Genomic DNA, 72,089 nt, shown 5'->3' on the forward strand with positions numbered 1-72,089 from the left:
ATTTGTTTATGGAAATAATTAAGAACATCATCATAAATTCTTGATATACTTGTGTATTCCGTTTCTGGATAAAAAACACCATTACCAATTTCAAGACGGCAAGATTCCAGTGTGCAATTATTATTTGCTGCATTAATTTTAAATGTATCTAATAATAAATGTGGACTATGTTCTTGTGAATTACTTTTATCAGGTCGTTGTAAATAAACAAACACATGTTCGGTGTTTTTTACACCGGCTATTATTCTAAAAGTTATATTATTTTGTTGTGTATCTGTTGATTGTGTTATCATTTCACGAAGATATTTCCAACTTGTTGCTTTCATATATGTTTTTAGAAATTAAATTAAGTCCATATGGATTAAAAATTAAACGTGGAACCCACAAAATTAATTTAGTTACAAATACCCTACCTGCATCAGCAGCATTAGCTCTGTAAATTAATTCATCATCATTTCTTAATTGTAATGTTATTTGTATTTGGCTTGGTGGTAACATGTTTTGTTCCAAACTCTGAAAAAAGGAATCATTATTTAACGGAATTTTAGCATTTACATTACTACCACCCTGAATTAATCCCTTTCTAACAGCAAAACCTTTATTATATCCAGCTTGACCATCCCTGCTTTCAGCACTAGCGGTATCATCTAAATAAATAAATTCGTTTGTTCCAGTTGATTCTGCATAATCCTTAGATAGTTCAACTAATTTTTTTACATTTATTACCTTGTATAAATTATTACAATCATAGACAATTTTTCCATTTTGTTTAATTATTAGTTGATCAATTATTGAAGCTGCGTTATTAATTAAAGCAATTTGATCTCCATCAGCATAATTATTACCATTAGTAAGTTTATTAACTTTAAAACTTACTTCAAAATAACCATTAAACCAATCAAAATATGAACTTCTATCATTAATTGTAAAGTGATACCCACTTATTTGTTGTTTAACATTATTTCCCAAGACAGAAATTAAAGGTGTATCTAATTGAATAGGGGTTAGTTCGTATCTTTCACAATACTTTTTTGTTCTAAACATGTATATTTATATATTTATAGATATATTTATATTTCTTTTAAAATTAGTGTAAAACCTGTTTCAACTCCATTAAAATTGATTATTTTCCAAACACATCTGTAATATATATTCTAATTGAATTTATAACATTTTTATTAATTTCAGAATATCCGACTCTGTTTGGTTCTTTTGTAAATGGATAAGCTCTTGTTAAATCTGCAGTACTTTAAGCATAGATAATATCACTAAAATTACCATCAACAAGTGAATTATCAATAAGATCACAATGAATGTAAATTGTATCCACAGAGTTAGTTACATTTGATGTTGTAGTTCCCCATTCAGTATTTCTCAAAGCTTTTTTTTCAAATCCAAGCAATGTATGAACATTTGACATTCTTAATTCCAACATAAAATTATCATGAATTGAAATTAATATTTTAAAACTACTTAAATCAAATTCCAAACTTATTGGGGCAATGTCTGATTTATCAAATTCAAAATCACCATTGCTTATTAGTGTTTCCCTTATATAATTATTGATAACTTTAAGAGCCATTTGTAAATATGATATCTTTCCAATCTTTACCATTATTATAACGAATTCTTTTATTATCGTATTCATCACTAATATTATGCCAAGAGTAAGTCATAGTGTTAATACTATCCAAACCAACAGCATAAGTTTCATTTTTATCTAAAATTAAGGAACGACTGAATCTGGCTGTAAAATCGCTTGGAGTATTTTTATTATGGTTTTTAACAGCTTCAGAACTTAATACTATTTTTTGTTCCATTTATATATTCAAGAAAAATAATTCTTATATAACATTCCATGTTCTTTTGGTAACAATTTGTTTATTTTTAATAGTTCATCAATTATGTTAATACCTTCATTTTTTAGTTCTTCATTATTATTTCCAGCGTCAATTGAACCACAAATAAGCTCTCAGTTATTAACCAGTTTTTCTGGATTACATAGACAAACGTCATAACTTTGACGTTTTTTTTATCCTTAGCAATCAATTTGTTTCGACCATAAAGTTTATTAAGATCAATAATTAAATTACCATATTGTCCATTTGGTGAAACTTTAAATGGATTATGATGTCTTATTCCTTTTCCCATTTATGTAGGAGTCATATCAAGAATATTATTAAACCAGTCTTTGTACTTTACCAGTTCATCTCATTTATGTTTTAATTTTTTTGCTTCTTTTTGTTTATTTGGATCTTTCGATTTTGATTTGCCAGCTATCGAACCATTTAAACTTTTAATATTTTCAGTAACATCATTTATAACAATTTCCGGGTTTGCTGGTCCGACCGGGCTAGAAAATGGATCGGTGTCAAGGATATTTTCATACACTTGTTGTGGTGTTGGATAGTCACCCAAAGCGTCTAGGTCAATACCTTTATTTAAATTAACTTTTGTTTGTTTTGATCTTGCCTCCAATTCTTCAAAAAATTCTTCATACTCATCATCATCCGGATTCAAACCCTTATGTTCTTTAGATAATAATAATAATCTAACAGATCCATCTTCCATTTCTTCTACTGGTACATAGTTTTCTTCCAATTCATCAATTTCTTTTTTTTTTGATAATTTACTAATCTTTTCTTTCGTCATTATTATCTCTAACGGTAACGTTTTTTCAGGTATACCCATCCTTTCTCTTCGGTAATCTTCTAATTCTTTAAATGTATCTTGAGGAACCCATTCAACAGGTTCATCTCCCCAATCTATTGGTGTATAGGGAGCCGGTTTTAAAGCTTGTTGTTTTTCACCTTTCTGCCATCCTTTATTTAATGTAGTAATACTTTGTACCAGATCTTTTGAAATACTTTTTGGAATTAACGCTAATTGCTCTTTGATTCCAGGTAATGCTTTTACCTGACTCAATTCTTCTTTTTGACTTTCTATTCCTTCTGTAATTGATTTATAAATTTCACTATACATTTCTCGACCAGTAGCTTTTCTTATTTTTTCTCTTCTTATTTCTTCTCTTTTAGCTTTTACTTTTTGTCCAACTAGGTTGTTTATTTCTCTCATTTCTTTAAGTTTTGCTAGCTTTTATATAATAATGTAAGATAATGTAAGATACTGTAAGATTATTATATAATGAAAATTCCTAATTATGATACAAAAAGTGATAAATCTAATAGCTTTAAGCAAATTTATCCTTTTATGCCAGATTCATGTTTTAGAATGTTAATATGTGGATCTTCCGGATCAGGAGAAACAAATACATTAATGCATATGCTTCGAAAACCTCTTATATTTTATGATAAATTATACCTGTATGCTAAAAACCTAGAACAATCTAAATATCAGGATTTAATAAATCACTTAAATGAAATTGCAGATGAAATTAAATTAGATCCAAATGAAATACTTGAATATTCGGCTGATCCCAGCCAAATAATTTGATGTTAATGATCTTGAACCAGAAAAACAAAAAGTAGTTATATTTGATGATTTTATATGTGAAGAAAAAAGGTTCAGAATGAAATAACAAAATACTTTATTCAAGGACGTCACAAAAACTGTTCTGTTATTTATTTAAGTCAGTCTTACTACAAAACACCAAAAGATATTCGAATTAACTCTTCACACTATATCTTGTTTGAAAGTCCAGGTAAAAAGGAAAATGATATGATTTGTAATGAACAAAATATAGATCGTGATTCTTTTAATAATGCAACAAAACAAAAATATGATTTCTTATATGTTGACAAACCAAGGAAGTTTTTAAGAAAAAACATTACGGGAATTATATAATAATTATATAATGGGAGTTTTTAATGATGTAAAACAAATAAGTGAACCTGACAGTATAAGTAAAGTTAAATTTGATATTGATTTAAGTGATTATGCCACAAGAAAAAACTTTAAAAAACTTAAAAAGGAATAAGAATCGTATCTTCATAAAAATAAGGAACTTGATAACACAATGAACAGAGCATTAGATATGGGAGGTAATGAAATAATCAACCTAGGAAATCCAGATAAACCCAATGATGCAGTTCCAAAACGGTTTGTGTTTAAAAAAATTCAAAGTGTAATAGAAGACTATAATCTTGCAGATAATTAAAGTATTAAAAAGACACTAGAAGCAGAAGTAAAGAATATTGAAGAATTAAAAAAAGATTTTAAGAACAATTCATTATTAATAGTTCAATTACAAGGTAAACTTGAAGAAGAAATAAAAGCTATGGTTGATTCTATTAAAGAACTTGAAGACAAATCTGATTTGACAGATAAAAGAAGTATTCAGAACCAATTTAAACATTTTATACAATCAAGTTGAGGAAATTAATAAAACTATGATTAAACATGAAGAATTAAAAGATAAGATTATTTAGCTGAGAAAAAGTTACAAAATATGTATCAGTTAGAAATCAGAACAGAAGTAAATAAACTAAATACTGACTTTACAAAAAAGCATCAAGATTTACTCGATACATTTTCAAATAAATTTGCAGAATATAAATCTGAACTGGAAAAGGCAGCTTCACAAAGAGGTGATGACCATGACACAGCATTAGATAACCTTAAAAAAGAGCTTAATTCTAAAATAGAAAATTTTAAGAAACAACTTCGGATCTTGATTAGTAATGTTGACACACGTCACAATTTAAAGTACGCGGACTTACAGGTCTATTACAAAATGATATTAACGAATTTAATGCTAAAATTAAAAAAAAAAAAAAAAACTGAACTGGATTTTGTAGTTGAAAAGTCAGTTTAACAAGGAGAATTAATTACCTCTAATGCTGAAGCAATTTCTACTAATGCCGAAGAAATTACAAAAGTAAAAAATGCATTTTTAAACAAGAAACACAATTAGCTAAAACAAAAAATACTGTTGACAATTTGTCTGCTTCTGAAGTTGCTACAAGAAAACGGGTTGATGATTTAGCTGATGTTATTCTTGAACATGAAAATAAATTAGCAGAATATAAATCTGAACTAGAAAAAGTAAGACGTGAAGTGTTTCTTTTTGAATTTTACAATAGCAGACAACTACATGTAAAGAATTATTCTGGAAGAGAATTTAATATTAAAAATAAACAATTACAACAAAAGGTATTAAGAACCCTAGTTTTTTTTTGCATTATTTGGAATACGAGTTAATAAGATTACAGATTATAAAAGTTTAATTAAAAGAGATTATGATTTTGGATTTCAAATCCATCAAGATGGGGATTACATAATTGAAATGAATATTATCATTAATTACTCTGATTATGGTCACATTGATTATTCTGATGAAGATCGTTTTATTTTTCGGTGGGAATATAACCACACAAATGGAATAGAATATATAACATCTGAGGTTAAAAATACAACATTTGTTTTCAAGAAAAAAGTTGAAATTAATTTTAAAAAAGGAGCGACGTTTAGAATTTATCCAATTTTTAGATATGGTAGATTTACTATAGAACCAGGAAGTAAGCCAGATTCTATCTAGTTAATTAATTACTATGTTTATTTTTTATATAATGGGAATATTTAATAATATAAACGAAAAAGTAAATAAAATAGAATGGCAAACAGTAAGAAAACCTCCTTTGTTTTTAACATCTGAAACAAAAGATGTTGCTGGATTATTTAAATGGAAAGTTGTAAATGCTAGTCCTGGCTTAGTGCAAAATGGTAATAATGTAACAATCAAACAAAATTGCATTTTAATTATTCTTATAGATGCAATTAAATTAGATTAAGGAGAAGATAAATTGGAAATGAAAAATAAAGAAAATAAAGTTCTTCAAAGTTACAATGCAAAAAATACCAGAAAAAATGAATCTATTTCTATGAATTATGCTGATGAATTTAAAATTAATTCAGTTATTTATATAGATGGTTTAAACGCTATGAATATTCAATTAACAATTTATAGTTCTGTAATTTAATTAATATAACCATAACCTAATGTATCAATACCATTATCAAGATTATATCTTTTATCGTCGTAACATGATAGAGATGTTTTATAAATAACATAACTAGATAGATTGTGCTTATCAGAACGAATAGCTTTAAAGGTATGGTTAATTTGGGTTGAATTAAACAAAGTATCTTTGTAATTTTCATGAACTATTGTTTTCTTTACAACATGCTTTTTAATTCCTATACATTTTTTAATATTAACTTCATTTTTTAATAAATATGAATACATTTTACTTCTTAATCCGACAAATTCAACAATGGGAATGCCGGCAGCTTCATCTTTGAATTTTCCAATTACTTTTTTGTTGTAATCAAAATAAAACTCTGATTTACTATCATAATCACTATCATCAAATAAATCTTTGTCCTTATAAAAATCCTCATATGCATCTTCAGTATTTATTTCATAACATAGTGAATCAGTGTCAGTAAATAAAGGATTTGCTGAATCTATATACTTTTCCTTAATGTAATTATAATGAAAATCATACATTAAATATTTTGATAAATCAAGAATGCACATTCCAACATAACAAGGTCTGTTTAATAACAAACTTTCTTTTATTCTATAAATACCAAACAAATTCTTATTAAACATTGTTGAACTAACAAATGAAGGTTTTGCTATATATTTTAATAAAAGATTTTCATTATGTGTTAATTTAATATTGATTCTTTTGCGTAAATTCTCCATCGTCTTACTGAATACACTGTTGTTCATGGGTTTAAAAAAGTATTTTTTCAAATGAATTTTTTTGCTTTAGATCTTTTTTGAGTATTAAAATCAATATATCCTTTTAACCAAGGACTTTCGTCAAAAGTTAATATTCTATGTATTTTTGTTATTTTTAATCCTAATTGTGCATAAAGTTCAAGGTTTTTATAATGAACAACATAATTTTGTTTTTTCATTAAAGCTGGAACTAATTTTTTTAACAATTTTGTTTTAATATTTTACTATAACTTGAAAGCCATTGATCTTGTATTTTAATTTTTCAGGAGCTAAGGGATAATTATTGTGAAGATCATGTTATTCTTTTGGATATTCAAGATCACATTCAATTATAAAGTTAGTTTTAGCTTTTGCAATTAATTTCTTATATTGTTTTTTGGTCTGAGACAATCACATAATCTTACATTATTTTCCTCTTCTAACATTAAACAACCACAATCCCATTCAAATAAATTCTTTTTTAAAAGATAAGGATCTATAACATGTTGTAATTTATCAATCACATGTCTTTTATAATCATCGCTGACTATTTGATCAAGTTTTGATTTAATAACATTTCTTCTTTTTAGTACTTTTTGTATGACTTTTTATCTTCATTCATTATTTCTCCTAAAGTGCTAGATAATTTTGGCATAATCATTCTATCTACCTTTCTATTAACCAAGTATATAATATGCTTATAGAAAAAAAATCTTTAAAAAACGCACGTAAAGAAATAAATTCAGCAATCTAAATTTAATACAACTATTCTTCTTTTTTGATTTTATATCCGTTAAGTTTAAATTCCTTCATATGCATTTCAAGAGGCATTGAATAGTCTTTATCTTTCTGCATTTCTAACAGTATTATAAAAATATCTTCAATAACTTTTTTCTCATCTTCTTTACTTACTTTTCCAATCCGTGCTTTTGTTATTAGTTGTTTTTATCTTTTTATGATGTGATTTTAAAATATCTTTCTTGTCTTCAACCTTTAAACCTTTAATGAATATTGCAATTACTGCTGGAACAGCGCCAGCAACTGCTACAAATATAGGAATAGCAGGAACAAGTACTTATGCAGTCGAGCAACCGAAAATACCTGCTGTAATTTGTAATCCTGTATTTACTCTTCCACAAAATTTATAGCTTTTTCTATAAGCAGCAGCAAGTTTAGTCAAGTGAATAATTAATTGATCTATTGTTTCTATTCCATTAGAAATTAGATTTTTATTACTCATTTATATAATATATTTTTTAAATTAGTTTTTTTCCAATTCACTAAATGGTAGCCAGCTATTAAATTTTTCACTATAACCTTTTCATTTTACTAAAGCTTGTTTTTTCTTATAGCCTCGTCTAATAACTTTTTCTATTCTAAAAACCTCTTGTTTAGTAGGTAAAAGTTCTTGCTCATAAAATGAACCTCGAATTATTTCATTATTTAAATCTTTTATAGTGTATGTTCTGGGAGTTGTGTTATCAATTCCATAAATTATAAATATTTCCTCTGTCCAGTTTGGTGTATATCCTTTTTCAAAATGTCGTTTAAGTTTGCTTAAGCGAACTCGATCACCAATTTTAAATTTTGGTTTACTCTTTGGTATCTTTAATTACCATATAAATTAAAGTAAACAGTACCTTCATTTAAGTTTTTACTGGCTTCAGTCGGTGTCATTTTTATACTAGAATGTTTTCTTTTGTTATATTTGTCAACCATCTCCTGCAAATTATCTAAATAAGTGAAAGTATTATTTGCTGTAAAATATTTACACATTATTCTTTTTAAACTTCTATTAAATCTTTCGATTACTACAGCTTTTCCTTCATTAAATGTATGGTATATATTAATCTTATTTTTATTCAAAAATGATTCAAACTTTTTATTATAAAATTCTTTTCCTTCATCTAACCATAAATTTGTAGGTGCTCAACCTTCAGAAATTATTTTTTCAAATGCTTCAGTAACAGATTCTCCAGTTTTATTTTTTAATGGAATAACCCAAGCATATTTGCTGAATATATAAAAAACGGTTAACAAGTACTTCACACCTTTATTATATTTTGAAAAAGCTTGCATATCAACTAAATCAGCAGACCGAGTATCATCAATATCATTAACTATTACTCTTGGTTTCATAAATTTTCGTTTAATTGGTTTATGTAATTCTTCTGCTAATTCATCACTCCATGTTATTTCGGGGGTCTTTTTGAGTAAGCTTTAAGCTCCCAAGGACTTACGTCCAAGTAAATACTTTACCCCCTTTTCCCGTTTTTTTTTACTTTTGTTTTTGTCTGAGTGAGCTTCTAGCTCACGGGGACTTACGTCCAAGCCCAAGTTTGTATTTTGTTTTAATTGCTGGTTTTACAACTAAATGTTTTGCAATCTTTTCTCCAAATGTTTTTGATTTAGTGCTATTTAAGTTGGAAAGCATTTGCTTGTCACATGTACCTTTTTTTTACACCACTGTCGTAGCAAAAGTCATGGTCCATGCATACTGCGTCTAGTTCATTAACAGGAGGTCCATTATCCAAAGGATTTCCTGGCCCACAATAGTTATATCCTGGGAGTGTTAAACCTTTCTTAGGTAATAAAGGTAACATTGCTTTATGAATATCTAAATTACCTCCTGTACTTTTAACAAACTTTGATTTTATTCTTCCACAAGATGAACAGGTAGCCATTATAATTTTTCTCCCGTTTTTTGCTGTAACATAATGAGGATTTATATTATCAGTAAATTTTCTTTCTTTCAAACAATATATTTTATTCTGTAAACTCATCTATATCAAATGTATTTAAAATTATTTAAAGACTAATAATGTAGTTACTAATAGAAAATAATTATAAATAATTTTAAATACCTTTACATTTTATCAATTAAAATAACTTGCCAAAAGTTTGCAAAGTTGGCAGACACTGCCACATTGTTGCCTTCGTGGCAGAAATTTGGCAGAAATTTAAATATAAGTTTTTATCAAATTTAAATATATTAAATAACTTTGTCGAAGTTTTGCCAAACGTTTGCCAAGGTGGCAGCGACCAAGGTGGCAGTCGCTACCACTTTGCTGCCTTCGTGGCAGGAGTTTGGCAGAAGTGTTTAATCATAATTTACTGAAGGTTTTCATAAAGTACTATGAAAACCTGTTTTAAATTTGCTGAAATTGGCCAGTATTGGTCGGTTTCATTCAAAGGATAAAATTAAGTTGGGCCAAAATCGGGCTCGCTCCATCATTTCTTATACTACTCATGTTGGTACAGAAACCGAGCAAAAACTGTTAATGTTATTAAAACGTAGTAGAAAATGAATACCGCTCCTTTTTGCTTGTCCGTTTTATAATACTATTACAGCAACATACATTAATAGATATTTTTTTTAGCCTACCCTACATATGTTTAATTTGCTTTGTTTAAAAAAAAACAAAAACAAAGACAGAAGCCATCGCAACGAACTTGAGAAAATCGTTTCTTGGGGTATAGTTTATAAGAAATTGTAATATCAAGGTAGTGGCAATGGAAAATAGTACTACTTGCACATTTTAACTGTATTGTCGCACAGTCTCGGTATTGAGGTTTGTTTAATTTAATTTTAAGGCTTGTTTAATTACACTCCTAGGTAACTTTGCATTGTGAAGAGCTATTAAAAGTACTTGATTTATTTTATACATTCATTCTTGTCTCATATGTAACATATACCTGTAAACTCATTCTAATTTTGAATACAAATATAAATATACATTTTGGTAATTGGTACTTTACTTGTGCTTATGAACTTCCTCTATCTAATTCTCGTACATATTTACACATACATGTACTTATGCTTATTATTTATATTTATATGGTATATGTATGAGCTTGGGGCCTTTTACGCAGTAAACTGGTGGAATGTTTCTAAATGACTTTCCAGGAACTTGATACTTTTTTCGTTCTTTCGGATCATTTTGTGCATTTAATGCTATTGTATAATAAAGTAAAGCGCTATATTCCGTGCTAGGGGCGAAATGTGTCGCACATATGTATATCATTATATCTTATGAAAAGATTTCATCAAACTGATTCGTTGGTTTGAAAGTTTGATATGTTGTATTTCATTCTTCCTAAGGAATTGACTACAGATATATTGGTCAACGAATCTCTGATAGAGTAAGTTATTTACAGATTGTGTATAAGATCTCCTTTCTTGGTAATTCTCAATACCCCTGAAGACTTGAGACATACCGCATGTTTAGACTTCAACCCTTTTACAGTCGGACACTACGCTTCCCTCTTTGATTGTGTCTGACGAAAGAGGGGAAGACTCTATGATAAGCAGTTTTAAACTCCTACCAGGACTGAACTGTTTTGATATCTGTCTTCTGGCCTGTTTCATCGGGCCCTTAAGTGTGTTTCTCTTGTTGCTCTGTTTTCTGAAAAGGCATTGAGTATATACATTTTGGTTCTTAAGGTTTGCTTTTTATATTTTTATACACGAGCATTTTTGTGTTTTATATGCCATGCCTTTTTGTTTTCATTACGTGTGTTAGAGACTCACCTGGAGGGGATTACTTTTATTTACACTGCCCCGTGTCTTTGGAACATGGTGGGAGTAAGAGTGAGGTTGGGTGCGCACCGTAAAGCGGTTTAAGACCTCCCCCACCCCCCACACCCAGTGGTGTTTTTGCCACTGACCGTTCCAAGGCGGTGCCCCATTGTGTTTCTTTGTTAGTTCCTTTTGTCCTCGTGTGTTGGCTTTGTGTGCGAGTATGTGTGTGTGTGTTTGTGGTGTGCGCGTCTGCGTGCTGTAGGTTTCGTTTTGTGGGGGCTGCGTTTTTAATGCGTGGCATTCCCTGTTTGATATTTGTCTTTGTATTTTTGTACCTTTGCAAAACGTCCGTAATAGCTTTGCTGAGCAAATAAAGTTAACTCATCTTGTCAAATATAGGCGCATGTGTGATTGTTCTAACTCCGTTAGATGGGACGGAATATCATATATATAATAATTATATAGACAGCTCGAAAGAAAAAAGGTAAGAGTAGGTTTCCGGAAGCAAGCACAGCCAGTGTCATACATGGCCAAAAATAGATATTGTAGTGGACAATGTAGCAGACGGATTTCTTCAAAAATCCAGTAACAAGTACATTTTAGTTATATGCAAGATACAACAAGAGCTCCACAGAATGGGGCAATAACCGTCCGACGTTTTTTCATTAAATGAGGTGGAAGTAAAAATTAAAGAAATTGTTAGTTGTGGGTATCGGAGTGGAGATGTAATGCGGCGGTGGGTGATCGTGTGATTTAGTGCGGGCAGTGGTGATGGACTACTAAGACACAAAACACTAAGTAGCAAGTAGACAGAATCTAGACGAAAATTAATCCGTAATATACATACAGGGATAAAAATATATATTGTCTTTGATTCGTGAGAGTAATTTATTTTTTCTTCCACATAAACAATACTAATAAAAGTCGTTTATGGATAGTATTTTATTGCTCATCAATTACTGATATTTGTGAATGAATTCTTTATTTACAGAAAGGGGTTAGTCTGTTCGATAAGGGAAATAGATTTTTCAGCTAATCGAACAAATTGACAAAGTTGAAAAAAGTTTAACAGAAAGATGACTCAAAAGTTAATAAAATAGAAAGCATCAGCTGGAATATACTCAGAAGTACCGGCATCTGGCCTCAGATAACAAAAAAAAAAAAAAAGATATATTAGATTAGTACATGAAAACAAATATTTGATAAATGTGAAGGTCTGATTTAAATTTTAGGTCCACTTCGTTTTTTGTTTGTTATTGATATTTCAATTCCAAATGGTTCATTCAAAAAATGCCATGCCTGCCTGAGTTTTTCCGTCACATAAACCCTGAAAATCAGTACAGGCAACATAAAAATCACATATTTTAGATATCTTTCAAATCTAGTTGGGTGTGTCTCTGGGTTCACATTTTCGTTTGCGGATATGACAATATCGCTATTTTGGCGTATCCTTATTTTATTCCATTTAAACTCAAGTCCGTCTTCACCCTCAAATGCAACAGTAGCAAAGACATACTTGTTTGGGCACATGAAACATCCTCTGTCATACTTGACGAATTGTCCTATGCTCCTTGGATAAACCATCATCATACCTGGCTTTAAGATTGTATTTGCGTTCACTCTAATGCCAAAAAAATTTCTTATGACGAATACTGTTTCGTTCGAATGGTTTTTGTCTCCCGAAAGAATTTTTTCAAGTCCAACATCATTTTCTCTTTTACTAATGACAGCCCAGACTTTCTTGTTTGTCATGTAGTTGCGTACTTTAATACTTGCTGCATTCATCTGTTTCATCGTAATAAAACACTGAAACAGAAACGTTTTTGTGAAAAGCAAATTACTTGCCATTTTATATAAAACAAATTCAGTTTTAAAGTACATTTAAAGTAACCATTTGTGGCAATTTTCATTTAATGAGATTGTTCACATAACTAGAAATAAACTCAATCTATATTTCATGGTTCTATCATAATAGATGTCTAAACTGAATAGTCTTAATCTGCATCTAGTTTCACTTTATATTACAACGATATTAAATGCAAACAAATCTATTTAATTTAACCCACAAATCAACAATAGCCATAGATGAATGTGAATGTCACTAGTACACTCAATTATATTTTCAATATTCTTAAGACAGTCTTAATAGATACATCCTCCATAAACATTTAGGAAACTCTACAATCATTTTGATATGTCAAAAGGTTAAAATCTAAAAGTTAAAGCCGGTTCTAAAGCATGTTATAGAGCAACAAAATTACGAACATAATATATAACACGAAATTTCAAAATATTTATTTTTGTAATGTTCACTGCGCTCTCTCCTTAAAAAACACATGTAAATGTTGGCTGAAATTTTACATTCAGCAATCGGCACAGCGCCCGGGTCTCAGATATGATATTAGAATAATTAAGATATATTATAATATAATTATACTTCTTAAAATCATTTATACAGTATAAATGTTGATCAACAGTCCTTAAGGGTAAACACAACCAAAAGAAAAATGTAACTTTATAATTATATAAAACGGCAATACATTAAATATTAACTTACACACTGCTCCAAACGAATAAGAAAACAGATGTTATTACCAAGAGTGTAGTTCACCAATAAAAAGGTAAATGGATTGCAAGCATACACGCATATTTTACTTGTAGAGGCGGGGCATTGTCTATTCATCACGTGATCAACATTTAACATATTATTTCAATCGTGCAACATCTGGCATTTCCGTATTCTCCGGTAAATACGCCTCGTGTATAGCGCCAGAATACACCAACGCTATTCGCCTGTGTTAAATGTCTGTCTTCGTTCGCGTGAAAGTAACAAATTATGTATCCGTCACTTACATGAATAAAGTTGAATATATTACGTTATTAAATCGATTTTTTTTAATTATACACTTAACATTTGTCAATTTTGTAGGGATTTTTAAAATATCAGCTCAGACTAACCAAAGTTTATATTTTCAAAATACATGTATACATCAACAACAAAAATGGCGGACGACAGTTTCCCCAAACACAGAAGTAAACTTTGATTATTAAAAATACGTTGACTGTATCAACAAACGAGTCTTGATAAACAGTAATTGTTCAGATATTGACATGAAGAAGGCATATCAAAGTGTCTAAGATTTTACAATGGGCTATTCTAGGAATAATTCCACGGAACGCATAGCCATAATTAAATTCTCTATTGAAAGTAAACCCTGGGAGAGGAAAGACAAAGATAACTACTCGAACTGGAACCCCAATCCTGATACGTAGGCGGACACTCTAACCATGTCTTTGAATAGTCAAGTGTGCTGTCAACAGATGTTATTGAATACTCTAGTATTTATTTCCTTAAAAATGTCAAAATCTATTAAAGCAAGTCTGACATTTTTCAATAAAGCTTTTATGACATTTTAGCCAAATGACTTATAGTTAACATCTTTGCTAAGGCTCTTTGGGTTGTCAAAGGTATTTACTTGATAAATTGATCTATCTTTAGTTAATGACCTGAACTATTTCTTTTATCACCAAGGACTTCCAATCTTTAATTGGATTGTGTATTATTTGAAAATTATGAAAAATAACACATACCTTGTTAAGTAAATTTCAAGATATGAATAGTCTAAGTCTTACTTAGAGTGCAAAGTACTAAGAAGGCATATATATATGAATCTGGTGTTAAAATATTCATTTCCTTGAATGAAATCCGCTTTTTAGTTCTTTTTCATTTTTTTCTTCTTTTCTATAATATATTGTATATAATATCTCAAGTCAAAGTCAATGTAAATTTTCTCTTTTTTTTGCAGTTTCTTCACCATGTCACCATGTCACATTTTTAGATATATGTAATGTTTTACTGTATACTCTTCCCAGTAAACACCTGGCGTCGTACCGACGTTGGTTAGACGTTGGATTTTGGTCGCGACGTCGGCGACCTTAATCCAACGTCTAACCAACGTCATAACCACGATGTCTAATAGACGTCAGACTTAGACGTCTAGGAGACGTTGGAATTAGGTTGGTTAGAAAGTCTGTTTAAATTTTTTCATTTATGAAATTAACTGGTGTAATTTTGCTATTATAGTTTAAAGATAGTTATGCCTGAAGATGCGCTTATAAATAATAGTTCATTAGCACATCAAACATTATCATTAATTATGTTACAAAATCGCATGAGATTGTCTATTTTCGGAAACGGATTTCTTTTTTACCAGTTTAAAATTGTTCAGGAAAATATTGTATTCTATATACATGTATAAATTATTCTAAATTCGCCTAAGGATCTTCTTCTACACATGTTTATTAGTCATGCCTTCGCGAGATAAGTCTGCATCGGTTTACACAAGTCTTCCGGTAATTTGATATTTGTGGGATAAGATAGAGCAAGTTTATAAATACTTTACACTTAGGGATCCGCAACGTGAGTAGCAGATTTTTGAAAGTTGTACTTAGTTTAATAGTTATTCATTTCAATGTTACGTATTCTTTCAAAGATTGATGCACTATGTTTATTACTTTAAAAATCAATTGCGTTTAACATAAAACTTCATTACATTTTATGAGGTTATAGAGATTTCTTTTAGAATTTAAAATCTGACATGCTTGTTTTGCACGTAGCAATTATGTTCTTTAGTAATAGCTCTAACATACTTGTGTAAGTTTTCAAATTTTATGAAATGATGAAACTGTCAAATTTTATACATTTCAGATGGGAATTTTAGCGGAGTTGAAGAATCATGCAGACATGACTAAACTTGAAAGTTTCAATTACTGGATTACCTTTTTTGGATTTATGATATTAGACTTATGTCGCTATCATGTGAAATTAAGATGATAAAATACATGTGTTGATTACTTGTTTGATTGCAAATTCTGTTGAAAATTTGGTCAGATTTTGGTTGGAAAGTGGTTAGATTTTGGTTGGAAAATGGTCGGATTGCGACGTCTAGCCAACGTCGGGATCCGACGTCTAAACGGTTTATGCCTGGATTCGGCGTACGGAAACGAAAATCAGTTTATGAATTAAGGGCAACCTGTGAGTAAATGTATTAAAATGACACTGTAACTATCTTTCTAAAGTTAAAATATGATATTAAAACATCTTACACATTAAAAATTCAAAATAATGTCTTAAAATAGCTTGAAATAGGCGGTTCACTTTAATCGTAGCCAAATATCTAAAAAATAAGCACACGGACCTATACATTTTATTTCACCATATTATAGGCCATATCTTTATTTACGACTGTGAGAGGTTTCGTTAAAATCTACATTGTAGAAATATTTCTATTCGCGAAAATGTTTTGAAAATTGCGTTTTTCCCATAGACTCCCATTATGAAAACTTGCGTGAGGTCGAAATTTTTCAAATCAGTGTAGCAAAAAATCAAGCACACGACCCTATCTTTTTTATTTGCTGAAGTTTCTTAGTATATTCCGAAGTTTTGAAAATTCAGAGTTTAATCAAATTCTACATTGTAGAAAAAATTTCGATCCTAACGTGCAGAACTACTGTAATGTTGTTGTTGTAATATAGTAAAAAAAGAGATGTGCAATCAAAATGTTCCAAGAAGGCAATAAAATGAAATGACAACACTGACGCTTATCAAATTTAAAATGTAATTATCAATAAGTAGAAGTAGGTTATTGCATGGAGGATGCCATTTCAAAGTCATGTGACTGAAAATAGTCCAAAATGGCGCCTTATGTCAGAGGATTGTAGCATAAAGACCGAGGTGATCAGATTGATATTATCTGTTATATCATCGGCCAGACATATTTTGTACGTTTTTATTGCGGATATTCATAGTTATTTTGAAACATTCATTTGAACAGGTAAGTTTCAAGTTTATTATTAAATTCTCAGTATGTACATCCAGTAACATAAACATGAGATTCACATTTCAATAATAATAATCATAATAAAAACACGTGATCAGAGGACAACTCTTATTTAACAAAGTGAAGGATTCGGCGTTTAAGTTTCATCTTGTTCAGAATCTATTCAGTATTATAATTCTAGCACATCGTAACCTAGTCTATAATTAGAAAATTTTATTACCTCACTCAGTATCTAAGTTTTTGATTGGTTAAAATATTTGGTAAAATGTATTGTTTAATAAGTACATTCTCATTTCGCAATTCAGATATAGGCAATATTTTCACTGATTATTTTGAAACAAAGATGGACTTGATACTGGGTGACCGGTATTGCGATGTCGATATTTATTGCCTCCGGGTGTTCATTTCATACGAAATTAAACAAGCTTAATTGACAAGTCACATGAGTTACAAACTATGTAAAGAAGGAACTGTTCATAAGAAATAAAACAGGTCATTTTTACCAAAACAACGTTGTTTTTGTTAAACGGTTAATTACAATTTATAATAATACAGGTGTAGATTTTGAATATTTTACTCTAAAATGGTTAAATATCACACCTATATCAATTCAGTAAGCCTTAAGATATTGACAAAGTAAGAAATTTAAAGCGGGTCCAATAAAAAGGACATACACTTGATGCATAAAACATTTTGTTATTTTCATAAGCTTTCATTTAATAAGATTAAAGTATTGAAATGGGTTTATTAAAATGATTTTGAATAGAACATATACAATCAATTATGAAAGTTTCATAATAAGGTAAAGTAGTAAATAACGACGATTTTCATGATAACTAAAAAGATCATGAAACCAGGTAAAATTTTCATGAAAGCAAAATTATATTTTGCATACATATAGGAATAAGAAAACGTTAGTTGATTATCATGAAAACATACGTTTTGCTGTGACAGTTTATAGCACTGACTAGAAAATATTTTTTTATGATATTTATCTTAAATTCATGAAAAATTTATCTGTTATCATGATATATTTTTAGTTTTTTATGTAAAACGTCATTATTGTTGTGAACGTTTCAAGAAAGTTGTGTGACTGAATTAAAAATCAATTCCGTTTTTTAAATGCAGATATTTTATTTACATTACAAACATCAAAATCCTCCGGACATAAAACCCGCCTTTAATTTAACCAAGGCGGACCTTGAATTTATTAACCAAAAACTTTAAGATAAAATTTATACAAAAATTCAATATGCAAATATTTTTACCTTGCGTCCCTCACTTTTTCTCTTCCAGATAAGCCTTTCAACATTGTATGGCCCATAGAGCTTTCTCTTTTTAGCCAGCCAAAGTTAAATTATTATAAATTGTTCAAATGTGAATTCAAATATGAAAAGTATCTTGATGTTGTTAATAATGCTAAAATAAGAAAAGATCTTTCGAGATTGCGACTAGGTTCTCACTCGTTAGAAATTGAAACTGGTAGATATACAAATATTGAAAGAAATAACAGACTTTGTAGATGTTGTAATTTAAAAGTAGTTGAATCTGAGTACCATTTTATTTTATGTTGCCCTTTATATAGAGAATTGAGAAAAAAATATAGTATTATTGTACCATTCCTGTCCATCCAGAAATTTACTAAAACATTGTCAAGTATGCCCAGTAGGCATTTGACGTCGGTTAGACGTCGTATAGACGTCGGACCCCGACGTCGGATTAACGTTGGATTTTGGTTTGATTTGCAAACCGTTTAGACGTCGGATCCTGACGTTGGCTAGACGTCGCAATCCGACCATTTTCCAACCTAAATCTAACCACTTTTCAACCAAAATCTGACCAAATTTTCAACGTAATTTGCAATCAAACAAGTAATCAACACATGTATTTTATCATCTTTATTTCATATTATGGCGACGTAAGTCTAATACAATAAGTCAAAAAGTAATGCGGTAATTGAAACTTTCAAGTTTCGTCATTTTTGTATGATTCTTCAACTCCGCCAACATTTTCACCTGAAATGTATAAAATTTGACAGTTTCATTATTTAACATATACAAATATACCAATGCTATTACTAAGAGCATAATTAATACGTGCCAAACAAATATGTGATATTTTAAATTCTATGAAAAAAAGTAAAATGTAATTAAATGCAATTGCTTTTTAAAGTAACAAACAAAAATAAGTCGATTTTTTAAAAAAATACGGAATATAAATCAGTATAACTTTTAAAATAAGTATAATTTTTAAAAATCTGTTACTCACGTTGCGGATCCTTCCCTTTGTGTAAAGTATTTATAAACTTGCTCTATCTTATCCCAATAAATATCAAATTACAGGAAGACTGTGTAAACCGATGCAGGCTTATCTCGCGAATGTGTGACTAATAGACAACATGTGTAGAAGAGAAGATCTATGTGAATTTAGAATAATGTATACATGTGTATAGAATGCATTTTTATCTTGAACAGTTTAAAGTTCATGAAAAAATCCGTCTCCGAAAATAGACAATCTCATGCGATATTGTAACATAATTAATATAATATTTGTTGTGAGAATGAACTATTATTAATAAGCGCATGTCCAGGCCTTTATCAAAACAAGTAAATATCTTTAAACTATACTAGCAAAATTATACCAGTTAGTTTTATAACTAAAAACATTTTATCAGACTTTCTATCCAACCTAATTCCAACGTCTTCTAGACGTCTAAGTCTGACGTCTATTAGACGTCGTGGATATGACGTTGGTTAGACGTTGGATTCAGGTCGCCGACGTCGCGACCAAAATTCAACGTCTAACCAACGTCGGTACGACGTCAGGTGTTTACTGGGTGAATACTAAAACAATAAGGAACTTGGCAAAATATGTACACTATGCTATGTCAAAAAGGCAGGAAAAGCTAAACACCATACCTGCTTCTTAGTTAGTTAATTAGTATTTTTTTGTATTGATAGATTGAATATTGTGCATGTATTGTGAAGTAAATGTTGGCCATCTGTATTATATTTAAATTGTTTAATGGCCAAAGGTATTGTATTTATGCCGATTTGCCAATAAACTTTGAAACTTGAAACTTGAAACTTGAAACTTTTAATGTTTAATGTTTGGCATAATTGCCACTGATATTTAAATGTATATGAAATAAGATGAGAACAACAAAATAAGAAGAAATGCGCATCTCTTTCTGTTTAAAACTAAAATATTAATTGCAATATTTGATTGAATTTATCATGTTGTAAAATTTGTGAAATTAACACAAAAGGAATTATTCGCGAAGTAAAATTACATTAAAACTTACACTCATTGTGTCGAATAAAACATTCAATCACAAATTAACTTAACTGATTAAATCATTTACTTTAACCTTTTGATCACAATACCGCATGTTCACACGGCATTATTATAGGAACAATGAACAAATTTATTTTCACATAAACTATATAGTTTCTAGTGACAAGCATTATACACATATTAATAACATTTGAATTATAAGAGTACAGATGTGCCCATAAAAAAAGGCGTTAGTCTCTTGGATGGATGTATCATTCTATATATGTTAATCTTTGTTATATAACATTTCTTATCAGATTAAACATAGGAAATATAAAAGAATTACTGTGGTATTATTTAGCCCGTGACGATCCCAACTTCTCTCGTGTGGTAATGTAATGGGTGTGCAAACATATATCATCTCATACAATGCCCGAAAGCTAGCCGACTCGAAAAAAGTGATACCGCAGCACGTTAATCTACATTATATCTCATTGTATCTCATTGTATTACATGTAAATTTCAACACTATACCTTGTAATATAGCTAGAGGTATTATATGCTTATAAGCTAAAATAAATGTTGTTGTTGTTGTTGTAATCTACAATAATTGTCTTATTCTATTTATTACATGTAGTAATCTTCATTATCCGTTTTACCTTTGACATATCACAGTTGTAGGTTAATTCAGCAACTGACTGTGTCACTGACTTTTAAAGAACTATTTGCAGAGGTGCGAAGCCGCTAGGAGAAGGTCCCATTTAGACCATCATCATGGCAGCACACCCTGTGTTGCGCAGTGCGCAACGCATGAGTGTCCCCTACCCTACGGCGGTGTCCACTGCAGGTGTAGGTTCTCCTTGGTTGACGACTCGGCAATAGCCTTACAGTAACATCTCTGATATAAGGAATGAAGATAGAAAAATATCAAAAGATATAAAGATATAGACTAACTACCCGACAAAGATCTGTTTCAATAGACAATTAAATAGTTATCAATTTTAAGTTTACCAGCAGTAATCTAAATGTTGCTCAAGCACCATACTAGTACGACCTTACGAACATATTAACAATACGCAATTGCCGTATTAGACACATAAATTCTATTTACAAATGATATCTTCTAAACTAACTTTGTACAATACAATACATCAAATATTGAGTTGTGATAGTCTGAGCTTACGTATTTCTAGCGCTTCCTGGATAAACTTAGCTAACCTATAAACTGACATATTTCTGGACATCAACAGTTATGTAAATGTAAACATACTTGTTTTCTTTCTGTAACACTTTTTAATGTTCTTTAATCTTATTTCTTGATAGGGATGGCATTTAAATACAAAATGGAATTCATCTTCTATTTCATTACTATCACATACTTGACAAGCTCTCAAATTTCTGCCTATTCTGTCTCTTCCAAATCTGCCAGTTTGTATTCTAAAATTATGTGCGGATATGCGAATCCTCGTAATTACAATAAGTAGGTTGCGAGATATAATATTGTTTAAATATGATTCAATTTCCAGAGTATCTTGAACACTTCTGTACAAAGTCAAAACTTCCATATTGTTGACATCAGCTCGCCATCCTTCTGTAAATTCGTCTATCAAACGTTGTTTAAATATATTGACAAATTCTTGATCATTACAATGAACTAAAAGTTCTATTATTTACAACTTCATTCCATTTATAAAAAAACAACATATTTTGACAAAAGGTTTTTCACATGTTTAAGCCAGTTAGACTTATCATACAAACAATCTGCTAGGTCTGACTCTACAATAGCGTTCATAATAACATTATCATTATGACACAGTCTTAACCAATATTTTGTAATATGTACATTTCTATTGATGTATACCGGGTATCTACCCGAATCGCCATATACAGAAACATTGCACGATGACTGTATAATCCAAATAGTGTTTTACAGAATTTAACATGTAAGTTTTCTAATTGCTTGGATTTGGAAAAACCCCATATTTCGCATCCGTAGTTTAACGTTCATGGCTTTGCGGCCTTTTCCATATAGAATATGGGTATTAAGTGCAAAGTTTCCAGTATAATTAAAAGTGACAACTAAATAATTAAAATAATTGACAGTTTCAAGCACACATAAATCATTTCCATAAAACCAGGTTTCTCCATTGCGTAAAACGCCTCGTTTCCTAAAAACGACACACTTGGTTTTCGCAACATTACTTCGAGGCCCCATGTATTGCAATAATCGTACAATTTATCAAGTGATATTTGCATATATCAACTGGGTTTGTAGCTAAAATTACCATATCATCAGCGAATAATAAGATGATACAAAGTTTATCTAAACTGAGACCACAGTCTATTCTGTCTTGTACAAACAACTCTAAATCTTCCACGAACATAGAAAACATAATGGGAGAAATTATCTCCCCTTGACGTAACCCGATTGCTATCTCAAAGAAATCAGAATAATTGTTACTATCACCTGCACATACACATGACTTTACTGATTGATACATACTTCTAATACTGCGTAATATTTTCCCATTAAGGCCCATTTTATACAGCTTATACCACAGTGCATTTCTTTGAATGGAATCAAAGCTACGTTTCATATCAATGAAACAACAATACAAACGTTCCTTTCCGTTAATAAACTTCTGTATCAGTGAGTTTAAAATAAATACAGCATCTATAGTTGATCGACCTTTTTTAAATCCAGAGTGTGCATCAGATATAATATTATTATCCTCAGACCACTTGCTTATGTGAGCATTTAACACTGATGTAAACAATTTCCCTAAATTGCTTAGCGGGGTAATACCTCTGTAATTGTTAACATTATATATATTTCCCATTTTATGTAAAGGAATAATAATACCTTTTGTCCATTGCTTAGGGAAACAACCTGTATTCAAAATCTTATTAAACAATACAGTTATATATCCAGCTAAAATATCAAATGCTTCGATAAAATATTCATTTAACAACTGGGGCCGTATTCATAAAGCATCTTAGGTATAAGAAATTGATTATTTACTTAAGTGTTACTTAGGTAAGAGAATTATTTTACTTAAGTATATTTTTTATTCATAAAACAACTAAATAGGTAATTCTTGGCTTTTATTGTGAACGAAAACATCAAAAATAAACATTAAATTCAGACAGATACAACATGAACAATTATGTTTAAAGTGCTTTTATCTGAAAAACAACACTTTAATCGTACTCACGACGCCATTTTGTTTTGTGACTTAAGTCATTTCTTACGTTACTTAAGTTTAAGCTGTTTTATGAATAGGACTTAAGTTTATTACTTAGACTTAAGCTGAAATCACCACAAACTTAAGTAAAATCTTCAACTTAAGTCAAAACTTATACTTAAGATGCTTTATGAATATGGCCCATGATCTTCACCAGCTGCTTTGTGTTTGCTTAGCCGTTTGCAACCGTATGCATTGCATACTTCTGAATAAGATATTTGTGCAACACAGGAATATCATTGTTAAAATCATGTCTAACATAGAACTCTTCAGCCTCATCATGCATATTTGTATTTACATATGAAAACATTTCTTCAAAATATTATCTAAACTCATCAAGGGGAATATCACTAACGCTTCAAGATTAATGATTTTTGAAATATCTCCAAAACCAGCGAGGTTTACATTTTTAAGACTTTCAAAATCTAGTTTGTTTAAATCTATAAGATCTACGTAAGATTCTTATATATATATTTACATCTACACAGTTCTATTCTATCTGCATCACTATGTGTACTATTAAATATAAATAAAGCGTCTTTGTATGACCTTCTTTTTGCAGTTTTACAATCTACATCAAACCATTTGCTACTATCATCTACGCCAGCGTTATTAAATTGATGTCTTTTATAAATAACTCTCCGAAAAAGTTGATGGACGCTTGATCATCGCCTATTCGTTAACAAATTCACAGTCTAAATTTTTACGCTCAGTCAATCCACTGCAGTTCCAACTAAGACATTTCAACCCACCCTGTCTTCCCTATGTATCTTTGATCGCTTTTCCGTCCACGTATAGGGTGTCATACGCTATCCATGGTTTGTGTCCAGTCTTTCTCGCCTCCTTCATCCTGGGCACTAACGTTCGCCTCTACGGTGCAACTTCCGGTGGGTACTGTTCTATCGTCTGCATATGACGCTTCAACAACAACTTCGCGCTAAAATTAATTATTCTTCATAATCAGTGGAAATAAACCGTCTATGGGCACATCAATTTTTTATTAAAAAAATTAAATAAGTGTTATTCAAAAATAAATGCATTGAGGGTAGGAAATCATTTACACCTAAGCTTTCATATCTTTGGTTTTACACAAAAAATTGATTCGAATAAACGGATTTATAAGATTTTCACACATTTTATATAGATAATAGAAGGAAAAAATGACGAAATGATGGCATTTTAAATCGTATGTTTACGAATCAAAAATACAGATAAAATTTATTTTAAAAATACTATGTGATGAATCAAATGTTAAACATTTGTAATATTTTCGCACCTAAGGTTTCATATTTTTAGTAATTTTGTTATTAAGTAAAATGTGTACATGTCCTTCTTATTTCTATACTGTTTAGAAAAATCTGACAGATCGAATATTGACAGTAGGAATATTCTTCGGTATGGTTTGTAGTGATCACTATGTTTCGTTTTGTTGTGTCGTCGTGAGAATGCGAGAATGACAGGCAGATACCTTTATTAGCTCACCTGAGCAGTACTCAGGTGAGTTTTTCTGATCGCTCGATGTCCGGCGTCTGTCGTCTGTCTGTCGTCCGTCAACATTTAGCTTGTGTATGCGATAGAGGCTGTATGTTTCAACTGATCTTCATGAATTTTGGTCAGAATGATTACCTTGATAAAATCTAGGCCGAGTTTGAAACTGGATCATCTGGGGTAAAAAAGCTAGGTCAAATCAAAGAAAACCCTTGTGTATGCGATAGAGGCTGTATTTTTCAATTGATTTTCATGAAATTTGGCCAGAATAATTACCTTGATAAAATCTAGGCCAAGTTTGAAAATGGGTTACCCGGGGTCAAAAACTAGGCCACTAGGTCAAATCAGGGAAAATCTTTGTGTATGCGATAGAGGCTGTATTTTTCAACTTATCTTCATGAATTTTGGCCAGAGTAATAACCTTGATGAAATCTAGGCCAAGTTTGAAAACTGGTTATCTGGGTTTACAAAGTAGGTCACTAGGTCCAATCAAAGAAATACTTGTGTATGCGATAGAGGCTGTATTTTTCAACTGATCCTCATGAAATTTTGTCAGAATGATTATCTTGATCAAATCTAGGCTAAGTTTGAAGATGGATCATCTGGGGTTAAAAACTAGGTCACTAGGTCAAATCAAAGAAAAACCTTGTGTATGCGAGAGGCTGTATTTTTTAATTGATCTTCATGAATTTTGGTCAGAATGATTACCTTGATGAAATCTAGATTAAATTTTAATATTGGTCACCCGGGATGAAAAACTAGGTTACTAGGTCAAATCAAATAAAAACATTGTGTATGCAATAGGGGTTGCATTTTAAACCGGATCTTCATCAAATTTAATCAGGATGTTTGCCTATATGAAATCTAGGTGGAGTTTTAATATGGGTCATCTAGAGTCAAAACCTAGGTCACCCGGTCAAATTGAAGAAAAACCTTGTGTACGCAATAGGGGCTGCATTTTATACTGGATATATATGATTGCCTTGACAAAATCTAGATTAAGTTAGAATATGGGTCATCTGTGGTCAAAAACTAGGTCACTAGGTCGAATCAAAGAAAATCCTTGTGTATGCAATAGAGACTGTATTTTTCAATTGATCTTCATGAAATATGGTCAGAATGCTAGCCTTGATGAAATTAAGGTCAAGTTTGAATATGGGTCACATGGGGTCAAAAACTAGGTCGCTAGAAGATATCAAAGAAAAACGTTTTGTATGCGATAGAGGCTGTATTGTTCAATCGAGGTTGATGAAATTTAGTCAGAATGATTGCCTTGATCAAATCTAGTCAAATTCGAATGTAGGTCATCTTAGCTCAAAAACTAGGTCACTAGGTCAAATTAAAGAAAATGCTTGTTTACAATTAAGGATGTAGGAGCGAATTTTTTCTAACGTTAAGATTTTTTTTTCATACTCAAAGAGCTTGAAGAACATTAGTTTCCAAGACAAACAAGAGAAGAAAAAACATAGGTCACCGAACTCGTTTTAATTCTATAGGGCATTTCCTTCACCCACTGTTTAAGCATTTCTGAATTATTGTAAAACTGAAAAAAATGGTGGTACTTTATAAAACATATAATATCCCACTTAATATTATAGGGATTTCGGGTCTTACAGGTTAATATGAAAACAAGGTGATGTCAGTATTATATAAGCATAAAGGACACTAATAAATCTCTTTTTGGCAGTTTCTGCGATACGCACTCTCCATAACCACAGATCCTCTCCATAAATTCTAGTTTGTTTAGTTTGCCTATTGTTTTCGCGTTTAGGGCACAGCCATTATTTTATCTGGGGACCATACGCCGCTTTTCATGGAATTGCTCTTTATGCATCATTGAAGTTTCCATATGCACCTCCGTATGAAAACATCGGCCGATTCCTCTAAATTATTTTCTGGTTCTTATGTGTAAATGTTGAGTTTTGTCCAACCCAGGGCTAGAGAGCGTGGAAGGTAGCTTTCATTGCCACTACCATCAATGAACAGGCCAAATCAAACCGAGCCTGCAGCATTTTCGTTGATGTCGTGTTGGACGACCTTTTTATTTCATTTAATTACGTATTTATTGTGCAATGCCAGAAACTATATATTATCATAAATATAATTATCATTTTTGGAAAAGCTGTATGTACATGATTAATGTCTCTGATTTTGTTTAATTTCTTGTATTTTTGGAATTAGAAAATATTGAATTTAACCAGATATGTGTCCATGGGACACAGATGCCCCCACTACATGACAAATTACATACGCGCGACAAAACATTAAAATGACAATTTTTTCCTAGGTCAGGGGCCATAACAATACTGAATGAATCCGGACGCGAAACCCCAGGTGCACAACTGCACATGCTGACCAACATTCCTGTAAACTTTGCTGAGTCTAGGTCAAATACTTTTGGAGTTACGCGCGACACAGCATTAAAATGACCAATTTTAACTAAGTCAGGGGCCATAACTCCTACAATACTGAATGAATCCGGAAGCGAAACCCCAGGTGCACAACTGCACATGCTGACCAACATTCCTGTAAAGTTTTGTGACTCTACGTCAAATACTTTGGAGCTAGGCGCGACACAACACTAAAATGACCATTTTTTACAAAGTCAGGGCCATAACTCCTACACGACTGAATGAATCCGGACGCGAAACCCCAGGTGCACAACTACACATGCTGACCAACATTCCTTTGAAGTTTTGTGACTCTACGTCAAATCCTTTTGGAGCTAGGCGCGACACAACATTCTTGGAAGGACGGACGGACGGACGGACAAGGGCAAATCTATACGCCCCCCCCCCTAAAGTGGGGGCATAAATATTATAAAGCTAACTCATAGATATCGTATAATACATAGGAACATTTTAAAGTGTAAACATGTTTCTTCACTCATGTAAATAAAAATCTAAAATAATGTATTTGTTATTTTCATCAAGTTATTCAGAACGCTATAATCATGCAAGCAAGAAGCGTAGCAGCTATGGGTTATAGCTTCAGAAGTTTAAGAACATTCTAGCGAACGATATCAAGACTCCCGGTACTGAATGAAGCATGTAGTCAAAGCAAAAACAACCAACCAGAACAAGCTGTTACAAAGCGGTAAGGCTATTGTAATTACATTCTGGTAGTATTCTTTTGTTTATTTTATAATATTTGTAGAAATATCGCAAGACTACATCTTAAGGTATATTTATTTCTTAACATATTACATACAAAACTGTTATATTATGTGTATTCCCTGCAAATTGAATCTATGAAGGGATTAAAGGGAAAACAAATATAGCAACTGTGATATATTTAGTTAAGTAGATCATGAAATTCATATGTTACCAAAATATCAGTAGCATACAGAACAGAACAGAACATTTTCTTTATTTTGAAGACACAGATTACAAAATACAAGTATTCTGCAATAACATGTGAGCAAATAAGTATTATAGAAAAACAATATATATTATGGGTATGAACAATCGGTTGTGGAATATCTAAATAGTAATACGTGGTAAAAACATTTTCACTTTATCAATAAACATGTCATATGGGTATTTTTGTAGAAAATTAATAAGAGAAGAGAGTTCTACCATTTACAATGTTTTCTTAAGTTCAATACAGAGTGACTACAGAAGTACTTTCGCACGAGAATTTCTTTGTATTAGACGATCTACTTATATGAATGAATTACAGTCGCGCGATTTGATTGGCTAAAAATACTATTTCATAATGATTTAATTCATGAAAATGTGATACACATTTACTATGGATAATGGATTTAAAAAGAACGTGAGTTAACGCAATTTGTTAAAACCTTCTAAAATGTTCAATCAGATCTTTAACAAAGTAAGCAAGATTTGTCAAAGTAGATCCCCTTATACTTGACAATAAATCTTTAAACTTGATAATATTCGGCCTTTGATAGAATCTTTTTGGTATAAGCTTTGATCTTTTATCAAAAAAGAAGGGATATTCTAATAAGTAGTGCATTTCATCACCAAGACTGTTAAAGTGACATAGTCGACACTTGCGCTCTTCATGAGGGACAAATGACTGGGCCCAGCGGCCGGTTTCAATAGGGAACCTATGGTTGCCGGTACGAAAATGCATCAGGGACAGTCTTAATAAACTAGGTAATGAAGTAAGATATTTCTTCTGGTCAACAGAGTCTTTATAACAACTGTACATTTTACCTTTATTAGAAGTTTCTAATTTTGAGGACCACTCCTATTTAAATTGATCCGTTAATGTTGATTTGACAAGTTTATGGACATTACATCCCCATATATTTTCCTGAGTATGCCAGAGATATGAATAACCCGTTTTGTCTAAGACAGTTTTTATGAAATTAGTCCACTTAAAAACATGGTCAGACTGTATCATATATCTATAACATATATTTGATATCTTTGTTTCATTAGACAAGATTAACTTATTCCAGAATTTAACCATTCGGGACTTAATAATAATATCTATGGGGTAACGACCTAGTTCCGCATATAACATATACCGGGGAGTACTTCTTCTCGTTTTTGTAATTTTACGTAAAAAATTAACGTGTATTTGCTCAATTAAGTCTATGTTCTCATAGCCCCAAACTTCACTTCCGTATGTAAGAATAGGTAGGACAGTATGATCAAAAAGCTTTATTTGGAGATCAATGGGGAGGTCAAGGTTGTTTATTCTCATGTATAATAGGTGCATAGCCTTATTCGCTTGTGTGACAATAGGTTTTTTGCAAGACAAAAAACTCCCAGAAGCAGAAAATTCTACCCCTAAATATTTGTATTCCTTAACTACCTCTATAGTTTGACCATTTATGCTAAAAGAATATCTGCTAGGTTTATTTGTACCGAAAACTATTATCTTTGTCTTTGAGAAATTTATATTAAGTTTCCAAGTTTGGCAGTACAGGTAAAAATTATCAAGACATGATCGGAAAGAAACTTCTTCCTCGCCTAAAATGACTGTATCGTCTGCATAAAGCAAAATAAGAATTTTAAGAAAACGGACGGCGTCGTTTTCGTGTATATCAATTAAGATACCATTGTTAGGTCTTAAAATATACAAAATAGGTACAAACATGGAAGTGATAGTTTGTTTCAATATCTATATTTATCTGACTGAGTAAAGATAGCAAATTATCATACGCCGTTGAGGCTTGATCAGGGAGAGAGAGAGAGTCTTTACATAATGTTTCATATTACAGGTGTAAGTGAAATTAATACCGAGATAACAAATAAAAAGCAACATTATCCAATTTCCCACCATTAATATACTATTTATTGTATGATTTCTTTTTCACACATACATCTGCCTGATAAAAATCTATGTCGGTTTGCAGCAGACGGGCAGGTTTTTCATATGCCCCTTTATCCCTCCAAAATGCATTTTTGGCTTGCTTACACCCATCATCAAACTATGGGTATTTTCAGTTCATTCGTTTTGGGCCACTAGGTAAATGTTTCGCCACCAACTAGTAATTGTATTTAAATTACCTTAACTTCTGCTGATATATGTTACATCAGTCTCCATTTGATATAAAATGTCATCAAAACGTGTTTATTTTCTTTCAAAACATCATTCTATATAATATAGTTAAGCATATTTCATTGTAAAATATGACTTATATAATTATAATGAAGAGCGACACCTTGATGAGGACAACCTTTATCCAAAATGTTTGCAACTTGACAATGCTAAACCGTCGGATTGGATTTAGGAGTGTCATTTGTTCTACATTTCCATATCTCTCATGAACATACACAATGAAAGTGAGTACCCGCCCGCTTAGCTCAGTAGGTAGAGCGTCGGTCTACGGATTACGGGGTCGTGAGTTCTATCCTCGGACTGGGCGTATGTTCTCCGTGACTATTTGATAAACGACATTGTATCTGAAATCATTAGTCCTCCACCTCTGATTCATGTGGAGAAGTTGGCAATTACTTGCGGAAAACAAGTTTGTACTGGTACAGAATCCAGGAACACTGGTTAGGTAAACTGCCCACCGTTACATGACTGAAATACTGTTGCAAAACGGCGTTAACATCCCCCATCAAACAAAAACAAACAAACAAACTAATAATGAAAATGATAATGTTACTGTTTTGTTTGTTTGCATTCTATGTTTCCAAAGGATCTGCTTTTAGATTTTATTATATATTTTTACAATTAATACTGTAATAGTTTCACTTAAAAATAACTAGGTTAGAGTAAGCAGCTATAAAAAAAACTAAAATCTGAAACAGTTAGAATATGCTACCAGACATGAAAAAGTTTTTGTTTCCGGTATCCCTACCTACTCTAAATTTTTGGCCCGACCCTAAATGTTTTTTATGGCCTTGGAGATTTTTTTTCTCAACTGCACTTTTTCTGCTTTAAACATGTCCAGTGATGTTAGATATCAACTTACTGATGCTCTAAAGGCATAACCCCTTTATTTGTATTCGTTTTTGACGCAAAAATAATTTCCGAAAAGTCTCCCTTAATAATGTTTTTTTTCTTAAAAATTCCAAAAATTTTTAGGCCTTATAGACTGCGGCAAATAGAAGAACTTCTTCTAAAGAACTGCTTGATGCATACTCACGAAAGTTAGTTCCTGCCTTATTACTGATATGCATTGTTTTAGTGGTATGATTTAATGACTGTTATGTACAGCTCTTTTGCTGTTTCTTATTTTGATTTGCGATAGCAGTTGTGTAACTGGGTAATAGTTTGTACCTACTATCCAGTTATGCAGTAATGAAAATAGATCTGCTTAAAAAAGATGAAAATTAATTGTGATTCGTTCGCAAAATGTCAGACTAGCTGAGCATCGCAGTGAATTCTACTTTGACTGTCGACTGTAGTTGACTTCATTTCAACTACCGTCCATAAACAGGCTCAGCCAAACCGTGCCTGCAACATTTTCATTTTTGTCGTGTTGAACAACCTATGCAGTTTCCGCTTTTTCTTTTTATGATCTGTCAATAAATATTGTATTATTCAGGGAAATTTGTAAATTTTGACAACTATTCTTTTTTTCTGCAAGTAATACTGCTATGAATTTTAGAACCTAAAGGATATATAGTTGACATTCTTAACATTTAACATCGTCATGAAACATAATCTATGGGTCGTGTTACTCTGTCTTCTGAAAAGGCATTGAGTACATACGTCTTTGGTTCTTAAGGTTTGCTTTTTATATATTTATACACGAGCATTTTTTTGTTTTACATGCCATGCCTTTTTGTTTCCATAACGTGTGTTAGAGATTCACCTGGAGGGGATTACTTTTATTTACACTGTCCCATGTCTTTGGAACATGGTGGGGGTAAGAGTGAGGTTGGATGCGCACCATAAACCGGTTTAAGCTCCCCAGTGATGTTTTTGCCACTGACCGTTCCAAGGCGGTACCCCACTGTGTTCCTTTGTTTGTTCGTTTTGTCCTTGTATGTTGACTTTGTGTGCGCGCGTGTGTGTATGCTTATTGTTCGTCTTGTCCTTATGTGTTGGCTTTGAGTGTGTGTGTGTGTGTTGTTCGTTTTGTCCTGATGTGTAAGCTTTGAGTGTGTGTGTGTGTGTGTGTGTGTGTGTGTGTGTGGTGCACGCGTTTGCTTGCTGGGGGGTTCGTTTTGAGGAGGCTGCGCTTTTGGTGCGTGGCATTCCCTGTTTGATATTTTTCTTTGTTTTAATGTTAGACAAATATCTATAGAATGGAGTCTTAAAAAAACCCTTCCCTTCATAACTGCTGTCCCGATTTCAAAATGTTCCCTGGGTGACACCTTTTAAAATTTGTCAAGCCTTATTGATTCCTCGCACAAAATGACTGACTGTTGGTGGGCTAGTTTCCCTCTATAAACATGCAATATGATAAAACATTAAAATCTCGGAATCTACAGGGAGACTTGAAAGAATTTTTTATTGATTGACTATCTATCAAAATTGTTATCTGTCTGAGTTGTGACTCTGGTTGGCAGTTAAGGCTTTGTTGTGGCATCTATCATATTCAAAATGTTTTTTTTTACAAAGTCTAAAAGTTTCTAAACTAAGAAGTCACTAATCAAGCAATTAACTTATATAAACTTATCGTATAGTTTATTTGTCTAATGGCGAGTTATTTCTTTTTAAGTCCCCAAATAAAGAGTGACATCAAGTGCAAGACGTTTTACATGCTTATACCACATTTGTGCGTTGAGAACAAAACAGAAGGCGAGTATTTTGTCAAATGCACAAGTCCTAAACCTTCCAATGAGAACAATGAGAAGGACATTAATCAGTTAACAGTGGAAGAAGGAGCCATTCAACTGTTTGAGGATGGATACGTACCACTGAAACGTAACGCGGAAGTAAAGTTTGAATTTCCATTCAGCGCAATATTTAACAAGATTGACGTATCGATATACGAAGTCAGTGAGTCTGGAATTAAAGAATACTGCAAACAACTTATTGGTGCAAATAAACGTGTGACTATTATGTAACAAGTGTTATCCTGTCACATGCAGTATTTTCGACTCGATATATGCCGTATTTGTTTTTGATATACCGTCAGTTGACATATTGTGTAAATATGTTTAAAATTCTAATTAAACAATTCTAATAGTGTTATGAATATACATGTCGATCTACCGATTTCAATATTTTGCGACACTACAGCCTTACATCGGCACAGATTCTCAATGCCTTTCGCTTTCGACAGATTCCCTATACTTTTCGCATTCCCACATAGGGTGTCTGTGTAGGGCCATCTGTTTAGAGAAAATTGACTGTAAAACTATTGTTTTTTGTTTGTTTGTATATATTTGTGCTGTATGTATGTGTTCTTATTTGTGTTTATATATATTTCCTCATTGTATGTAAATTGTATTTATATTTCTCATCTTATGGTGGAATAAAAGATATATCTATCTATCTATTTTACGGCCTTGGTTGTTTATTTGTTTGCACAATCAACATGTCAATAGTGACTTGGTTTTTCCTTACGGATTTCTTATGATATACGTCTTAAAAACTATTAATGTTATAGATTTACTTCAAATGTTAAACTAACTCTAGCATTGCCAAATTATATTGGGGAGGTTAAAGCCATACTCTAATTTTTTTAACAACTTATCGTTCGAAATAATTCTCTAAATCAAACAATATATTTGAAATTCTAAAAGAACGAATATACCGAAAGAACACGTGTAGCGCATATGCCAATGGAAATTAACAAAAGATAGACACAAGAAAGATAAAGGTTAGAGACAACCAATTGTTTTCCCATAGACTTACATTGTAACATTATGGCGTGTACGGCCTTCCATACATCGAAACATGTATATCTAATTACAAGTTTTTCAAGAACTATCTTAGTTCTACCAAAATATCGGACGAAAAACATATGAATAGTGATACTTTATTTAAGTAATTTTCGTGTGAATGAGATGACCCCCTGTTTACATCATTGACATGGCGGGAGAAATTCGTTTGATAAAACTTTTTTTCAATACACATAAAATGTAGCAAATTTTGTCAAAATGTATAATAAAATACTGTAAATGCAGTGAAAATATATCAATTTTGAAAAGATAATCACTTCCTGGGTTTGTTTACATGACTGACCAATCAGAACGCACAGACGTTACCTTATTCCCAGGTAAACACTTACCTCATTCCCAGTAAGTTCCCTGTACTTTTTTGAATTGGTGGTCTATGACCTATAGATGAATGTTTCGTATCACGTTTTCCAATTTTACAATGACATTGTGAAACATGATCCTATACCAAATGTCTTACAAAGTTTCATCAAGAAATGTTCAGTTTTAAGAAAGATATTGACAGTTTACTGAGGTCAACCCCTGTCGATTTATATGCCCAGATTCAGTCCCTGTCGTCGTCAGATTGCACTTTTTCGTGAAAATTTCAGTTATCTGCATTTGATTTGACTTTGAAGCTGAAATACGATTCATTCCGTAAAAAACAGAAATAAGGTCTAATAATTTTGATCATTCTCTAACATTACAGAGATAAAAATGATCATTTTTGGCCCAAAAGCTCAGATAAAAATGGGCACAACTGTTAAAAAAAGAGGTCACAATTAAAGAAATTCAAATTTCACGCTTATGTTTGCACGGAAACGTCTTTCTACATCATTTACGACAGATTTGTGGCCATTTACATTACCTGGGATGGCTTCCGACGAAAGTCATGTTTTAGCTCTATTATAGATGAATGTTTCGTATCACGTTTTCCAATTTTACAATGATATTGTGAAACATGATCCAATATCAAATGTCTTACAAAATTTCATCAAGAAATGTTCAGTTTTAAGAAAGATATTGACAGTTTACTGAGGTCAACCCCTGTCGATTTATATGCCCAGATTCAGTCCCTGTCGTCGTCAGATTGCACTTTTTCGTGAAAATTTCAGTTATCTGCATTTGATTTGACTTTGAAGCTGAAATACGATTCATTCCGTAAAAAACAGAAATAAGGTCTAATAATTTTGATCATTCTCTAACATTACAGAGATAAAAATGATCGTTTTTGGCCCAAAAGCTCAGATAAAAATGGGCACAACTGTTAAAAAAAGAGGTCACAATTAAAAAAAAATCAAATTTCACGCTAATTTTTGCACGGAAACGTCTTTCTACATCATTTACGACAGATTTGTGGCCATTTACATTACCTATGATGGCTTCCGACGAAAGTCATGTTTTAGCTCTATTATAGGTTAGAGACCACCAATAGTTTTCCCATAGACTTACATTGTAACATCATGGCGTGTACGGCCTTCCATACACCGAAACATATATATCTAATTACAAGTTTTTCAAGAACTATCTTACTTCTACCAAAATATCGGACGAAAAACATATGAATAGTGATACTTTATTTAAGTAATTTTCGTGTGAATGAGATGACCCCCTGTTTACATCATTGACATGGCGGGAGAAATTCGTTTGATAAAACTTTTTTTCAATACACATAAAATGTAGCAAATTTTGTCAAAATGTATAATAAAATACTGTAAATGCAGTGAAAATATATCAATTTTGAAAAGATAATCACTTCCTGGGTTTGTTTACATGACTGACCAATCAGAACGCACAGACGTTACCTTATTCCCAGGTATACACTTACCTCATTCCCAGTAAGTTCCCTGTACTTTTTTGAATTGGTGGTCTCTGACCTATAGGACAAAGCGTTATTCCTACACGCCATTTTACTTTTGCTATCTTCCGTTATAAAAATTTACTGTCTGAACTGGACGTCTGTTGTTCTGAACATAAGTGACTGATAATCTCGGACGAGGCTTCAGTTTCTTTTTGCATCTATGAGTTTTTGTGTCTGATCATGCTTGCCCGATTCCCACTGTTTTAGAGTGGCTTGTTATCCTTGATTGTTTGTATGCAATGTATTATAAAAATGAGACATTTATACCAGAATTATCCTCTAAAATAAATTAAATCCAAATGCAATAAGTATTATCATTATTTTCCTGGTTTCCAATATCATTGTATGGTTATGACGAAAAACTGCTCCAAAACAGTTGTTCATGACAAGTAACATACACATAAATCGGATATGTATTTGATCCAACGAACCGTGTTTTTGTAATGTCTGTAGTATTTGTAGTAACATTATGATGATATAAAAGAGGAAGAAAGACAAAAAGTTTCTTATTAAAGCAGTAACTATTACTTATAACTATAACAATCACATATTTATAGGTAAACGCTGATCTTGTTGAAAGAGATCTACATATTTAAAAGAAATGAGTAAGCATTAAATGAGCTTAACATTTGTATCCACAGATAAGTTAACGAAGTCCGAAACCGTCACAGACACATGAATATGAAATTTTCTACGGATCGTATTTATCTGTTCGGGATATCTGACGACTGTATAAAACTGTAAACTTTTAATATGAAAACAGAATTATAAATTTCGGTTATAAAACGTTGTATTACAAGGAAATATGACCAGCCTGTTTTGAAAAAATGATCAAAGAAGATTTTCTTAATTTATGTCTTTTTTATGAGATGAGGATACAATGTCACAAACAAGGTGGCAATATGTTGTGCTACACGAAGCGTGTTTATAGCTCATGAAGCCCTTATTCGAAACCTGTCCAGTATAATTTCAATGAAACTCCAATAACGAAATAACTTTATGTTGTTTGGTCTTGTTTCAATATTCGATTTTATTCGCCTTTTTGACAAGAATAAAAGTCGTCCACGATTAAACAAATAGACGTTAAATTTGAAAAAGAAATCAGTTAGTTGTTTACTAGTTCGTATTTGATTTAAAAAGATAATAACAATTACGTTTTATGAGCCACATAGTTCGGCTTAAAGTATAAGAAAAGAATACACAATATGGATCAGATTTATGGAATAACGATAAGTAAATATTTAAATAATGAAATAATTGTCATATTTGGATGAGCGGTTTGAAAGTCCAACAGTATAAAGTAAAGTAAAGTAAAGAGTTTGTTTAAAACAGTATCACCCCTACCGGAAAAGCCAGCCGCTACCTAAATACATTGAACATCATAGTATAAGATTCATGCATGGTTGCCTCCCCTAGTAACGACTACCTAAATGTAGAAATCCATACTTTTATTATTAATAAATGTTTCATTCTTCAGTTAAAGTTAATATTTAATCCATAGTATCTATGTATTTTCAATTAAAAACTGCTTCATTCTCCACTTAAAGTTAATAATGTTTTCTATCGAGTGGATAAAATTCAAAGAAATGTATACACACACATTTCATTCAATTTATCTGGTCTTAACTTGACGATTCCATAATATTTACAAAATAATACAATATTTGTATATATTTTCTTACTTCATGTGTTTCGTTCACTGACTTATACGAATTTCATTTACAATTTTGTTTGTATATAACGATGTACCAATATGTGTACAAGTTATCATAATAAAATTTTGTCTCTCTCTCTCATTACTTCCCGATCCCTATTTCCAATGGCAGGCAGCAGGCAGGTAGGCAATATGTAACCATTATTTAACAAGCCGGTGGCTACCCAATGGTCTTTTTTGGTATCAAGACCCGGCTCTGACCGGTCTCTGACCTTCGACCTCACGATTGTGGGACAGATGCCGTATCATTTAGGCTACCGCAAGCTCGGTTTGTAATGCCTTTCTCCAATAATACTAACTACACAAGGGAGTGTCCGCATAAGTGTTTAGTTATGCCAAAAGCAAGCAAGTCATGGCCCAAACCTTAATGTATTGACGATTAAACTGCTTTGTGTGTTCTTTATTCAATTCAATATTTGTTTTGCATAAACATAGTATTAACGCCAATACACATGCACTTGGGAAATGAAATCATACATCAGTTACGTGAACAAAATATTACTATGCAATGTTTAGATAACAACAGAATTTTCATTTAGGCAATAGTATCTTACAGGTATATAAAATAAATTTAGAAATGTATTTTTCATTGAAACTTTGCGCTCTTCATCTCTGTAAACTATTTCACTATATATACACATGAGTATTTGCAGTACTGTTTTGGAAACAATTTTCTGAGCTTATTCAAGATATGCCAATGATACATGTAACAACACAACTGTTATATTTCGAAATTTGGACACCGCAAACATTTTCTAGGAGCAACAGACTGTCAACGACAAATAGTGAATGCTAAAACAAAACAAAAGCGATTCAACTTAGAAGTATTTGTTTTGTCTTTATAATAAAATACTGAATTTCGATAAAATATTGAGGCTAGTTAAACATGTTTGAATACCTTGTCTTTGTTACCCCAAATATTAAATAGAGTTCATCTACTGTTACACACGATTAGTTAAAAACATTTTGGATATAAACACTCCGCTATCTACGCTGACGTACAAAAGTAGTTGACGATCTATATAACAACGACAAAATTCAAAAGGCATACCTAAAACCCCAGTGAATGAGGTCGTAATTCTATCCACAGATCTCATGAACGTAAATAATTCAAAAATTGAGCATAAAAAATATATTTTGAAGGAAAAGGACTCTTTATTTCTAGTCTTAATATACAACATTTATTACCAAATTTAGATGAAATTAAACATATATTGGGTAATTCTAAATCGCCTAAAATATTTGGTGTATGTAAAACCTTTCTTAATAACAGCATCACAAATGATTATGTAAACATACAAAATTATGTTTTTTAAAGACGTGATAGGCTCAAAAGAAAAGGTGGGGGGATAATTATATATATATCGGACACCATAACTTACAAACGTGACACGTCGCAATGACTTAGAAAAAAATGATATTGAATCGATTTGGATACAGGTTTTTATTTCAAACAGTAAACCTTTTCTTTTAAATTTTGTTTATCGTCCACCGAATTCTTCTCAGTCTTGGATTGATTCTTTTGAAGCATAAATCGAAATGGCCGATTTTTCACTCCTGAAATATTATGTCCTAGGTGATTTGAACATCAGTTATTTGCCAGGAAATAAATCAGAAATGTTTAGTAATACGAAATGGGTAAACACATTAACTAAATTCGGTTTGGAACAGTTAATACAAAATCCAACCAGAACAACAATAAATAATAAATAATAATAATAACTTTATTTTGAGAAGGTGACATATTAAGAGTACATAGTATACATACAACTTATTTCCAATATGGCCTTCTACATAAATGTTAAAACACAGTATCTACAACAATAAGAGTATCACTAGCACAATTTTAACGACAAACACACTTTAAAAACAAACTCGATTTGAAATGATTTTACCAGGAGAATAAATCAGTGTAATTCATTTTGCATACATGTACATTCATCCATCAATATCATAAAGTTTAAAAGCTACCTTATACGACATAAAATGCATGATAATTGATGAAGATTTGAGAAAAAAAAATGAATAAATAAATAAATAAAAATCTCAGTATTAGTAACGTTGTTCTTGTAATAAATAATCCTTAATTTTTCGTTTAAACGTTAACAGATTATCTTGAAGTTTGATGTTTGATGGAATGGAATTCCATAAATGTGTGGCTTTGTATGAGAATGTTTGTTTCAAGTAGTTTGTTCGGGGCTTTAACAAAGAAAGATCTTTACGAGCCGAGGAACGAAGATTATATCTATCGTTATGAGCAAAAGATAATAATTCAGACATATATTTTGGTACAAGGTTATGATCACATTTAAAAACCAGTACAGCCATGTGGTAATTGCATCTGTTTTCAAAAGTGAGCAGATTCAGAGTTTTAAAAAAGCTACCTGCGATACGATTTTTTGTTATTACACGAATTGCCCTCTTTTGTATATCATATATTTTATCAGTATCTGATTTACGGGCAAGCCCCCATACAGTACTGCAATAGTCCATGGTTGATATAATATATGCATTATAATATAACATCTTCATTTCATCGGTCAAAAAGTACGAAATTCTTTTTAAAAGTGCAACCTTTGCGTTAAGTTTATTCACAACATTGCGAACTTGTGCATGCCACGTTATATTATTATCTATACAGATTCCAAGAATATTTTGACTTGTTACATTTTCAATTATCGTTCCATTGATAAACAGTTCAAGATTCCTTGCTTGTTTCGTTTTTATAATTTGTACTTAGAAGCATACATTTTGTTTTTTTTTCCGGATGTAATGACATATTATTAATTTTGCACCGTGTGTTAATGAGGCTAAGATTACTTTGAAGCTCTTGCTCTATAACTGAAATGTCAGTGTCGGATTTATGCACAGTGGAATCGTCAGCATACATGTCAATATTAATAGTGTCTGAAATAAGTGTCATATCATTTATATATAATATAAATAGTAAGGGTCCTAAAATCGAGCCTTGTGGAACTCCAGACTTTACAAACAGTTTTTTAGAATATAAATTTCTAATTTTAACTAGCTGAGTTCTTTTCGACAGATATGATTCAAATAATTTCAGTGAGTTATCTGTAAAGTGATAAAGCTTTAGTTTATGCAGTAATATTTCATGGTCGACAAGATCGAATGCTTTTCGAAGATCAAGAAATACGGACCCTACATATTTACCACTGTCAACATCTTTCAACCAAGTATCAATTAAAAGTGTTAAAGCAGTGTGGCATGAATGTGTAGGACGAAAACCCGATTGTTTTGTGTGCAATATATTTGTCTTTTTGAAATACAATTGCAACTGTGAACCAATATGTCTTTCAAATATCTTAGATATGGTAGGTAAAATTGAGATAGGTCTATAATTACTTGGATTCTGCTTATTCCCTTTTTTAAAAATTGGAATAACGTAAGCATCTTTTAATTTATCGGGAAAAACACCACTGTGTATGCTTTTATTTATTGTAGATGTGATGGCTGGAGTTATGAAATCTCCGCAGTCATGTAGAATCTTTGGGCTTATTCCGTCTATCCCAGTAGCTTTTTTAAGATCAATTTTAGATATGATATTTTTTACTTCCAAAGGAGTAATGAAATCAATCTCAAATTTGTGAAATGATAATTTTTCATCTAGATAATGTTTTAAATTTGAAAAATTGTCACTGACAAATTTTGTTTTTTCAATTATATTTGAAATATTTATAAAATGTTCGTTTAGGGCATTTATTATATCAAGTTCTCCGTCTACTACTTCATTGTTTTCTGTTACAAGTGTATTTGGAATAATTATTCCCTGATTAGATTTATCCGTATTGGATATATCTTTTAGACTTTTCCATAAAAAACTTGGGCTTTTGTTGTTTTTTTTACTGCATTATTGTAAAATATTTTCTTACTTTTCCGTTTTAAATATGACACTCTATTTCTGGTTTTCTTGTAATTGTCGAGGTCTTTACTTTTGTAAAAACAAGAGGACCATGATGGTCCTGAATCGCTCACCTGTCCCAACATGACCCAGTTTTGAACTGAGTATGACGTCGTTTTTTTTCTATTATTTGACATAGTGACCTAGTTTTTGAGCTCATGTGACCCAGTTTTGAACCTGGCCTAGATATCATCAAGATGAACATTCAGACCAACTTTCATACAGATCCCATGAAAAATATGGCCTCTAGAGAGGTCACAAGGTTTTTTCATTATTTGACCTACTGACCTAGTTATTGATGGCACGTGACCCAGTTTCAAACCTGACCTAGATATCATCAAGATGAACATTCTGACCAATTTTCATGAAGATCCATTCAAAAGTATGGCCTCTAGAGAGGTCACAAGCTTTTTCTATTTTTAGACCTTTTGACCTAGTTTTTGACCGCAGCTGACCCAGTTTCGAAAATGATCTAGATATCATCAAGATGAACATTCAGACCAACTTTCATACAGATCCCATGAAAAATATGGCCTCTAGAGAGGTCACAAGGTTTTTCTATTATTTGACCTACTGACCTAGTTTTTGATGGCACATGACCCAGTTTCAAACCTGACCTAGATATCATCAAGGTGAACATTTTGACCAATTTTCATGAAGATCTTGTGAAAAATATGACCTCTAGAGAGGTCACAAGGTTTTTCTATTTTTAGACCTACTGACCTAGTTTTTAACCACAGTTGACCCAGTTTCGAACTTGGCCTAGATATCATCAAGATGAACATTCAGACCAACCTTCATACAGTTCCCATGAAAAATATGGCCTCTAGAGAGGTCACAAGGTTTTTTTATTATTTGACCTACTGACCTAGTTATTGATGGCACGTAACCCAGTTTCAAACCTGACCTAGATATCATCAATGTGAACATTCTGACCAATTTTCATGAAGATCCATTCATAAGTATGACCTCTAGAGAGGTCACAAGGTTTTTCTATTTTTAGACCTAATGACCTAGTTTTTGACCGCAGCTGACCCAGTTTCGAACTTGACCTAGATATCGTCAAGATGAACATTCAGACCAACTTTCATACAGATCCCATGAAAAATATGGCCTCTAGAGAGGTCACAAGGTTTTTCTATTATTTGACCTACTGACCTAGTTTTTGATGGCACGTGACCCAGTATCGAACTTGACCTAGATATCATCAAGAGGAACATTCTGACCAATTTTCATGAAGATCTTATCAAAAATATGGCCTCTAGAGAGGTCACAAGGTTTTTCTATTTTTAGACCTACTGACCTAGTTTTTGACCGCACGTGACCCAGTTTCGAACTTGACCTAGATATCATCAAGATGAACATTCTGACCAACTTTCATAAAGATCCCATGAAAAATGTGACCTCTAGAGAGGTCACAAGCAAAAGTTTACGCACGGACGCACGCACGGACGCACGGACGACGGACGACGGACGCTGCGCGATCACAAAAGCTCACACTGTCACTTTGTGACATGTGAGCTAATAATCTCTTAGATAGATTGCCTCTTTTATTTCATCTGTGAACCAGTCAGGTTGAGTTTCTTTCTGAATTCTTTTTTCCTTAATCGGTGCATGCTTAAGAAGTATGTTATTCAATATGTGATATAATAACTCTAAGGCATCATTTGGGTCTGTTATTGTATCAACTGTTTCAAGCGGTGAGCTTGCCAAATCTTTTTGAAATAAATATATATCAAATTTATTGAAACATCTATAAATTATTGTATCATGTCTATTCTTTTTCAAAAGATTACTTTTAGTTGATCTCGTAAGCGACACTGGGAAGTGATCGCTGATTGCATACTCGGGCACTATTATATCAGTAATCAAATCTTTCCTTGTGGTATAGATGTGATCAATGATTGACGAACTATTTTTACCAATCCTTGTCGGAGTATTAATGAGCTGAGTCAGTCCAAATTTAGAAATAAATGATTCCCAACCTTTGTTACTGAATTTATTTATTTTATTATTAGGATTATATTTAATGTTAAAATCTCCGAGTACATGAATTTCATAATTATTATGATCTGCTTTACTGAACTGGCGCTCATACAAATCTGTCCATGTCTGAGTAGAGTTAGGAGGTCTGTATGCAAAGTTTAGCAAAAATGGTTTGTTTCTGCATAAATTTACTTGTATCCAAATGGATTCCATATTTTCCGTCTCTAAATCATAGCGTCGTATATATGGGATTTTATTCGATATATAAACTAGTACACCACCGCCTTTTTTCAACAAACGATCTTTTCGCTCAAAGACGTAGCTATTATTATGTAAATTGCAATCATCGATTTTATCTGATAAGAATGTTTCGCAAAGTCCTAATATATCAATTGGACATTGTTTTAATAAATATTGCCTAAGTTCGTCCAGTTTATTAAGGATATGTTGTATATTTAGATTTACTACATGTAATCCCTTACTTGTATAACAAAACGGCTTTTTATCATTTCTACTATCATTATCCCTCGTATTTGCATAATTATTTTCATGAGAAGAAGTGATGGCAAACTGTCTACTAACATGTTGAATAGAGTTCAAATTATTGTTATGTTGACACCGGAGTGTTTGAAAAATATCATTTAAACACTCAGAAAATATGAATTTGAGATTATATAAATTTAAAAAAGTTCGGCAATAATTGATCACATATATGCAAATAATGTTGATAATAAAAAAAAAGTATTTGTTCCATCACTGTCTATTAGTGATCATTTTCCTGTTTGTATGATGCGTTCAATTGATAGAAATAGCTCTAAACCGAAAGGTGTACATAAAGTAATAAAAATAGAATGTTGAACCATTTTGATGAAAATAATTTTCAATGCGACCTTTTAAACTCTGGACTTGAAATAACTGAAACTATTGTTAATCCAAGTCAGTCTTTAGATTTCTTTTCCTCTGTTTTAAATACTGTTTTGTCGAAACATGCGCCTATGAAAGAAAAACGCGTAAAACGTGAGCATAAAACCAGACTGGTTCACGGAAGAAATTAAAACAATGATAAATTCACGTGACTCCTGTCATGCCAATGGAGACATTGATCAATACAAGTTATTGAGAAATAAAGTAAATTCCATGATAAAAAAAGCCAAGAGAAATTTCTTTAATAAAGCCATTGAAAACAATAAAGATACTTGCTACGTTTGGAGAAACTTAAAAGATGTTTCTAACTTAAATCAAAGGAAAATGTCACTATTCCGTCTAAACTTGAAACTACTGATAAAGTGCTGGAAAGTGATTTAAACATTATAAATGAGTTAAATAAGCATTTCATAAATATTTCAAGTATTATAAAAAGAACTTCTTTTTCTGAAAGTAATTTCTCTGATCTGAAATTGACACTTGATTCACACATAGGAGAACATGCCTTTAGTATTCCCAATATAACAACACTTGAAGTAAAAGATATTATTTCTAAACTAAATACACATAAATCTACAGGTCTTGATGGAATAGGGCCTAAAATTTTGAAACACTGTGGGGATGTTATTATTCCGTGCATTACATCAATTATAAATAGCAGTATATACTCTGGGATTTTCCCTGAAAAACTTAAAGAGGCTCGTGTCTTGCCTATTTTTAAATCAGGAAGTAAAGAACTTGCAGAAAATTATCGCCCAATCTCGATTCTACCTACCATTTCCAAAATATATGAGCGACACATAGACACACAACTTCAATTATTTTTTCAAAATACAAGTATAATACACGACAAACAATCTGGGTTCAGGAAAAGACATTCTTGCAGTACAGCATTAATTAGATTAATTGATGCTTGGATTAAAGATATTGATAATGGAAAAATAATTGGAACAATTTTTCTTGATTTAAGAAAGGCGTTTGATCTTGTCGACCATGAAATATTACTTTACAAATTGAAATTATACCATTTTTCTGGAAATACACTAAGTCTTTTCAAGTCTTATCTATCAAATAGGAAACAGTTAGTCCAGGTGGGTAACTTACAATCAGACATACTTACCGTCAAATCGGGCGTTCCTCAAGGGTCTAGGACCTTTATTGTTTTTGATATATATCAATGACATATCAATGATATATCATGAACTTAATAGACTTATATGCAGATGACTCTACACTGCATAACTCCAGTTATTAGTTAGATGATATTCAAAACACTTTACAACAAAACCTCGACTACGTCAATGAATGATGTATTCTAAACAACATGTCTTTAACACCCAAAGAAAACGAAATGTATGATAATCGGTTCTTCGATGAAAGTAAAGAAATGTAATGCTCTAAAATTAAAAGTAAATGACACAGAGCTAGAAAATGTTACAGTGCAAAAAATGTTAGGTATTTATCAAGATAATACACTAAATTGGCATGCTCAGATAGACAATGTATGTAAAAAATTGAATGCAAAAATTGCACTTCTGAAAAACATCATCTTTTATCTTAGCGAAGAAGCAAAACTGATGTACTATAATGCATATATCCTTCCCATTCTCGTTTATTGTGTACTATTTGGGGAAAAGATACAAAATGTTACATAAATAAAGCGCAAGTAATACAAAAAGAGCGGCCAAGATTATACTTAACAGACCGATAAGGTCACCTACATTAGAACTTTTTAATGATCTAAAATGGCTTAAATTTAGTAACAGGGTAAAATATCACACAGCTGTGATGGTTTAAAAATCTATCCATAACATGGTACCGATCAACATGACTGAAATATTAAGTGTCTCATATAATAAATTGCATAATCTACGATCAACAGCTCACAAAGATCTTGTTTTGCGTATAACACCTCGTACAAATTATCTTAAAGATTCATTCTCGTACTTCAGCGTTAATATTTGGAATAAATTACCTGCTGAAATTAAGGAATCAGATACATTACAAACATTCAAAAATAATATCAAACGACATTTGTTCATGTTACAGTCCAGTGCTTAAAATAATTATATTATTACAGTTTTTACATATCATGATGTCAGTTATTTATTATTATTATTTTGTTTTGCTGTTGTTTGTTTATTCTCTTTAATAGTCTTATAAATATGTGAGAGTCTGTCGGATGGATGAATGGGAAGCTTCTAATCGTATTTAATACAGTGATCATTGATATATATATTTTTTAAATATGATTTTGTGAAATTTATCGTAAATGTTTGTATACATGTGTATCGTTGTTGTTAACTGAAGGCCATACTGAAAAAAAAGTTTACGTTTCATTTTCATGTTATGTACACTTTGTATGTTACCTTCATTAAATAAAGATTTTATTATTATTATTATTATTATTATTATTACGATAAAAACGTATACTTTGGCCGACAATTTAACTTCGCAGGTCCTATGATTATTTTAAAACATAACCTGTGGCTGCGTAATATAATTTCCCAAAGATGTAATTTACTATACTTTAAGTCTTTAGTAGTGGTTTTGACAGGAAACGGACGCGTAAACATAAAATCCGTTTGTGATGGAATGTGACCTTGAACATAAAGAAATTCATTATAATTATTCTTACACAAAACGCAATGAAAGAGAGGTCAAGATATAGACTAAACACATATAGTGAACACATGTACATTGTACGTGTATACGGTTAAACATACATTATTTCTATATGTAGCTTTTCATGTTGGACATTTGGCCTTGTTTTTTTATCATTGATTAGAAATATTTTTTATTCAACAGAACAGAAACTTAAGATCGGTCACGGATGGACATTTCAAAATTCCTAGATCAAAAACAGCATTATATGGTTGATGGTCCCAAAATGTGGATTTAACTCCCCTTACCGATAAGAAATCGTAATACTCTGAGTCAATTAAAGGCACCTTCTAAACAGTATCTTTTAAATCAAACTAAGTAAGCAATCTATTTGTAATTTCAATGAATTTATTTGATTTTGAACCTCTTCCTCTGTAATATGATTTAGTAGAATGTGACTCAAACTAAGTAAGCAGTCTCTATCTTTATTCTATTGATCTACTCAAGTTCTCAAATCAAACCTAATTTACAAGTTTTCCATACTTGCTTAGGTTCCACAGGTTTTTGTAACCTCAACTAGTAATGTGTAGTATCGTAGTATTTTAATTGAAACGTGATGGCAACATAAACCAGGGGTTTGAACCTTTATATGACGACCGTCTTAGCGAACTATGTAAGGTATCTGATAATAATGTAAAGATAACCGGGGAAATGTTCTGTTATGGCTGTTTGTTTCCTTATTAATTTCATACCATCAACAATGTCATTAATTTGTGCATCTTGTTCGTCCTTCCCATTCATGAGTTCTCTAATGTTGTCAGGTCCAAGCAGTCATTCAAACCTATATTTATAAAAAATGTTTATTAATCTTCTTTTAATTGTTTCTCACTTAATTGTACTGAGCGGCATTTTTTTTTAAATTCTCCTCTTATCTGTTTAATTGTGTATAACTTATATGACAGATACGTCATATTTTTTCTTTCTTCTTTGTTTTCATTCTTATTTATTTGTTGTCCATATCTGTTTCATCACAAAGTGTAATAGTCTTGCGATGACCACATTTTTATATGATGTGTTGTTATTCTTTCATTAGTCTACTCCTGTTATTATGTGGACTAAAATGCTTTTTTAATCCAACGCCTTCTCGTTCTTTTCTCACTTTAGAGGTTTTAGGGTTTTAGTACGTGGATTACAAATACCATTTATTCTTTAAATAAATATACATAGTTTTTTTTATAAAAAATTTAAACTTTTTTTATTGTATTGCATAATGTTATAGCTTAATATCAATTTGTTCCTAAAACGATTTTTAGTTCACGTCTTTCACTTCACTGTCTATGTTACGTACCTGGGATGATGTTTTTACATTATTATGTGAGAGGACCATATGTTATCCTCTTTTAAAAACGTTATTATTATTAGCGTTATTATTATCAAAACTGAAATGGGTTTTCTTCTCTTGCTTACATAAGTTGTTGACATTAGACGCATTTTCTTTTTGTTTGTCGTATAAAAGGCACAGGTGTAGCAAAGAACGTTCCAAAATTTTATAGATTAATACTGCAGTGGTAAATAAAACCGGCGCCTATCTATTTTTCAAAATTCTATTGGTAAGTCCAATAATAATTCAGATCCCGTTGCGTAATATATTTAACAAGGAAAATATTGTTTGAATATTTGACCTGTTATTTGAAGTTTTGTCACAGTTTTTCCTCATTAAACGATACCCCACTGAGCATGTAGGATATTCCCCCCACCCCCACTGAGCATAAACTTATCATACAAACCGCTTGTAATGAAATAAATTCAATGAGACAATAAAAACCTATACGTTTGCCAATAATTAAACTGCGCTTTTTCTATGATTATGTTGAAACACAACCTGTGATTGCGTAATATAACCGACAGATATGGTTAAACTAAAAATAGTTCATTCTTTGGCTTTTCTTCAACTCTAATAGATACATACACTTCGAAAATACAATACTGGTGAGAAATAGCTTTTTTTTAAAAAAAGGCATGAACATATCCTATAGGAAAAACATTAGAAAGATCATATTACCATTTTTTGACAAGCTCCACCCACATAAGAAATATTAACAACTGTCATAAAATGAAATATCTCTTATTATAGATGAACGTTCTTGAGTAAAATCTGCGCATGCGCACTCCACGTATGGCAAATCGTAGAAGTTATATTACATTTCAATCAGTTTGGTAAATATGAGTAAGTATTGTAACAGATTACCAGTGCGAGACAATGAAAAATGTAAATAAAATTAAAATATAAGTTTAATTAATCTATTAAAAAAATCCTTTACAGATCCACAGCTGTCTTCCTTTGACTAATGCTCACTGTAGCTGATAAGCAGGGATTCATAATGGACAGGTTATAAAATATTCTTTAGCCATATTTAGAAGTTCGACAGGACAACATATTTATTCCATCTGGTGTACCCTGCCCCGAAATACCCCATCACGCACGCACACACACACACGCACGCACGCACGCACGCACGTACGCACGCACACACGCAAACACACACACACACACACACGTGCGCGCTAAATTAGGAAAAGACAGACACAATCCTTCTAGCCCCGGGTTGAGCAGAACTCAATATTTACACATGCTGAAAGTACAAAAAACAATGTAGAGACATCCGCAGATGTGTTCATACGTTATGTGTTCATAAAGACATCTTGTGTTTATACTAATACAGTCATATGGCGACATGCATCAATTAATTGTTGAAGAGTCATGACCATCTACCTAGCCAAATGTCATTCTCACTTGATTTTACTAGCAGTACTCGAACCATATATCTGAATGACTAGTATTTCAAAGTCAGCGACCTTACCCATATTCTCACAAAATAAACGATGTCAATCAAGTTCTCTGCAAACTCGTACGTACATGTGCATATATGCGAATATATGTTTCAGGTTTTGCATTTATGAACATGCAACAGTACTAATTAATTATCTTCTACACTCGCAAAATACATAGACGACATGTCTCGGAAGCAAACGACCAAGGAGTTACCCATGTTGTCGGATTTCTAACATTTCTTAAAAGAAGATTCCTTTGTTTTCCATTTATATGTATCAATAACAGTTTGAAGAATTGTTTTAGTTTATCATATGTTAGTTTATAGCCGTATATAAATCGAGTTAAGTTATATGAACGTTTTAAGCTTTCTCATCTATTTTATGTTATTTAACGTATAAGGGGAGGGTACGGCGGTATCTCCAGTTTAATTCTTTCCTAAGTAGTCTTATCCTGAAATGTACATAACATACGAATAACCTTTTAACACTCAAACGGTAGGTTTAAAATTCATTATCATTTTACCAGTAAAGCACAAGTATAAATACACTTCAGCGTTTATATCACGTTGGGAGTACAAAAGAACCACATGTGAACAAATATGCTCAATAGCGATTCTATGTTTATATTTCCTTCATATGTCAGAGATGAACCTAGCACAAGTTAAGTTACAATTACCTTTGCAAATGTGTTTTTCTTGCTCGACTTGTAGCAGTTTTGACTACCACAACTTACATACTAGTAGGCCGGAGCCAGTGAGGCTTACTTTGCACTGCATCAGAGTTTCAATTAATTGTAGTAGGACTGTTCAGATAGTAAGTCATATTTAGGAATTGTTGGCACTTTTAGTAAGTAAGTCGAAATTTCACGTTATTCAAACTTCAATATAAAAAAAACATAGCTGGAACTAATACCTTCTCGCAGGTTACATTTTTATATAAACTGGAAGAAATCCAATATGTAAGAAAAAAAATTAAAGGTTGATATTCACGATCTCCCTATCTGTGCAAACAAGACAAAATACAACTCAGTTCTGGAGTCAGAAATCGTAACAAATATATTTGAAAATGAAAATTATTACAGTTGCCTCTTCCCTATCGAAAAGAAACTTTGTTGAAATTAGAATTAATAAGATTTCATATCAACAGTTAATTAAATGCATTGATTGTCTTATCAATTTTCTGATTATATTCAAACGCACCAGTACAAAATTATAATAATGAGCGACTTACATAGCCAAGTGGTTCTGGTCGCTGTCTCCAAATCACTAGCCCATCACCACTGTGGGTTCGAAACCTCGCTTGAGGTGTCACTTGTTTCACGTCAGGAAGCCATACAACCGTCTTATGAAAGGCCAGTTGGTCTACCAAAGTGCGTGCTCGCCCGTGTGCATGCAGTAATGTCTGAAGGGGTACCGGGGACTTCTTCCATCATCTAAAGCTGGAAAGGCGTCATAGGACTAAAAACACAACTGACTTGAAATGCACGACATATGGGTTTTCACAGCAGTGTCTAGTTTTGCAGAAAGAAATGTGTTGACAAGGGTTACAAATTCTGCAATCCTAACTAATTGGTCCTGAAAGTTGTGATAAAGCTGTTTAAAGGGAGAGAACTACATAATATCTTGATCGTAATTGTCCATAAGTATTTTCTCCCTGACAAATTGGTTATTATGGTATTTTGAATGCATTTTAGAAAGACGAGTTCCCGTCACGCGGATGCATCTGGACACAGGACACAAAACAGTCCACTTTTGAGTGTCCCACCATTTTCACAAAAATGTTAGTATATTTGTGACATTTTAGAGCAATACATAGTTAGGTTCTAGTGAAAAAAAAAACATTATAAAGAAATAATCTTTGTAAATCTTCTGAATGTTTCCAATTAGTTCTTTATCTCTATATTTTCCATATTAGGACGATTAAAAAGAAATAATTTTGAACAGTAATGTTTCCACTGCAAATGTAGCGAATTTGAAAATGCTTTTGTTATAATTTCTTAAACCCAGACGTATTCATTCAGGCTAACGTTGGTGTCGTCGCCATAATTTAGTAGATGAAATAAACTATGTTATGAATAGTTTTACAGAAGCACAGAATAATATTCGAAGAAACTGCCTAATGATTTTCATTGCTCACTAACCTTTTCATATAGATATAAAAATAAAATAAAATAAAAAACTACAGGTTGGCCAACACGACATAAATGAAAATGTTGCAGACCCAGTTTGATGGAGCCTGTTCATGAACGGTAGAGGATATGCAAGCTACCGTTCACGCCTTCTAGCCACGGTTGAGCAGAACTCGACATTTAATGTAATTTAGGGACATCCGCAGATATATTTTCATACAGCGGTGCTCATGCAGCAATAACAGTATAAAGACAGAATCAAATGACAGAATCACTTCAAGTACCCCCATCGCCCCCACATCAAAAAAGGTTTGGATGCAAATATCCGTTATGTTGCACCAGAACTTTGGACAGCCATTTTCAGCTTCTTCCAGTAAATAGTGGGAGAAAATAGTTTCGTAAAAGAATGAAAATCCGTTAATTTACAAAATTAAAATACAGTCCATAATTTTGGAGTTTTTAGACATTACTAGTCAATGTATTTTTAGTGTTAAATGTGTAAAAATGCCACCAAAGAGGACTACGTATGACTAAATTTTGAGGAGTTCTATGTTCGGAATTACAAGTCTAGATATAACATGTGCGTTAAAGGACCCTCAAGCACAAAAATACTAAATTTTATAACTACATGTACTTCGAAATTTTTAACAAGCTGCCCTTATGATTTATGTACTACTATAAAGAACCTTATCTTTCAAAAACCGAATATGTCACATTTGGTCGGATGTATTGCATGTGAGAAGAATTCGAGTTAATATGTATCACAAAATTTTAAGGTTATATACCAGTAAAACATTTCCCATAGGGTTCTGTTCTACATTCGCAACAGTTGAGATCCATTTAATTTACTTTCTTGAACTTCAATCCATAGAACCCCATATAACATCGTTAACAAATATTGATAAGCTGTCAAACTATGGAAAGAAAAGGGGGTGTACACAGGTTTGTAATGAAACGCCGCCAGATTGAAGCCACTGACCCTTTCTGGACCGCATTCTTGACGGCCTCGCGCAGTAAACGACCCTACTTGCTTTTTCTCTATATATTTGTTATAAACACGCGAACATGAAACCTGTCTCATTTAATTGAAAAACATATTCTGCTAATTAAAAATAAGCCCAATTTTACATGCAGGCGCGTCAAAAATGATTGTTGAGTTTTATTTTATAGGTACTTCTTTCGACTACACCACGGAGGCAGTTTTTGACCGAATTACATATAATTACTATTTTATAACCTTAAGCAGTTTTTACAGCAGATGTGAAAGAATCGAGTCATTCTGGACTTAAATACATACAATAACGAAACAAGAAATATCTCGGCGCAGTATAGTTGAAAAATAAGTTATATGTACTCTAACTGAAGTCCCTGTATGTAATTTTTTAATCAAAAGGAACAAGATGTGTTTTAAAACACCTTGCAACACCGTGGAAATAAGTAACATGAAATTACTGACATATATGTACAATGTACATCAAACATTTATAAACGCAGGTTTACGCCGGTCACATCTGAATATTTGGCTAAGCACACCTGTTAATGTGATACGCAGTATGCCTTATCGTATAGAGCCTACATAGCTGAATCAAGAATGCATGCTTGATCAGCTCATTCCGTGTAGCATAAAACAAAGAGTGAAAAAGGACACTGTCTTCCAATCAACAACACTTGCATAACTCTTTCATACAGATGAAAATACCCAATACGTTATCAAACAATCTGAGATAACAATTAAGAAACGTGGCGTAGGACGCGGTAGGTTCTGAAAGCGAACTTAATACGGCTGCGCCAAAAATATAGAATGGGTAAAATTATTCAAACGTAGTTTTCCCAGCCAATTGTCTGCATTTATACTTTTTATCCCACGTTCGCTTCCACTTCTTAACTCCCCTGGCCACCAAGTGCTGGATATTGACCGGATATTGGATTTCTTAATTCAGAGAGCCCTGCCTTCTATTTTTCTGAACCGTCCGCGGGTTTGTAGTATTTTCTATTTCACAAATATTTTGGTTGAAACAGATTACATTATTACTATTTTATATTCTAATTGTGTCCCCTGTGACATGTTTTTGAATGACATTACAAGCAGTGTCCCAGAGTATATGCATACTTTCTGTTTCGGACTAGATTATTCTGGTTCTTTCCGCACCTTTTGATTATTTCTATTCTGTTACTCTGTTTTGGTATTTTGTTTTCATGTAATTGTCAAGGGAATGTGGTTCAACCAAAATCCTTTTTTTTTTTTGCTACTGATTACGTTAGCATGTGCTGTCCTCATCTTGATTGTACCTCGACAATACTCTCTACTGTTAATAACAGAAATTTCGATATAGATATTCATTCAGACATTTCTTGAAAACTCTCTGATATTATCTATGTTCTTATATAAAAGCCCCATATTATGGTATACAGTATGTTGGGCAAACGCAACGACCTCTTTAGGTCAGATTTCGGGAACACTGTTACAAATTCGTAATAATAATTAATTCCGAAGTTTCTTACACAAGTATGTTCGTAAAACTGGACTTTCGTTTTCGGTTAAAATTGTTTCTGTTCAAGCTGTTGAACAATTAAAATGTAAAGTTAACGTGGGCTAAACTTAGAACTGTCTCTGAATTTGAATGACCTCAATTTCTACAAAAAAAAACTTCCCATTAGTTTTAAATGATAAAAATTATCAAAACGGAAATATCTCAAAAGATTCTGGAATTGACATATTCTCTCTTTATTCCCCAAGAAGACGCAAAACTCGTTCTCATGGTGTTCGACAAAATGGGAATATCAACAATGTTGGCAAAAAGCCGGTCAGTATGAGTTTTGACCGGGCCGGCGGTCAATACTGGTTGAAACCGGTCAATACTGGTCAATACCCGTCACTCTCGGTTGGTCAATATTGGTTTATTCAGCACTAAGGTACATTCACATATTAGCCCATGATGTAATAGTTATATAAAAATAATAAAGCAATTTAAATAATATAAAAGTTTGTTCATCAAAAATCATAGTGGGCAATACTGTTCGATTCAATTTTGGTCCTTGGCATAATAAATAAACAGACTAAGGGCAAGGGCCTACAGTCAGGGGACTAAGTTCACCAATACAATACTATAGGGTTATTCATTTATTTATTTTTGGGAAACAATATGTTGATTAAACCAGGGTCTAGTCGCGACCCTATAGGCTGGTAGCGCTTAAGACATAGCTGGTAGCACCCAAGTTAACAGGCTGGTAGCGCCCAAAGTTAAACAATACTTCTAAGTTAAAATAAACTACTGACAACGTTCCTTTCGGCTTCTTTCAACTTTATTGTCGGGAAGCCTTAATAGTAAATATTAATTAAAACTGAATAAAATGTAACACCACACTGGTTGCATAGATTGAGAAAATCAGCAGTTTTTTTACACTCGGGTTTATTTACAAGGATATACAGAAAAACAACTATACTAATAGCCGATCCAGGTATAAATATATAAACGTTTTAAAAAGTATTTTCCCGCGTCAAAATTTTGATTAATTTGTTTTCTTAAGCTAAAGAGTTCTATTACATAATCAATTCTAAAACTTCCACATTTATTTTAACCCGCTCTTGAACCTGAGCCCAAAACTGAACTTAACCGAGCTGATCTGAATCGATCCGAACTGCCAATTATCCGATCCCATTTTTGTAAAACATTTTGTCTCTCTCTTCTTAACTCAGTCCTCCGTTTTCCTCTCTTTTAATTCTCTGAGTATTATACCTTTTTCACGAACTACAACGCAATAACATGTTTACAAGTATTTCAAAATATTCGAAGCAATTTCAAAAACATGTCAATCAAAACGTTCATTATGTACTCATATAACACTAAACAACAGATGTAGAATCATTCATCATTGTGTATTTCGTAAATAAATGACTGGTACCGAAACAAACAAAATAATTAGGGTCGAATCTAACAGACAAAACATTCAACGGTGATTTACTTTGTATAAATTGTAAACAATAACAATATGCTGAACAGGTAAACAAAGTAATTAACATTTCTGACCAATTAATGAAAATGCCATCGAAAACAAAAATAAAGTAATTAAGGCTGACCAAATCAGTTTCTGTTGAGAATTTCGCAATATGTGATCGGTAATAATAGTAAACAAAGTCATTTAGGCCAAAACTTAATAGATAAAACACTCCGATGTTACTAAATTTGCTTGAGTAGTAAGTACCAACAATGACCTACACATGTAAACAGAATGCGTATCATTTGTAAGAAATATCAGAATTATCTACCAAAATCAATAACAGATAAAAAAAAGGCAATGATTAATTAACTGAAAACTGACCCGCGAGCTATCATTGTGTTACAAAAATAATCAGTAATGAAATATCGGCTAAAAGTCGTGTAGCAGGCGGACCGAGACTAAACTCTAAAATTACAGAGTTTTCTGTCAGAGGAAAAACAGCCAAATACTGCTAATAAATATAACTGTATAATTTAATTATAATAATTACCGTGCAATTTCAAGGTTTGAATAATATGCTTAGGTTTTAAAAGTGTAAATAAAAAATGTCTAAGAACAAACTGACAAACAGCCCTAATTTACGGGAGACGGAGGCAAAGTGATGATTCTTGCGTTCTAAGAATAAATATTATTGTATGCAAATGAGAATGAACACCAAATCTAAATAAGGCCAAAGTCGGAAATACCCGGACAGATCCGTAACCGAGTTGAGGCTACGAATTTACTTCGGCCGACCATGACGTCATTCGGGATACGAACATTTCCTTATGTGCAAATAAGGCGGATCTCTCTTAATCTCTAAACAAGTGTAAACAGACAAAGTCGGACAAAAATAAATAATAAAACAACATAGAACGTTGCGAATCAACACTACATGCCAAGTATTAACTATCAAATACTTGACAATAAAAGTTAACTATTTCTGCAGAATATGAAGCGATTTCGGTCCGGCTAAACAGAGATTTAGTTACCCGGTGCATACGTACAAAAATCCAAGATGGTTGACAATTTTATCAAGCTTTACAAAGTCAACAATGGACATTACATGAAAACATCGATTTAATATAATACAGCAGGTAATTGTTCATTGAACTGTAGAATAACAAAGGCTGACATTGCGTACTTTTTTATAAAGAATCTTTGCGAAAGCTAGAATTACAGTTTCACTAACTGAAACAACCGCATGACATAAGTAAAGTTCTAATATTTTGGAATGTAATTTAGTAAAAAACAATTTAACAATGCGACTGGTTATCAGTCAATGCCTGGAAAAGTTACAGAACAATAACTGTAATTTAAAAATAGCTGAAAGATAGCCTGACAATTTAAACATCAAAAATAAAAAAATAGATACTGATAGGCCGTAAAAGCAATACAAAACAATTGCATGAAAACAAGGTCGTTAGGCATCATGTCTCACAATACATATTGACAAGTCAATACTAGTTTATTCAATGCTTTATCTTCTTACAGTAATAGCCCTTATTTTAAATTAATTAAATATGTTTTTACTATAAATTACACTCATTGAAATGGACAGTACTGATAAATACAAACTTTGGCCCTACGCAATATTCCTGATCAGTAGATGTAGTGGCCGATTGAATACTTTGATTGCATTACTTATTTCAAAGATAAAGTTACCATGTTCAAAAGATAATAGGTAAGGGTAGATTTCTCGGAAGCACAGAGCACACCAAAAACACAGCCCTAGTGCCACGCATTTGCCAACAACGAAAAGAAGCTGTAATAGAAAAATATTTCAGGCGAGTCGCTTCAAACATCCAACAAGTACATATTAATTCATGCTAAATATTGATGGAGGGGAAGGAAATAGTAAAGGGCGATATGGGGTCAGGGGTGGGGATTGGTGTGGGGGTGGGGAAGGAACCCGAAGGGGAAAGTTGAACAAGGACGAATATACAAGGGAATGCCATGTTCTTCAGAAACAGTCGCACTACAACGTAAACCACAATAGCGCAGACACTCGTGTACGAAAGATAAACATACAACTACGATCAACTGAATAACATAGAAAAACGAACAAGCAACACATAAGAAAACAGTAGGGCACCGTTATAGACTCACAAGCAAACAAACAAGTAGGAAAAAAACAATCGAGTAACGTCTTAGGATTCGGCTGCCAAAACAAAGGGGAACCTCGAAAACTTACTAAAAGTAAAGGGGGAGGGAATGCAAAAAGTACCGTAAATGCAAGGGAAAGGAGCGGGCAATAAGGGGAGTGAGGCGGAGGAAAAACGCTTACAACAAACAAGAAAACAAACGCAACAGACAATACAAGACAGACAAAAACAAACAATTGAAAATAGAGGCGCATTGAAAAAAGCTAATTGGTGCCAGCAACATATCTATTGTATTTTGTAAGACATGGTGTCAATAAGGCAATGTGACAATGCTATCAGAACACAAACTATTTCCATGAATGGGTCCAGGTGTTCACAGCAATTTTTCATTAAATTATTTATACCAGTAAAATAAATAGATTTATCACTTGTGAATCGAACACTTACTCCTACAGTTTATGAAATACTTTCTGCAAATAAAGTCCAGTTAAATAAGCAGTTTTTCTACTTTAGCAGTTTTCCACATATTTTGACATTTTTGTAGTAAAATAATATATCTTTTTAATCTAATCTAACAGAAAATGTAATATAACCAGTAAAAATTCAATCGGTATTGACCAACCGACCACTCTTGACAAATTTGGGAGTATTGATAAAGTTGTTTTAACTAATACCCCAGTCACACATACGGCACGGATAGCTACGTCTAGCTACGGATAGAAACGTAGTAATTCGTATCTATCCATACCTGAGCCGTACGGATTGGTACGGATTGATACGGATTACTACTTTAAGGTACGGCTCAGGTAAGAATCGATACGGATCGATACGGATTACTAAGTTTCTATCCGTGGCTAGACGTAGCTATCCGCACTGTATGTGTGACTGGGGTATTAATAGTAAGCCTACATTCACCATTATACCCCAGTCACACATACGGCGCGGATAGCTACGTCTAGCTACGGATAGAAACGTAGTAATCCGTATCGATCCGTACCAACACTTGGTCAAAACGTATTCAAGACTTATCCCAAACCTGCAAGTTTCTCCAACTTTGAACATGCACAAATGTTTGAGCGATCCGTAGCCATTTGAGCGTGACTTTAGTCCAACTTGGTTGAAACTTATTCATCCGTAGTCGAACGTACTAAACGTACCTTGCCGTAGTTTGACATGATGTTAAAGATAATCGTAATGAAAACGCTGGCAAAACGTGACCTATTTATATGAAACTTACCTTAATCAAGCCCAAAAGCGGTTGAACAGTCATTGTTTAATTGTTTATAATCTTTGCAAAATATCCTACTAACAGTCAGTATTAACTAATTGACTAGTATTAACTAATCGGCCAGTATTGACCGGTATTGACCACTTCAAGGATTATTCAAATTAATGACGCATAATGATATGACGCATTTACTACACAGAAATATTACAAAATGAACTGAAACATACAAAAACAAAACAGTTATCGCTAAAAGATGAGTAAAACATTGTAAAAAGTCATATAGATCAATGTATAATGTTAAAGGCGAACTTTACGACAATCAGATAAAGCTCTCTACTCTTAATAGGATCCCTAAACTACATAAAACTCCATAAAACTCCATATAAAGCTCGATTCATTCAACCTTATGTACAACAAAAAAAATATTTCTCTAGTTTTGACTTCTTGTCTTATTGCAATAAAAGATCATGTACAGAAGTATTACTCCAATGTATATATGAGAACTCGGGGGTTAATCTGTTTTTGGTCTATCAAGAGTTCTGGAGCCTTTCTTACAAGTTTAAAAAATCTATATTTAGCCTGGGTTTTTCATATTTATAATTCTTATGATGACCACATCTCGACTACGCCCTCGTGTTTTGAGAGAAATCATTATGTCATGGTACGGACTTGGTCACGACTTGTCAGACAGCCGGTTAGCTCAGTTGGTAGTGTACTCGCCCTGTAAGCGAGGGGTCCCGTGTTCGAGCCCCGGACTGACTGCATACTAGTATTTTTCTAACTCACCGACGTTCTATTCTATTTTGATGGTTCAGCCAAATACTTGTTGAAACAAGTCGTCTAACTGGTTCAAATAACAAGAGGGTCATGATGACCCTGGATCGCTCACCTGAGTAATATGAGCTACATGTTTCAAATGACAAAGTGATGGTAAAATACATGTATTAAGAAAGTCAGTAGGTCACATTCATGGTCAATGGAATTAAGTTTTACGATTTGTGTGCAAAACTGTGTATGTCATTAAAATTTCAAGGCTGTATCTTAAAAACAAGAAAGTTGGTCAGTAGGTCAAGGTCACAGTCAAGTGACATCATATTACTTGGGGTCATCAGGTAATTATAATTAAACAGTCTTGGAAATAGGATCAGATGATTTTTTCAGTATTTTTCCTATATAACTCACATAATAACTAAGTGACCCCAGGGCGGGGCCTCTTTTAACCCCAGGGGCATAATTTTGGTAGAGGACTACTAGACAATGCATCATACCAAATATCAAAAGCTCAGGTCGTATGGTTTCAGACAAGAAGATTTTTAAAGCTTTTTCCTATATAAGTCTATATAAAACTTGGGACCCCCGGGGCGGGGCCATATTTGACCCTAGGAAGATAATTTGAACAATCTTGGTAGAGGACCACTAGGTGATGCTATAAACCACATATCAAAGCACTAGGCCATGTGGTTTTGTACAAAGGATTTTCAAAGTTTTCCCTATATAAGTCTATATAAACCATGTGACCCCCGGGGCGGGGCCATGTTTGACCCTAGGGGGATAATTTGAACAATCTTGGTAGAGAATCACTAGATGATGCTACACACCAGATATCAAAGATCTAGGCCCTGTGGTTTTGGACAAGAAGATTTTTAATTTTTTCCTTCCGGTTGCCATGGCAACCGGAGTTCTGCATGGAATTCAATTCTTTGAATAATTTTGAAAGGGGGCTACCCAAAGATCATTCATGTGAAGTTTGGTGTAATTCTGCCCAGTGGTTTTCAAGAAGAAGATTTTTTTAGAAATTGTTGACGGACGCCGCACGACTGACGACGCACGACGGACATCAAGCGGTCACAATAGCTCACCTTGTCACTTTGTGACAGGTGAGCTAAAATAGATTTGCGAAAACAGAAATAGCAACATCGGATATCCAAAATATACAGAAGACTAATGTGAAGGGGTCATTCTCAAATCTTCGTTTAGAAGACCGGGTACTTCAGTCAGATTGACACGCACGCACGCACGCACGCACACACACACACACACATACATAGATAAACAGACAAATAAGATATAATAACACTGTAGGGCACCGCTCAAGAAACAAAGACGCACAAGCACATGTCGCCGTTTGGCTTGCTCAGTGCTTGGGGTATTATGGGTTCTATAAGGGGCTTGTCGGTTTAATGATGTAACACTGTAATTTGTAAATAAACAGACTTTAATATTCAATAATATATATGAATGTATAATTCATAGATATAGCAGTTCTCAGATGCAATGGCGATTGTCTATTATCAAATCTATTATATTGTATTATATTATATTAAATGTAATGTACATACAAAATGTAAACAAACATGTAAACAAACATGGCGGTCAACGGCCGGAGGTCAACTTAAACAATGGTCTAAAGAAAACTTACAAATACATGAAAACGCAACAATATATCAAATATTCATTTGCATATAGGTCTTGGGAAATGATCACACAATGTTTTGCAATGCATTACCTGTAATTTGTAAATAAACAGACTTTAATATTCAATAATATATATGAATGTATAATTCATAGATATAGCAGTTCTCAGATGTAATGGCCACAGGCACTTGGTTGCACTGATGGTATGTTGAAAATTCGCTTTTTAAAGAATCTTAAAAATTTGGTCTCAGGATAGATATAAAGAGAAGGTATTGCACTCCGCCTTTATCGGCCCTTTATCGGCAACGGAACTACGGTCGACTGGTTTTGCAAACGGTAGTAAGCCACTAATTTATCGTGGCACGTGGTAACTAAACTACCTAACTTATTTCATGCGTTAATATTACATATTAAGTCTGTATTACTAGAACAGATCAATGGAACAGACTGTAAAACGAACTGGAGTACATGTCGATTTTTGCCTACAGAGCCAGAACCATAACACAGACACGTCGACAAAGATTGTACAAGAATTATCATTACAATTTTTCACAAAATTCATGATGGACCTCCAGAAATTTATAATTTTAACATGACATCACCGTACGTTATGGGTTCTAACTGACCAATCAGAGAGCTGCATTTTCGAGTACCTGCCAGTTTCCACTTGGGTATAACGAAGTATATTTACAATGAAAATGAAGTGACTAGAAATAAATATCACACTATTTTAGATATCAAATTAAGATTTTTCACTGCACATGCTTCAGATGATGCTACAAACAACAAAACTTTGAAATTTTGTTCAAATATTATATGGATTTAATACCTTTATTTTAGTTTAAAGTTTGAGATTTTACAAAGGGGTCTACGATAACGTCTGAGTGAAATGTAATAATCACCAAAGTGGAAATAAGTATCATTGCGCAATGTTTTGGACATGATAAAATTATGAATGGTAATAACTGATTTGGTCTATTGCTGTACAGTTATTTTTTCTTGTCTCTTGACATGGTATTTTTCAAACATCTGATTTTGTTGGAGGAATACATAAGGTGTGCCTGCAGGTATAACTTCATTAGACACCTGGGTAGAACCACCAACTTTCCATGTACCAGGATAAATTCTTCAAGCGAAAGATTTCTACACCAAAGCAGGACTTATAATCCACACTGGTGAAGAGCATGTAAATGTAACTCCTCAGTTATGATGATAGTCTAAGTAAATGTAAATATTTACTTACCAGCAATATGTAGGGTTATGGAATAACCTTTTTGACATTTCACTGGTTTAAGACCACAAACACTAAAATAATCTATTTCATTTTCAAATTTAAAATTATCAATCCGTATTTAAACAAATCACCACTTTATCTTAGACAAAACTGACTTCAAAAACTTAAAATTCTATAGCCTTCTGAACATTGCCTCCATAATATCTGAAATTTCCATCGATAAAATGGATATTCTCAAATTGCTAGCTAACCTAAAACCAGACAAAGCTGCAGGACCAGACCATTTTTGTCCAGTTGTCCTCCAGAAACTTAATGATGAAATTGTTGATGTTCTACTGGTAATCTTCCATAGTCTTTCTTCTCAGGCACTGTTCCCACAAAATAGAGATAAGATTTTGTTTGCCCTCTATTCAAGAAGGGGGCCCCGCATGACTTGGCAAATTATCTGTTATATCATTCATTGTGTAAAACACTAGAACACATCTATGCATCCGATGTCTCTGTCCATCTTTCTAAACGTAACATTCTTTATGACCTCCAACATGGCGTTTCTGAAGGAGATATTGTAAAACTCAACCAATTGAGTTAATAGGTGAGCTGATTAACAGCATTTCCAGTCGTAAACAAACTGACTTAATTGTACTCGACTTCAGTAAGACTTTTGTTAAGATCATGGTGTCTGTCCACAAGTCATCAAGTGGTATTATGCATTTCTACTCGATAGAAAGTCAATTTGTAGTTTTTGAGGGCGAAATTCCAAAGAAGTACCAATGGCATCTGGGTTTCCACAAGGTTCCATCCTTAGACCTCAGTATTTTCTATTTTATTTTAGCGATCTCCCATTTTCAATCAAGTCTCAAATCCGACACTTTGCCGACGATAATGTAGTATACATATACCTTATTATGATATCAATTCTGTGGATGGAAACAAAATCCTCAAGGAAAATCTTAACAAGCTAGAACAATGGGAAAATAAGTGGGACATGGAGTTTAATCCTTCTAAATTAGGCACTACATGTCACAAAAACCAAAGCTGTCATCAAAACCAAATATTTACTCCATGGCTATATTTTATACTTAATTGTCAGTGCAAAATAGTGTGACAGATGTAAAATATCACTTAAATATCTTTAAATGCTAATAAACGTTTAATTTCATAATCATCGCAACAACAAACGAAAACGTCAAAACATAAGCATACAAATACTTGTCCGTCCACAGCTAGAAAATGTATATACCATCTTGCACCCAAGTAATACTATGGAATAACCTTGACCTTGTAGAATAACCTGACCACAAAGTTTCAGATGTACTGTGGAATAATCTTGACCACCCTGACCTTGAAGCTTTCAAAGTGGTTGTAGCAACCATAAAGTACATGTACTAGACCAGAGTGCTATGGGTTTTTTATCTTTCAATGCTTGTTCTTTTTTAATCACACTTACCATGCTAACATTCCTTTAGCCTTTTCATTTTAGCTGATGTCGGACCCATCATTCTTTTAGAACTCTTTTTCAACATAACTAGCAAGTCGACGTGTACCCCATCTCTCTATCAGTCGAAAGATGACTTGACATTATGAGAGAGAGAGAGGGGGGGGGGGGGGGGGGGGAGGGGGGAGAGATTTTTAATACCTGCCTGCAGCCACTTATGAAGTATATACCTACCTTTCATACAGAAATACATTTTCAATTTTTATAAATTAAATATCTGACATGTGCATTGTGAATAAGTTCTTTTTCTATAATTTAATATTGTGAGCTTGTTTTTGACCTTGTGTAACATTTTTATTACATAGTTTAAAAAAAAAGACAACAGTCATGATCAACGCTCAAAAGCCGGAAATAATTGAGTGGTTCAAAACCTTTTCATTACCCGTCATACACCGGTCATACACTTTCGTTGCCTCGTCAGGTATACCTTATAGTAATAATATACCAAAACCTAAAATTTTAACTTTTTTAATAAAAGGGATTCACTTACAGTAAATAATGTTTTTGAATACAGGGAGCACTGGTGCACGTATTAAAACCAACAAACAGTAGGTACAGGCCAATATAAGAAAAATACTATCAGTGCAACCAAGTGCCTGTGGTAATGGCGATTGTCTATTATCAATAGCCAATCGGCGTACACCAAAGACCTGAAACTAATTTACATAATAATAGAGGACAGGTAAAGAGTGTAAACAGGTGATGTATTAGTAAATATGCTACGGCCTACGTCTGACTAGTGTATAATAACTACTGACTACTGATATTCCAATATTCTACTCTTTTGCAAATAATTATTATAGGAAATGTTTCACATATAGGACTTCTTTCTATGAGTATATATATAGGGATTTTATCAGGCAACAACAATATTGGAACTTTTTCTTTTATTAAATTTAACACCTGTGACATATTACCACTCTCCGGAAAAATGTTGTCCTCAACATTGTCTATTATATACAACACATGGTAATGCCTGTAAATAGATAAATTGCATTAATTTAAAGTAAAAACAACAAAAAAAAATCAGATTGATATGCGCGACTTAAAACGTACGCGCTCACGAAGTGAATATATATCAGACCCGATAACATTAAATTATCAACGCGAAACAAGCACGGCTAAGCATTTATATATATAACTGATCTACTGTAGGGCTCTACAACTAAATGATCAAATAATTTACATACGTTACAAAATATATTAACGTAACTATCAATGTAAGATCTAATGGAGATTTAATAAATCTACATAACTATCAATGCCGTTGTCATTGAATAATGGTTAACACTTGTAATCGCGTGAATTAACTCTGTACTAGTATTCAACTAAACATATTCCATCTGTTTGAATATCTATGTACAATAAATCCATTGTTTTATGAAAAATATATATACACTGTTCATGTAATCACTTCAGTACCCAATCGTTAGAAGTCATCCATCCCGGTTTATGTCTCTGTCTGACGGGTCTTGGAGAGGGGACAGGGCTTGATGGTTCAGAATCCACCTCTGATCTCGGTGTTAAGCCAAGCTCGCCTGGCGCTCTTCTTGCGGGAATCCTGTATCGCGGCACATTTGACGCTTGATCTGAGAAGGAGGAACTGTTGTGGGAAGCACTGTTATCACTGAACTTTGAATCCACGTCTGAATGTAAATCAGTTGCCTCTTCTGTTTCCGACCACTCAGGAATCTGATCAGGCTCTATGCTCATAAAGGGCAGTAAAAGGTTGCGGTGAAGAATGCGGGTCTTTCTGTATCGTGCCCCTTCCCGCTTCACTTCATATACTGGGAGATCCTCTTTTGGTTGGCTGACCACAGTATACGGGAAATGTTCCCATTTATCGGCCAACTTATGTTTTCCTCTGCGTGAAACATTACGGACGAGAACAAGATCTCCAGGGATAAGAGTGACACTTCTGGCATTTCGATCATATCGTCTCTTATTTCTCTTCCCTGCTTCTTCTGCACATTTACGAGCTGTATTATAAGAGCTGTGGAGTCGTTCGCGCAATTTGGTGACGTACTCAGTCAGGCTTGTTGCAGTACTAGGGGTATAGTACTGAAGTACCAGTACCAGTACTTGCACATTTATGCAGTACCAGTACCAGTATCAGTACTAAATTTTGTCTGAGTACTGCAGTACCAGTACCTTTATTTTACGAGTAATGCAATACCAGTACCAGTACTTTCTTTAGGTCTATTGATATGGGTAGTTACAATAAAATGACTCATCATAAAACATTACATTTTCTCAGCTATTTTATTTCTAACTTAAATCTAGTGCATATTACATTAGTGCGAGAATATCATTTATGTATTTGTTTGCACTGTAATATTGAAAAGCAAACATGATTGACAAACTTCATTGAAGACAAAGGCTTGTGTGTTTGTTTGTTTTGGGTGGCAGCATTCTTATGCAATGATAACAATACAGTTAATTACCATACTTATGTGCATAATAGATATACTCAACTCAAATGATATGCATCCATTGTTCTTATTAACACCTTTTTCTATTGTATATTGTATTGTTTTGTCACAGTGTCAGACAATGTCTAAGGGATGTTAACATAAAGTTATGACATTTCATTGATATTTGTTATTGCCAGTGCCAATATTAAATATTTCAAATCATTCAATATGTAAAATCTACTGCTTACTTTCAAATGCTTGATGAAGTTAGAAGACACCTTCAATGATCCAGATATTTCAGAAGGGCAATGCAAGCATTTTGCTTTGAACGTGCCCTCTGTGCTTTCCGGTAGTTTGAAAAATTTGTTCCAGCTCATTTTCAAATTCAGATAAAAAACATCCACATATCCAGAAAGACCAGCAATGACTGTTTCATACAAAAAATAAATTACTTTACTCTTAATACTTTACTATTTATACTGAAAACTGAGCGAACTAACCATTTCATTGTTATTGATGACAGCTCAAATCAGTGCAGGATTGCTATTATATTGCTATTATACATTCAACAGCAAAACAGGTTTATCTCATAATTGCTGTTCTGTGATATATGCTTCAGTCATGTCAATAAATATGATTGCTTAAAGGCATAACATCTAAATTATATTAAAGGCAGCATGTATTAGATGCTAAGTTATAAAGGCACCATTTCATAAAAATAGTACAATTTTTTGAAAATCAAAACAACAAAGAAAAAACAACAACAACAAAACAAAGTACTGGTTGAGTACTGCAGTACCAGTACCACTTTTTGAGACAGTAATGCAGTATCAGTAAAAGTAGTCGCCAAATTTTGACCAAGTAATTCAGTAGCAGTACCAGTAGTTGCTAAAATGGCTTCAGTAGTACTGCAGTAGCAGTACTACTGGTACTGCAACAAGGGAGACAATCAAAATCCCCTTGATCAAAATCCCCTACATTGAAAAATGACAGGGTGTTACAAAATCCCCTTCATACTTTTGCAGGGGGTATCATAATCCCCTCTGTAATTTTTACTTAATTTCATCAAGTTCAAATACAACTATATACAATTTAAAAGTCTACTGTATAAAGCAGGTAAATACAATGCCTTTAGCAAACATAATATAATTTGGAGCACTGATATCTATATATCTATAATAAAAAACACAGAGGGGATTATGATACCCCCTGCAAAAGTATGAAGGGGATTTTGTAACACCCAGTCATTTTTCCATGAAGGGGATTTTGATCAAGGGGATTTTGATATACACTCCTGCAACAAGCCTGTACTCAGTGTGTGACGCTGCTGACATCTGGTCGTTTGGCAACCCTAGGAATGCATCAATGGCCAACCTTGGGTGTCTCCCAAACATAAGAAAGTGTGGGGAATACCCAGTGCTGTCATGTTTGGTTGCGTTATATGCGTGGACCAGGGTTGGGACATGGGCTTTCCAATCCGACTTTTGGCTTTCTTCTAAGGTTCCAAGCATCTTCAATAATGTTGCATTGAAGCGCTCTACTTGGCCGTTTCCGATCGCGTGGTATGGTGTGGTTCTGGACTTGTCTGTGCCAGTAATAAGGCAGAGCTCATTGATGATACTGGACTCAAACGTCTGGCCTTGGTCACTATGTATTCGAGCTGGAAAGCCGTAGTGGACGTAGAACTGATCATACACAATTCTTGCAGTTGTCTTGGCAGTTTGGTTTCTTGTAGGGAAGGCTTGAGCAAACCTGCTGAAATGGTCAGTCATGACTAAAATATTTTCGTAGCCTCCTTTGGAACGCTCAAGTGACAAATAGTCAATGCAGACTACCTCCATTGTTGCCATTGTAGAAATAGGGATCAATTCTTCAAGACTGTTTCTGGCTTTCCTTCGAATGCATCGTGGGCAATTCCTTACTTTGGAGATGACAAAGGAGTCCATCCCTGGCCAATAAAATCGTTCTCTTAGGAGAGACAACGTTCTATCACGACCTTGATGCCCTAGGCCGTCGTGCAATGCCATGAAGATATCATCGCGAAGTTTGGTTGGAACAACAAGTTGTAGTCTTTCTTGCCCCGATACACAACCTTGTCTATATAGGACGTTCTGTTGTAACCTTAGTTTTGACCACTCCCGCAGATATGTCGAAACAGTTGCAGCGTTGGAACCAAATGTCGTAGACATACACATAAGTTGGATAAAACAACAATCGGGCACCGCCTTAGGACAAAGAACAAAGAAACGCTAACAACAAATAAGACGATATACGCAACACAAAAGACCGATGGAAAACGTTGAAAATAGGGCTCTAATTTGCTAGCGGAAGGGTACTTTAGTCAGATTGTGTGTGTGTTTTGTCATTTGTACACGACAGTATCTATCTATCCTTCCACTTTTTCTTCATTTTGGATAAAATTAAAATGTACTTGTTGGATTTTTGAAGCAACCCGTCTTTAATATTTTTCCGTTACAGCTTTCTTTTATTGTGAGCCTTCTTTGCAAATGCGTGGCTCTGAGGCTGTGTTTGTGGTACCTATTACCTTCTGGGGTCGCATGATTTACATAGTTATATAGGGAAAAGTCTACACTCAAGGTCCTCTACAGATACTGTACACATAGCCTACACAGCAGTAACTGTTAAGTACATTTCACGAATGTTGCAGTGTGAATGGATTTCTGCCGTGTGTTAATATTTTCTCGAATGAACGATTTTTCCGACGTTATGCTAGACAGAATGCGGAGAAAAGTACGTCAGCTCCGGGGCAAAACATATTTACGTATTCTAAAGAGATAGAAAAATAAACATTTTATTTGGAGCTCTTAGTACAGAAATGTAGTTCATTTGACAATAGACTGTCCACCAGTCTCTAGGTTATTTCTTTAATATTAATATTCACATGCATAATACACTCCCTTTGTATGATTAAACCTTACCGAATCATCACCAGTGCAAAAACGTGCCTATGGTATGAGTCAAGATCAGCCAGAACATTCGCGTAGTCTAATCAATTTTAATACTGTTCGCATAAAGCTTATGTAAAAGGCGAAAAGATGAAAAGACTCAAACAAAAAAAGTTATTGTTGAATTACATACGACTTATTGTGACCATTCCAAGTCAACAATTGACATTTTTTGGTGCGAAAATAATAGCACTTTACCTTGTCCAAACATTTATCAATATCTTACAGATTCTAATTTAAAGAAAACAAGTGAAATGAGTCCACTGTCTTTATTTTCATTTTGCATATATTAAGCTAAAACACAGTATTTAGTTTGTTTACAAAGTAGTGCATATGAAAACATATGGTGGTCGAGGAAGGCTACATTCCAAAGAGTATATTCCCCTTAATACATTAAACATTTATTGTTACAGAAGTAGAGTTGCTTGCAATAAGGGCCTAGAAATAGTTTTATTATTCATTTTCAACTTGGTATTCACGAAATACAATGAACTTATATATCAAAACACATTCAACAAACTTTTGAAAATGTATTGTCTTAAAAATCTTTAAATAAGGTATAAATTTGGTTGAGAAGTAATATGTGCAAAATAGAACTTTAAAATCTCATTCACAAAACTTACTAATACATGTAGCAGCAATGTCAATGATCAAAACTCGACAAAATACAATTATCATCACTTTTATGCCATTTATAATGTGTCCTTGAATTCTCCACCATACTTATATATAGAATAGATTTTTGATACAAGTTTCACTGTCTAAATAAATTGTTTTGACAGCATGTATTAGATCAAGTAGTGTTTGAAATAGTTGTTTCAACATAGGTTAGTGTTAATATGCATTTATACTGTACAAAAATAGAAAGCTGAAAATTAAGACGACAGCTATATGTATATCACAAGTGTACTTCTACATACCTTTAGACCCTATTTGTATTATTTCTTACTTCAAAAGCTGTGTATATATAAATGGATAAATTACGTACATCATTAATATTATCACTTTTAAGTAACTGTAAAAACTTTACTGTTTTCTTAGGCTTAAGAAATTCTGACATTCCATAACGACATGATATTCGTCCTCAAGTGCATTACACCTTGAACATTTACGGTCGTCAAAAGGGATACTATCTGGTTTTCTCTATCTGCCTGTTTCAACTGCAAGTCTATGAGAGGCTAGTCTTATTCTAGACAATGCAAACCGATTTTTTATAGTTACAATATCCAGATATTCATTAAATTTGGAGTCAAATATATTTCTATAAAATATAGCTCTACTCGATTCATGTAAACTTGTTCTTAAGTCTTGTACGTATATGTCCTTAATACGCTGTTTCAACTGACGCAGAAAGATATTGACATTCCCTTCCCCCTGTGAAAGCCAGACATCATAATAACCTTACCTTGATAACATATGTTTAACCTGTGAAACCCAATTTATTTTCTCAGGATTTAACTCGACATAACTTTTTAAACAATTATAGATCTGTTTAATATATTTATCCTCATTAGAGTTGCAGATTTTCAACCAGTATTTTATAATATTTAAATTTCTGCCATTTTGGAGATTCATTCTATCCGTATCTCCGTAAATGAAAGAGTTCTAGGTTGTGACTTTAACTCCAAGTAACCTTTTATAAAAACCTAAGTGTATGCGTTCAACTTGTGACCCTTTGTGAATCCCCATACTTCAGTTTGTTAAATAGATCAAGAGTATTCTTAAGTTGTAAGTCAGTAAATTTATATAAGTATTTATTCATTTTGAAAATGGCTTTTAGTGCTTGGCCTGCTAGCATCTTTTCTATTTCATTAAATGACCCGTATGAGATAAATAACACTCCTAAATACTTAAATTTGCTTACAATTTCCAGTTCTTTATTTTTGTATATAAATCTTATATTTCTGCTAAGTCTACCCGCTTTTCTAAAAACCATGACTTTTGTTTTCTTTACATTCACT

At 32.7% G+C, this 72,089-nt stretch overlaps 1 protein-coding gene and 1 long non-coding RNA gene across 2 annotated transcripts; one reads left to right on the forward strand and one right to left on the reverse strand.

Moving 5' to 3' along the window:
• Positions 1 to 12,089: 12,089 nt before the first annotated feature.
• On the reverse strand, positions 12,090 to 14,100 carry LOC128547459 (uncharacterized). The gene is made up of 2 exons (XM_053520372.1): positions 13,768 to 14,100; positions 12,090 to 13,016 (listed from the first exon to the last, which is right to left on the reverse strand). Exons 1-2 carry the CDS (start codon positions 13,912 to 13,914, stop codon positions 12,432 to 12,434), a joined length of 732 nt encoding a protein of 243 aa, XP_053376347.1. The 5' UTR covers positions 13,915 to 14,100; the 3' UTR covers positions 12,090 to 12,431.
• A 2,873-nt stretch (positions 14,101 to 16,973) lies between these two features.
• Positions 16,974 to 33,934, forward strand: LOC128547461 (uncharacterized). The gene is made up of 3 exons (XR_008366572.1): positions 16,974 to 17,044; positions 27,993 to 28,155; positions 33,158 to 33,934. It is a non-coding gene; the product is annotated as an uncharacterized LOC128547461 (long non-coding RNA).
• The last annotated feature ends 38,155 nt before the right edge of the window (positions 33,935 to 72,089 follow it).

Source organism: Mercenaria mercenaria, chromosome 12 (genome assembly GCF_021730395.1).
Source record: "Mercenaria mercenaria strain notata chromosome 12, MADL_Memer_1, whole genome shotgun sequence".
NCBI lineage: Eukaryota > Metazoa > Mollusca > Bivalvia > Venerida > Veneridae > Mercenaria > Mercenaria mercenaria.

What these genes read in the sequence shown, in the direction of transcription:
- LOC128547459 (XM_053520372.1), bottom strand. Translation starts at nt 13,914, where the DNA reads ATGTTAAATGTTGATCACGTGATGAATAGACAATGCCCCGCCTCTACA. An exon ending in TTATTCGTTTGGAGCAGTGT is followed by an intron (nt 13,017 to 13,767) that starts GTAAGTTAATAT and finishes TTTCTGTTTCAG; the next exon opens with TGTTTTATTACGATGAAACA.